Source organism: Mercenaria mercenaria, chromosome 3 (assembly GCF_021730395.1).
Source record: "Mercenaria mercenaria strain notata chromosome 3, MADL_Memer_1, whole genome shotgun sequence".
NCBI lineage: Eukaryota > Metazoa > Mollusca > Bivalvia > Venerida > Veneridae > Mercenaria > Mercenaria mercenaria.
The window spans coordinates 26507159-26579247 of record NC_069363.1 but is presented as its reverse complement, the minus strand read 5'-3'; the positions used below and the strand labels follow the sequence as shown (position 1 = coordinate 26579247).

General features: G+C 34.4%; 1 long non-coding RNA gene across 1 annotated transcript; it reads left to right on the top strand.

The window, feature by feature from the left end:
* Positions 1 to 13089: 13089 nt before the first annotated feature.
* Positions 13090 to 68301, top strand: LOC123523610 (uncharacterized). The gene is made up of 3 exons (XR_006681143.2): positions 13090 to 13173; positions 66218 to 66341; positions 67807 to 68301. It is a non-coding gene; the product is annotated as an uncharacterized LOC123523610 (long non-coding RNA).
* The last annotated feature ends 3788 nt before the right edge of the window (positions 68302 to 72089 follow it).

Here is a 72089-nt window from a genome sequence, read left to right as displayed (position 1 = left end):
ATTTATTATCTTTCCTGACTCGCTTTCTGTTTTACAGTCAATTCATAACCAAAATATGGAAAATCCATTCATTCAAAATATTCTTTTCAGGGTTCATGAACTATCTTTCAAAAAGTCTATCATATTTTGTTGGATTCCCAGTCATGTTGGTATTCATGGAAACGAGGATGCTGATATTGCAGCAAAGAAATCCCTTTCACTATCACAATCTTATTTGAAATTACCACATACCGATTTTAGGCCCAATGTAAACAAATACATTTTATCTAAATGGCAATCGTCATGGAACAATGCTTCATTCAATAAACTTCATGATATCAAAATCGCACCAAGGGAACAGATCTGTTCGAAGGGAGGAAGTTGTCCTTTCTCGCTGTCGAATAGGTCATACCAGTTTGACTCATTCTTATCTTTTGAATAAAGAAGATCAACCCGAATGTGTACCATGTCAAACACCGTTAACTATTAAACATATTTTAATCGACTGTGTGGACTGTGCTACACAACGCAGTACATATTATGACGTTCAATCTTTGAAAGAGTTATTTGAAAAAGTTTCAGTCGGAAATATATTATCGTTTTTAAAGCAGATAGGAATATATCAAAAAATCTGACATTTCATATTTTATTTACATCTTGAAATATTATTATGTTTGCAGCTGATATTTTAACACATACGTATATACATTTTTACATAACTGATTTTAGATATGCTTTACATTTTTACACGCCGGATGTTTTAAGATAGGTTTTACATTATTCATAGTGTTCTTTACATTTTTACATAGATGTTTTTAGGTATGCTTTACATTTTTACATCAATGTTTATGCTTTACAGATGGCGTTTGCAATATGACTTCTTCCCGGCGATATATGACCATTTTGTGTCGATTCGCCGTAAAACCCAACTCACTCACTTACTCACTCACTCGTCCTTGTATTCAGCTACAATGTCACGACACATTTCGGGAACCAGCACGGAGATGGTGTTGTAGGCCACTCTGAAGCTGAACGCCAAACTATGGTAGGAATCACCAGTGACAAGAAACCTCAGCGTGACAGCCAGCCTTAGCCAGGCAGGCAAGCCTGGACGGCAGTCTTGTTACTTAGGAATTCTGGGAGTTAGTCTTTTCTACCATCTCCCGAAACATGGGTGACTCGATTCTGAGGTAAACTTTGAAGTCCCCGTGCGATTCCCGCATCAATTCCTGCATCCGGGTGTCGTAGTGTCCTAGGGTGAGCCGTCTCAGCAGCCAGGGCTTCACCCACACCGTCCTCTCCCTGTGCCTCTGTTGGATCTGCTGCTCATTGCCTGCTCTCTTCTCCTGACCTGCCTCAACTGCAACCGCATTTATGCCGTTCTGAGTCTTAGTGGTACTATCATTTCTCTGAAGAGACGAATAATGAAAACATGCTGGAGATGGCCAATACATATAACAATCTGAAAAATGATTTGCCCACATCAAGGCCGGCGCAGGGCAGTGGTGCGGCCGCTGTAGGGTTTCCGCGCGATGCTCAATATCCGTGCGATTTCACGGGCACTATGTATAGTAAGGTATATGACGATTTCGAATAAAAGCTACATATTTACTTTTACTAAACAGTACGCATGTATGTCGAGTAATAACAGTATTATTATAATAAGAATTAGTCTAAGATTGGTTAACTTTTGAATATGCAACAGTTCCTGCATAAATTCTTTGCTTAATGCAAAATTAAGGTAAAATAGTTTTGTCATATCCTTGCATGTGTATTAAATCGTTTAACAAACATTTTTATACTTTACAAACAATTAAATGTTTACTGGGCATTATATGTAGACCCATAAAAAGATTACTAATCTCATATTTGGTTTTGGAAGAACGTAATTGTATTATTTGTTGTTATTTTAAAGTTATTCACTTACGTGTCTGCAATAAACAAATTTGTGGCATTTATGTCAACATTTTAGCAAACGACATTTGTACATCCGTGTAAGTACTCTCTGTAGTCTTAACTGTAACAGAAGTGTTTGGTTTGTTTGCCCAAGTGGCAATGAATTAAAACTATTCACCTCTCTTTACGATTCTTTTGTCATGTATGCCCTTTAGCTGTCCTGAGAGGAAAATCTTCATCGATTTTCTTGTCCATATCATTTTAGTGCTGTATCTTCAGCCACATGAGCCAATCTTCGGTGAGACATTATTACGCACATGAATTTTGTATAAGTTACTGATTAACTTACAGTTGCCCGGAGTAAAGAAATTGACAACTGGAAAGAGAAGCTGTTCTTTCAATATTTAATTGTACACAACTTCTGAGGCTGTGTTTGTGGTGCTCTGTGCTTCCGAGAAATCTACCCTTACCTATTATCTTTCGTTTACTATAACGAAGCCAAAAAATCGCGCTAGTGTTTAATGTATACCGTGTTACTTTGCAAAGGTTTTGAAGAAAACAATCAAGTTATTAATAATTATGTTAAATTTACAAGTGCTCAAAACATAAAAATGAACATAGATCATTATTTGGATCTTACAAAAACAACCATAAATATTCAGTAGGGAAAGTCACGTTCGAAGCAGGGAAAGCCGCCCTTAATCCACTGTCCCGTAATAAGGTTTCTGTTGATGTGTATATGAACACCTGGGACAAAGTGCACGATAAAAAAAGACAATGGGAATGGGACATCGCCTTTGAAGGATCAGTTACGATTAACTATGCACAAACCCTCAACAGTAGCGTATGTAAAAATAAGAGATACATTTTGCTTTTGGTCCATTTAAATGATGAAAAGATAACGTTTACACATCATTCTTTTAAGTAAACTTCAAATACATATTCCAGTTTCCCTTCTGTCCCATTGTCTGATGGGCAAAAGGTCAACAAGAAAATTCACTTTCAAAGAACACGGTTATTAAATTTAGTAAAGATATAAGTAGGAAAGAAATAGATTATTTATTAAACTTTGAATTCAAACCTAGTATGTTTTATGGTCTGCCTAAAATTCATAAAAGTAAGCTTTTAAAAGATAAGTGCATTGAACAAAACAATGACTATATAGAACTAGGAGACCCAGATGATCTCAAATTTAGACCGATAGTAGCAGGCCCAATTTGTGAAACACACAGACTTAGTAATCTTATAGATATTTTATTAAAACCCTTTGTCTGTCATGTTAAAAGTTACATTAGAGATGATATAGACTTTCTTTCCCACATTCCATCAATTACAACTGAAGATGCATTATTAGTTTCATTTGATGTTACAAACCTTTATACAAGTATTTCACACAACTTCGGACTAGAAGCAATTCAAAATTGGCTGGATAAACATCCTGATTGTATTCATAAAAGATTTACAAAAGAATTCATCTTAAAAGGCATCAAAACAATTTTGGAAAATAACAATTTTTCATTCAATGGAACATTTTACAATCAAATCAGGGGAACAGCTATGGGAACAAAATTTGCACCTACATATGCAAGATTAGTATTAGGTTACTTGGAAGAAAAGCTTTATACAATCTTGGAACATGCAACAGACACAACATTTGCTACATATATAAAAAAGAACTGGAAACGATTCCTAGATGACTGTTTTGTCATTTGGACAAAATCACAAAACCTACTTGAGCACTTCCACGTCCTGTTAAATAACTTGCACCCAGATATTAAATTCACAATAGAAATAGGGGAAACACAATTATCTTTTTTAGATATTTTAATTGAGAAAAATGGTTGCCATCTTTCAACAGATATTTTCTTTAAAACTACAGATACAAAACAATACCTTAATTTTAAATCATGCCATCCAAAACATACAAAATTAAGTATACCATATAATTTAGCAAGACGTATTTGCACAATTGTTTCAGATACTAACATTAGGAATATACGCTTAAGAAGTCGTCACTTCTTAACAGAAATTATCCTAAAACTATCATCCAAAATGGAATCAGCAAAGCACTAAAAATTCCAAGAGAGACACTACTTAAAACACAAATCAAACCACATAAAGACGCAATTCCTTACGTATCTACATTCAACCCTAAAAACCCTGAACTATATACAATTATCACAAATAATTTACCTATAATAATGTCAGACACTAAAATGAAAGAGGTACTCACAAATTCAAAATTTATCAAAAGCAAACGGCAACCACCAAACCTTAAAAAATTATTGACAAAAGCTAGATTCACAATAAAGTCTGGTAAAAACGGAAATTTCACCGTAACAAAATGCAAGAGACCCAACTGTAGTTTATGCAAACATATAAACGAAAGCAATTACTACAACTTTAACGGCAAAAGATTTTACGTAAATGAAAATATGTCCTGTGATGTAAAAAATGTACTGTATGTAATCACCTGCAACGGATGCGAAGAATATTATATTGGCCAAACTGGCGATAAATTAAGAACAAGAAGAACTATCCACGCACAACAAATACGAGACCCTTCAACTAGACAAATTCCACTAAGTAATCATATAGATATTTGCAGTAATAAAGATCCAAAGTTTCAAATGTTCTCATTTTTTAAAATGAAAGTAGATAGTACTTCAGATAGGTTAGCGAAAGAAAATTATTTTATAAAATGCTTTAAACCAAAACTTAACAGCCTACAGTAACAGTTATATTCTGAATAATTAAATAACAACGTTTATTACGCCCCTTTGAGAAAATAACGTCAGAATTACGTCCCTTTATATTGACGTCGCGTCATTACCATAGTAACGTCACGTTACATTGTATGTACACTGATGAGCCGATAGGCGAAACTAGTTTGTATTTTTATAATTAAATACAGTTGGAAAGGCATGTGAAGTCATTTTATTTATTTGATTTATATATATATATATATATATATAGTTGTTGCAAAACAACAAGCTCGAAGATAGCAAGACCTAATAGACTATATTTAAGTAAATCCCTTCAAACTGTTTACCATTTATCAGTCAAAGCTACTGGCTTATTTTCATTTTTGTAAATTGAAAGTTGTTGCCTCTTATGTTTGCAGCGCAATATCAAATTTTCTCGTTACTTTTAAAATGGCAATTGAATTACTGCTATCGGAAAATCGTTCAAGTGTTTGATGGATTGACAGAGTAATAATTCTGCGTCTGCTCGAAAATAAATCCTTAAAGCTTAATTTGCAAATACAAGTATTACAATCTTTCAGGTCGGGGATCTGTAGATGATCGATAAATTCGCTGAATTTTCTCTTAAAAACTGATTTAGGTGGTTTTCAATTATGAAAATTTAAATTGAATTCTTGTTCTTATGATCGATTATCCTTAAATTACAAATGTGATTGAACCAGAGAGCTGAAATGTGTGTCTCTTCTCTTGAATTTAAGAAAAAGTGTGCTTTACATATCACATTTATATTTATTCTTCATTACAAAAAAAAAAAAAAAATAAATAAAACAGATTTTTTATTTTAACTGTACATAGTGCAATTTTCATTCACCTTTCACACCTCTATTAATACAAAGGAAAGTGTAAATTCACTCCGCAGACAACGCCCAAGTTAAGGTAGTGGCGTGGCTATCAATCCCCATTCAATGTGAAAATCACTGAACAGTGTATGTCACAAGGACCGGATCAGGGGTTTATATCACATTAAGAGACACTCAAGATAGTGGCACAGTGGTAAGTCCGCCCTCTCAAAAAAGCTTGCCTCATCAGAAGTGGTAGCTCACCCCTCAGATGTGGTAATCCTACCAAAGTTGAAGCTCATGCCCCCAAAATCGGTAGCTCTCCCCATCAAAAATGATGATCCAACCTCTCAGCAATGGTAGAGTGGAAGTCCACACTTTTAATAGTGGTAGTTCGCCCTATCAGCAGTTGCAGCGTGCCCTCTCAGAAGTGGTATCTAGTCCTCTCTAGTGGTGATGTGTTCTACTCGTGACAGTAGTAGACAAAGAACGAACCACAAATAATGAAACATGTGCTTAGATTCGCATAGCTGCGAAGTGTGTGCAAGAATGCAAACTGCGCTGGCCAAAAGCAACAGAAACACAGGCTTAATTCAACAACACATATTCTGAAATTACAAACATCACACACAAATCATCCATTAAGACTGTTTCCTTGAGTAACTCAAATCAAGCATGTCCGAAATGTTGCAATATTGCTTTAAACTGCTCAATTTAGAGATTAATGGTTGCTACAACTGCCCACTTAAAAACGAACATGGCCGACAACTGCACTGGCTTAAGGAGGTAGGTTACCTTCATATTTGTATGTGCGCATGTCCAACCGGAAGCTAACGTGACGATTTACGACGACGTTTTACGACAAATTAAATGTGTTTGTATATTCATTCTCCTGAAAACAAATCATGAACCTGCCTCCGATCTGATACTTCATGGTTTAATAATGCAGAAATAATGAATCATTTGCCGCAGAAACGCTTCAAAACAATGTTGCCTTAAAATGACGTCATTGACGTCATGACGTTACGTGTCAGTTACCGCGCAAAATTAATAGCTTTTATCTTGAAAGTACGTAATTCTGTGCATTTTCTTTATTTTAACTATCTTCAAATAACAAATATTTGCTGAAATATTTGTTATGAATCTTTTGCTCTGAATAATCATCAATATTTTGCTTCTTTTATGTAGTTATATTGAAACGTTATGCGGATTGTAAGAAAACGGATGATGGTAACCAATGTTATTTGAAATATAGTTGGGCGAAAGGTTACTTGTAACGGCCATTTTCAAATAAAAAATCTAGCAGTTTGATTTGTAATATCTATTTTTCAGGTTCCGTTGATAAATTGTTACTTATATACTAAAACTAAGATCTAAAATTGTTCAAATTTCAGTAGAAAAATGTGGTTCCTTGTATTTAATTGATGTTACCATGGAAACGAAGCCCGTGACATATGTATCTAAATGTAAAATTCAAAAGCGTTGACACTGGTCTATTAAAGAAACACAGCTTCGGCTTTTTATTTTCATTTCAACAATATCCATGAGAATAATAGCAGCATGCTGAACGATTTTTCCATGAGAAATGCCAGACGAGGGGTACTGCCGTATGTATTCTAAGTTGTGAAATTTGTTTGAATCAATGCAAATAACAAGAAAATATAACTTACGTTAGAAATAATATGTTTTAAAGCTACATTAACTAGAAAGAATCTTATTCAATATTTTTTTATAAGAAATAACGACAAAAAGCAAGATATAAGCTATTTTAAACATCTCTGTTGCCATGGTTACTGTAAACTTTAAGAAAAATAGGGTACCATGTAAAGTGCTTGGTATTTTGCTTATAATATTTCCCAAATATTCCATGTTGATCATTACCAGAATGCCACTTAAGCCGTCGAAAACCCCTATTTTTATACATAGTTGTTTAAAAATGAGAGAAAATGCGTTACTATGGAAACATGAGCCCCGCGACATATACATTTAAAGCTTATATTAGAAAGCTAACGTGCATACTAGTAAAATTATCAATTATGCAGACTTCTACTGATATCAATGAAACTAAAATACACTGAAAAGTGTTAAATATCCATATTTTCCTTCTTCTTTCAATATGAAATACCTTTAGAGGGTCATGTTCTTCAAACCTGGATAAAAATTGAATTTGAATGGACAGAGACAAACGAAATTGAGATTGTAGCAGGTAAAACTTCATATTACACGAAATACAAACAAATGCTGCGGTTAAACTAACTTGAATTTACCCTTGTAACAAGGTAACCTACCTCCTTAAAGCAAGGTCAAGTACAACAAAAACATGCAGATTACACTAGTGTCTGGATAAATAAACGTCAACATGGATTAAATATCAGCCGGTAGGAAATATATATTTAGAAAGTATGAAGCAAAAATTATGATAAACAGTAACAAGTCGCGAACATTCTTGACACAACGAGAGCTCAGTCATATATTAGTATTATTATTATTATTATTATACCAGATTAATATAGCGCCCTTTTCATGATAAACACGTTCAAAGGTGAAATTCATCCTCTACTAGTACAGACATAGAGCGATCTGACCAGATCGCCAGAGTTCTCGCCAGCTTCAGCATAAAAGTAAACAAATAAGTGAAAAATATGATAAATGAATGAAAAAAGCAAGGTTAATCAATAATATATAAGTAACAAGAAATATCCTTAAAAATGATGGTCGGCGAATTGTAATAAGGAAAGAAGTGGTTTATGAATTGTTCCTTTAACATTCATATTTCATCTAACATTTTTCAGATTGTAAAACTGAACACCGCACTTTAACAATTTAAATGGTTCTCTCTTAATTTTTCGCAAAGGTTTCGTAGGGTTGCAATTTTGTTCCATTTATCCTTAGACGAATAATTACAGCAGCAGTTTGATGAAGATTCATGAAGCGGTTCATAAGAAGAGGTCATTAAACGTGTTTATATTTTTAGCTAAATTGGTCCCTATACCCATTTGTAACAAAATAGCAGGAGATCTTACGATATTGTTACTCATCGAGTTTGATAAAAATCCATTACATTTTAGTGGTTAATGCGAAGAAAGGCATATCTACTTTTAGCTATAGTGGTTCCTAATAGGGCCCAAGTTCCTATATAAATAAATTTGGAAGAGGACCTTATAATGATGCTCCAGACCAAGTATGTCAAAGATCCACCAAGCTGTTCATGAGACACTGTATAAAGGCATTTCTAGTTTTAGCTCTAGCAGCCCCTAAAAGGGGTTAAATGTCCCAGCTGAACAAAGTTGGCTGCGGGCCTAATAAAGATGCTACAAACCAAGTTTGATTAGAATACATGAGAAAAAATCAATTAAAGGATTTTTTTATTTATTATTTCTTTTTATTTCTAAAATAGGCCAACTGATCCCGCTTTAACAAATGCATATTCGCTATTCGTGAATCTTTGGACAATGACGTCACACCTATAAAAAAGTGAAGGTCAAGCAAAACATACAATTGTAGTTATTTCAATATTTCTGTTTCATAAGCAAAGTTTGACCGTAGTCACATCACATAGATAAACTGTATGCAGAGTACCTTCTTTTCAGTGTAATGAGATTCAGTCATTATATAGCATATATATATAAAAAAAACAGATTTCAACTGAGTTCAATATTTGCATACCATACTAAAGAAAAATATTCATATATAATAAATCAGTTAAACAATTTATAACAAATATATCAAAGCAAACAAGTACTCATTTTAATATGCAATCTGAATAAGTCACAAAAGCAAGAAACCTTTTCATATACTGACGACAATTGTAACAAGGAAAATCTTTTAAAAAGCACTTCTCTACATAAAAGACTCTTATCACACCCTTATTCATGTGATACGCAGACCATATTCAGCTCTTTCTTTAATTTGATATATGTTGGTATTTGAACAGGATTTTATCATATTTATTAAACTTACTTATCATTTTGAGATATATCAATATTCTTGCTAAATATACTGAGCCAAAGTTAGCTTTAAAATTATGAACAGCGTCGTTTAGGATAAACGCTTTGTCTACATTTCACTCAGCGTAGCACAATTAACAGAGTGAAAGAAATTGACACTCTCGTCCAATCAGGCAGCGTGTTGCATAAATCTTCCATTTTGATAAATTATCTATAATGCGTTATCAAGTAGTTTGATTTGCAAACTGAAGTCACGTGGCATAGGTAACGAAAACGAATTTAGACGGCGTCGCCGAAAAATGAACCAATTTATTTCAGTCTCGTCATCGTGAAAGTGATAAAAAAATACAGATGTAATAGATAGTACATAATATATTTGAACATATATTTTTCGGATATAATTTAAATGCATTGACATTATTTTACATTATCTAAAGATATTTTGGTACACCATTTGAATGCATTACAATTTATGTGCTGTATTTACGGTGGCACAGAGGTGTCATAGATGTTTTTTATTCTTGCACACCGGACTGGCGTTTCCGGTGATTTTACCAATGCCGGCAAAACAAATCTGGTACCCCCATGACAGATGACTCTCGTGCTGTTAATGACAACTAACAATTCATGCACTGATAATATATTGTAGAATACGAAAAAAAATCAGGTACCTTGATAGTTTCTCTCCGTTCCTTAGTATATTTCTCGATTTTACGGTAAGAACAACCTTACGCTACAAGGTCAGAGATCATCAATTCAAAAACGGGAATGAGGTAAGTGTATACCTTGAAATATGGTAACGTCTGTGCGTTCGGATTGGTCAGTCACATGTAAACAAATCTAAGAAGTGATTTTTTTTCGCAAAATTGAGTTTTTTTTACTGCATGCACAGTATTTTGTTATACATTTTGACAAAATTTGCTACATTTTATGTGTATTGGAAAAAGCTTTATCAAAGGAATTTCTCCCGCCATGCCAACGATGTAAACAGGGGATCATCTCATTCACACGAAAATTACTTAAATAAAGTATCACTATTCATATGTTTTTCGTCCGACATTTTGGTAGAACTAAGATAGTTCTTGAAAAACATGTAATTAGATATACATATTTCGATTTATGGAAAGCCGTACACGTCCTAATGTTATCGTGTAAGTCTATGAGAAAACAATTGGTGGTCTCTAACCTATATTAGAGCTTAGATATTACTTTCCTCGGAAGACATCAAAGGTAATGTTAATGTCACAAATATATTGTAAATGATGTAGAAAGACGTTTTCGTGCAAAAACAAGCGTGAAATTTGAATATTTTGGTCTCTATTTTTTTTTTTGGCAGGTGTGCCTATTTTTATATGAGCTTTTGGACAAAAAAGAATAACTTTTATCTATGTAATATCAGAGAATGATCAAAATTAATAGACGTTATTTCTATTTTTACGGACTGAATCTTATTTCAGTTTCCGAGCCAAATCAAATGCAGATAACTTAAACTTTCACGAAAAAATGCAATCAGATGGCGATAGGGACTGAATCTGGGCATATAAATCGAAGGGGGTGATCTCAGTAAACTGTCCATATCTTTCTTAAAACTGAACAATCCTTGATGAAACTTTGTAAAACATTTGGTATTGGATCATGTTTTGCAATAATACTGTAAAATTGGAAAATATGATTAGTATAAACATTCAATAACCTAACTGATATGTCTACAATATGATATCACCAAGACAACAAGATATTATTCATAATGTTCTGGTGCACATTTAAAGTTTTAACAACAAATTATATCTGGCTATGTATTACAGATAAACACTTGAAAGGCGAACTGCAGAAAAAGACTCGGATACAGTAATACTATTTCTTAAAATGCTTGTAAAGACTAAGACTACTAGAATTAGCAATTTCATTATTCCATTGCTGTACAAAAACATCCAAGACCCTTTGTTTAAATATCATAGGAAATTGTTTTGTCAAGTAATGAATTTACACTGTTAGCCCAGTATTTTGCGTTATCTAGTTGTGCTTGCACCACTTATACATTATATAATGTAGTTACAATAATATTTTCTGAGTTTACAACTTTACACCAGTATTTAATTATTCTTGCATATCTATTTACATATAAAGAAAATCTGGCAAGTTCACCATACACTCCCATGTTACTACTTGAGGATTTTACTCTTAATAGGCTTTTTTACAAAATTTTCTATTTCTTTTGACTTTTAGAAACCCCAGACATCGCTTGCATAACTAAGTATAGACCCTACAAATGCGTCCAACAACTGACATATGAGCCGTGCCATGGGAAAACCAACATAGTGGCTTTGTGACCAGCATGGATACAGACCTGCCTGCGCATCCGCGCAGTCTGGTCACGATCCATGCTGTTCACTTTCGTTGTCTACTGGAATTAGAGAAATCATTAGCGAACAGCATGGATCCTGACCAGACTGCGCGGATGCGCAAGCTGGTCTGGATCCATGCTGGTCGCAAAGCCACTATGTTGGTTTTCCCATGGCACGGCTCATATGATTTTGGGTGTTAGTTTATATTTCTTTACATGATTACGAAGTACATATAGGGCTTTCAGTCCCTTTCCAGCTAAATTTTCTTGGTTCAGTGCAAAGTTTAAAACATGAGATATACATGTATGTTATAACCTCATTTTATAAAACGTGTCATAATCATAACAAATGAAATAGGAATATTGCCGTGACCAACACGATCCGCGTACAGTGTCATAATTATAACAAATGAAATAGGAATATTGCCGTGACCAACACGATCCTCGTACAATTCTAAAAAAGGCCATGAGAATTGAAATATCCAATGAATTATCACACGGCATAAGTTAAATAAGCACAAAACGTGGCGTTTATAATTCAGATTAGTGCACTGAATTGAACTATTGCCTTCAATGTCGTAAAGGTACTAGTGTATTATAAAATACATTAGATAAACACAAATTATATGCCCTTTCAGACACTCTATATACATCAAATACGGCAGAAACCTTATCAAATATGACTTCTCCCAAATATATACTTTACCCAATATTTGTGCTTTAAAAGGAGAATTTATTGCATTTCTCTACCCAGTGCAAGCAGAAGATAAACTGTATTCTTCCAAATTGACAAATGTTTATTATGTTTAAAGGTAGAATATATTACAAAACGCGTAGGCGATGCTAGTTTGAAAGTAATACAAAATGGGATTACTTGACTCTTAGATTCTACGAGAGTTTCGATATGCTAAAGGTATTACAATGTCTCATAAATACTACAGAAATGCAGGAAAAAGAATTAATTACATTCTGCAGGAAGTCACGTTTGACATGAAACTATCTCAATCTCATAACAAAAATGATATTTTTTATCAATGTGTGACAGGCTTTCCCAGGGGACATGGATTTCGACGCATATTTATTCTCAAGTTATATTAAAGTTCAATCTATAGGAAAATTTCTGCAGAGAAGCAGAAAAATGCCATTGCAATCCATAAGTCAAAAGGGAGACACTTTTAATAGTAAATACTGCGAACATTTTCTGTTGTTAACGTTTAAGGAAGCTATGCAACCTTACACGGATTCTCCGTGCAACAACAGATTTCTCTATACTTAACAATTAACGCTAAAACGAAAAGTAAATGAATATTAATGACAAATAGATATGCTGTAATTTCTTGACAGGTTTTGTTAACCGTATGTTATCATTTTCTAATTTCAGTTTTCACATTAACTGACCCCGAAGTGGTCATGTTAACTTATATTCAAGTTTGACACAGAGGAAGTTCGTTTAAAGCCTACAGGTATGTAGCTCATTTAAGTATAATCGCAATCGATCTTTAACCCTAAATCCAGTAAGATCGATCACACAGTATCCAGTTGGGTAAGTAAGTAGCGACTAGTAAGGTACATCAATGAGAGTAACTAAAGATGTATACTCTGCAAACTACTTTGTTTCATCTAACCACAAAACACTGTCCACCAAATACACTGAAGTTTCTATGTCATACGTATTAAATACTTCATTTGATTTCATAAACATTAAACTGGATTACGTTCTATTTAAATAACAGAAAGAAAAGCAAGCATTAAATCAATCAAAGGAGAAGTGATATGTAATAATATATATAATTTAATAGGTTTACTATGCCCTCAATGCACCATAGACGTATGCCCGGGATCTGTTTTCACTATTTGCATTGTACGGTATGTTAATGGTTGTATTTATCAGCAATGAAGGTATTTAAATCAAGCTCTTCAGATGCAGGCCATATCCGAACACTGCCCAAGTGATAGCTTGAGATTTCAAAAGGTTTTATATACATATGTGTCATGATAAAAGTCTTTATTTTACGCAGCATGTAAACATGACATTGGAACTTGCGAAACAAGAAAATACGTATTTCTTAAAACGTTCGCACCTGACGCACTCAGAGTTGAGTATTAAAGTTGCCTTGTATTTACTAAGATACACTACTCGTATTCATAAAAATGTGAATGTCTTAAATGATCAAAACATTTTATTTTTAATTTTCAAATAAATATGGCATTTTTCGTCAAGAATCAGTAAATATTTACAATGTTAGTTATTTCCTTTAAGCTAACTACAATGATAACGTGTAAAATGATTTCCTTCATAGAGACATCGACATCTAATTGTATTATGAAATTCATCTTCTAAGGATTATATAAGAAGATACATGTAAACATTTTTGACGGATTTACGAAATGTTAGATCTATGATTTGTCTCACACATGCCGGTGATTTAAATAACCTTTCAATCGTTCAATGTAATTTCGATAATTACTTTAGGGAACAAATTAGGTATCATGGTAATCTGTCCTACTTTAAGATTTAAATTCAACAGAAAACGACAAAATAATTATATTTCCAACTACAAAATGGCATATAAAGTCACGTTAAGCCACATGTTAAATTTCATTAGCGTTTGCGAACAATGCATTCTTTATGCATCCATGCACGCTATGCACAGCTAGGGTAATTGCTTTATTCGATTTCGGTAATTTAATTTCTGTTTGACGACCTGGAAATTTTAGCATTGACGTCATTGATGAAACAAAATTGTCTGAAATTCAAAAATTATCATAGTGTCCCAAAATTACAGTATCACGTTGAAATCAAGGCAAAGGGGGATTTGGTTGCAATCGTTTTATTATGAAGTGCTCGAAACGTCCATAACATGACAAGCGTATCCACTTATCCGTACGTTATGGATCACTGTAATAATAACAATAATATTTATCACACCGAGTTACTGTCACCTAACGATATGTGATAAAACAAGCTCATTTGCCTGCACAGAAATAATAACCGACTAGGTTACACTGAGTCATTTCATGAGCCTTAATGGAACGTGTCATACCCCTCACGCCTCTAGAACCAGATTAGGCGGAACCTGGAATGGACCAAATGGTCTATGAGGACCAGAAAATGTAATAACTCTAAGTCCAAGTACAAGGAGACATTTTATGGCTATCAGTTGGCTCTTACACAGACTGCTGTTGTAAAGGTAAGAAAAATTTAGAATATAAAGATCCTTTGGAAATAAAAATCGCAACCAAGCAAACAAGTTTACCTGCGGTTAGTCTGTTCATGACATAAATGGAAAGTGCAAGGTCACTAGCATAAGATTAAGCGTTTTCTACAAAACCAGAGGCCCATAGTGGCCATAAACTGCTCACCTGACCATAGCAATTTGACCTTGAATATATGTATGGTTACAACTGTGTTTTGTATATATATATATATATATATATATATATATATATATATATATATATATATATATATATATATATAAAACAAGAGGGCCACGATGGCCCTAGGTCGCTCACCTGAGAAACACACCATAACAGTGTAAACATGTTTGACATAGTGATTTCATGGAAACAAATATTCTGACCAGTTTTCATTGAAATTGGATCAAAAATGTGGTCTCTTAAAGGTAAACAAGCATTTTCTTCAATTTGACGTTGTGACCTAGTTTTTGAGCTAAGATGACCTGCATTCGAATTTGATCTAGATTTGATCAAGGCAATCATTCTGACTAAATTTCATCAACCTCGATTGAAAAATACGGCCTCTATCGCATACAAAATGTTTTTCTTTGATAAATCCTAACGACCTAATTTTTGACCACAGATGACCCATATTCAAACTTGACCTTAATTTCATCAAGGCTAGCATTCTGACTAAATTTCATGAAGATCAATTGAAAAATACAGTCTCTACTGCATACACAAGGTTTTTCTTTGATTTGATTTAGTGACCTAGTTTTTGACCAACGATGACCCATATTCTAACTTGACCTAGATTTCGTCAAGGCAATCATTCTGACTAAATTTTATGAATTTCCAGTGTAAAATGTAGCCCCTATTGCGTACACAAGGTTTTTCTTTAATTTAACCGGGTGACCTAGTTTTTGACCCTAAATGATCCATATTCGAACTCCACCTAGATTTCATACAGACAAACATTCTGATAAAATTTCATGATGATCCGGTGTAAAATGCAGCTCCTATTGCTTACATAATGTTTTTATTTTGCTGACATAGTGACCTAGTTTTTGATCCCGGATGACCCATATTCAAACTTGACCTAGATTTTATCAAGGCATTTATATTGACCAAAATTCATGAAGATCAATTGAAAAATACAGCCTCTATCGCATGTACAAGGTTTTTCTTTGATTTCACCTAGTGACCTAGTTTTTGACCCCAGATGACCCATTTTCGAACTCGGCCTAGATTTCATCAAGATAATCATTCTGACTAAATTTCTTAAAGATCAGTTGAAAAATACAGCCTCTATCGCATACACAAGGTTTTTATTTGATTTGACCTAGTGACCTATTTTTTAACCCCAGATAACCCATTTTCAAATTCGGCCTAGACTTCATCAAGGTAATCATTCTAACCAAAATTCATGAAGATAAAATGAAAAATACCGCCTCTATCGCATACACAAGGTTTTTCCTTGATTTGACCTAGTGACCTAGTTTTTTGACCCCGAATGTCTGATATTCGAGCTTGACCTAGATTTCATCAAGGTATCATTCTGACAAAATTTCTTGAAGATCACTGAAAAATACGGCCTCTGTCGCATACACAAGGTTTTTCTTAGATTTGACCTAGTGACCTAGTTTTTGACCCCAGCCTCTATCCCATACACAAGCTAAATGTTGACGGACGACAGACGACGGACGCCGGACATTGAGCGATCAGAAAAACTCACCTGAGCATTGCTCAGGTGAGCTAAAAACAAGTTCCCCCAATTTAACCAGTTGGAGACAGGACCTTACAAGGTTGCCTTCAGTCTAATTCAATGAAGATCCGCCAAGCCGTTCAAGGGGAAAACGTAATGAAAGTTATATCTATATTTAGCCCAATTGTTCTCTCAAAGCCCCCAATAGAAGAAATTTAAAAGTGTATCTTAAAAGAATGCTACAAACTAAGTTTGGTGAAATAGAAAAAGTTGAAACTCCACAGGTCGTTCAACACGACAAAAAACGAAAATGTTACAGGCTCGGCTTGATTGAGCCTGTTCATGGACAGGAGTGGAAATGCATGCTACCGTCCACGCCCTCTAGCCCCGGGTTGAGCATAACTCAACATTTACACATGCTAAAAGTACAAAAAGCAGTTTAGAGACAAATTCCATGAAAAGCGGCGTATGGTCCCCAAATAAAATAATGGGGAGTGATTACACAATACCCAAGGCTATGAAAGCGGGAGCACTGGAACCACCCAGACCGAAACGATCATGCTGAGAAACTAAACAGTACCAATAACACGACATAAAAGTAGCCTCTAAAAAGTGCTAAGTTCCAGCATTTAAACAAAAAGAAGAGGGTACCTTATAATGATGCTACAGACCAAGTGTCATGAAAATCTTATGAGCAATTCATGAGAAGTTGTTTAAATGTATTTATTTTTTAGTGCTAGTGGCTTTCGGGAATCAAGTACTCCTATTTGAACATAATAGGGAGATGACCTTATAATGATACTATAGATTAAGTCTGATGAAGCTTTTTATCAAGCGGTTCATGAGGTATTTCTACTTTCAGTTCTAGCGGACCCTATACGGGGCGAAGTGCCTCTAATTGAACGAATTGGGGACAGAACCTTGATACTATGGATCATGTTTGATGAATATTCACAAACAGAAGTATTCTAAAGGATTTTTGAATATTTAGCCGTCGCGGCCCTTTCTAGGGACCGTGTGTCCAGTTTGAAATTGGGAGAGGTCCTTACAATGGTGCTTAAGACTAAGTTTCATGACGATAAATCACGCCAATCAAGAGAAGACGGTTTATAAATTGTATTCTCTTTCTAAGTCTAAAAAGGGCCAAGCACCCAACTGAACAATTTTGGGAGGGGACCTAATAATGATGCTACAGATCAAGTTTGACGAAGGTCCATCAAATAGTTCCTGTGAATAAGTTGTTGAAATATATTTTTATTTTTTAGCTCTAACGAACAGTTCTAAGAAGATGTAAATTAATTAAATGTATTTGTATTTAAAGCGGTAGCACCCACTAAAAATGACCGAGTGATTCATTTAAACTGGGAGTGGACATTCTAATAATGTAATAGTACAAATGTGATCAGTCAGGCAGTACATGAGAAGGCGGCGTTCGAGGGTTTTCTGTTAAGCTCTGGCGGCCCCTAAAGTGGGTCAAGTGCCCTCGTTAAAAAAGAGTGTGGGGACCTTACAATGATGTTACCAAGTTTTGGTTCATGAGAAGTAATTTTAAGGTATTTATAGCTCTGGTGACCCCTTAAACGGACCAAGTGCTCAAATTGAACAGTATTTTTATTTTCAATTGCCCATAAAACGCCGATTGTTCCCATTTGAAAAGAAATAGGGATATTTACCTCCGGCAGTCCCAAAAAGAGGACAAGTGCCCCTGTGTACAAGAAAAATGGGATAGGACATTCAAGATGCTACAGGCCAAGTTTGATAAAGGTCCATCAAGCTGTTCAAGAGAATAAATCGTTTAAATGTAATTTTGTTTTTATCTTTATCGGCCCTTAAAATGGACCAATCTGACTTGTTGGTGTGGCCGGTTCGAATGGTTTTCAAGCATAAACTGCTTTCTAGGTGACTGATTTTATTCTGCCTTCATAATCCTATTCAATTACACAAGAGGAACAACAACCAATTTTAACTGCTTTTTAATACAAGTTGGTTTAAAAAATGACAAAATCATAAATTAATTTCCACAAAATGACAGTACATTGTACATAATCATGAAATGTCCAAAATATTTGTTTTCTAACTTTTCATCCGATTTAAATAGTATATAGCTGAAACACAATTTATACACTGCAATATGCACATGTATATGTACTTGTAAATACTGAATTACATTTCTCGCTGAGATAAATATCAAAATTTCTTATACTTTAATAATTACAAGGTGTCTTCAGTGTTGGTGCGCCGTAAAACCCAAATAAATAAATAAGTCTTCAGTCAGTACATACGATTTTTCTACTTTGTATACCACTTTACCATAACTTAATAAATGAAAAACTAACTGCCCTAATTCAAAAGACTTTTGCCAGGGAAAATGCTACTTTCTCGCTTGTAATTTTGATAAAGCATTTTTTACTAGTTGCATTGTAAAGAATTATACTATGTGGACCTGTGACGAAGTTTGTCAAGCCCTTTCCTTTTTATTGAAGAATATTTAAGTCAAGGTTTGGGAATGCAGTTTTCAGACAAGTAATTGTATTCCCATGGGAACAAATTGTGCACCCTTGTCGCAGATTTGTTTTAATATTGTTATGAAAGAGATTTTATGTATGGCCTTTCTCCAGATACACAGGCAGACATTATTACCGCATTTAATAGTACATCACGCTATCTAGATGATATACTTAATATGGATAATCCGTTTTTGCTCAGTTGGTAGATACTATTTATCCCCGGGAGCTGAAGTTAAATAAAACTAACAACTCGGACACTACTGCTTCATTTCTAGATTTACAGATCTCTACTGACGACTGTTTTCTACATACCAAAATTTATGACAAGAGGGATGATTTTAATTTTAGTATTGTAAATTTCCCCCATTTGAATGTACCGCAGGCTACATCTTATGGGATATATATTTCTCAGCTAATTCGGTTTGCAAGAGCGTGTAGTCATGTTGAGGAACCAATATATTACAAATAAGCTTCTTCAACAGGGCTACCATTATTATAAATTATGTAAATACTTTGCTAAATTTTACTATCGTAATTCAGATTTGGTTTTAAAATACAAAAGCAATCTAACGACACTTCTGCGAGAAGGTATTTTTAAACCCGTTTTTTATGGAGATATAGTTTACAAACTTCGTAAGATTTTGGGTCATGGCAATTTTCCAATTGTTTTTAGTAAAGTCATTTAACGTTTTATTAAAAGAGGTTATGACTCAACTATTTTGAGACACACCGCATGTCTGGTGTTCAGCCCTTTTACAGTTGGACGCTACGCTTTCCTCTTCGATTGTGTCTGACGGAACAGGTGGAGGACTCTATGATAAGTAGTTCTTAAATACCACCAGAACTTCCGTCTTCTGGCCTGTTTCGTCGGGCCCTTAAGGGTGTTTCCCTTGTTGCTCTGTCTTCTGCAAAGGCATTGAGCACATGCGTTTTAGGTTCTTAAGGATGGCATTACGTCACGTTACATTTGTATGTACACTGATGAGCCGATAGGCGAAACTGGTTTGTATTTTTGTAATTAAATACTGTTGGAAAGGCATGTAAAAAAAACAGGGAATGCCACGTACCAAAATCGCAGCCTCCCCAAAATGAAACCTACAGCACGCAGACGTGCACACCACAAACACACACACATACACGTGCACACACACAAAGTCAACACACGAGGACAAAACGAACAAACAAAGGAACACACACACATACACGCGAACACACACAAAGCCTACACAAGAGGACAATACGAACAAACAAAGGAACAAAGTGAGGCAACGCCTTGGAACGGTCAGTGGCAAAAACACCACTGGGGAGCTTAAACCGGTTTATGGTGCGCACCCAACCTCACTATTACCCCCACCATGTTCCAAAGACACGGGACAGTGTAAATAAAAGTAATCCCCTCCAGGTGAAGCTCTAACATACGTAATGGAAACAAAAAGGCGTGGCAAGTAAAACACAAAAATGCTCGTGTAAAAAAATATAAAAAGCAAACCTTTAGAACCAAAAACGCATGTACTCAATGCCTTTTCAGAAGACAGAGCAACAAGAGAAACACCCTTAAGGGCCCGACGAAACAGGCCAGAAGACAGATATCAAAACAGTTCAGTCCTGGTAGGATTTAAAAACTGCTTATCATAGAGTCCTCCCCGTCTTCCGTCAGACACAATCAAAGAGGGAAGCGTAGTGTCCAACTGTAAACGGGTTGAACACTAAACATGCGGTATGTCTCAAAACAGTTGGGTCGTAACCTCTTTTAATAAAACGTTTTATAATTTTACCAAATACATTTGGAAAATTACCATGACCCAAGATCTTACGAAGTTTGTAAACCACATCCCCATAAAAAACTGGTTTAGAAATACCTTCTCGCAGAAGTGTCTTTAAATTATTATTGAATTTTAAAACTAAATCTAGAATTACGATCGTAAAATTTAGCAAAATATTTACGCAATTTGTAATAACGGTAGCCTTGCTGAAGAAGTTTACTTGTAATATATAGATTACGTTCATTGAAATGCTTGACATGACTACACGCTTTGGCAAACCGAATTAATTGAGAAATATATACCCCATAAGATGTAGCCTGAGGTACATCCCCATCCAAATGGGGAAAATTTACAATACTAAAGTTAAAATCATCCCTCTTGTCATAAATTTTGGTATGTATAATATTGTCATAAATAGAGAGATGTAAATCTAAAAACGAAGCATCAGTATCCGAATTGTTAGTTTTAATTAACTGAAGCTCCCTAGGATAAATAGTACCCACCAATTGACCAAAAAACGGATTATCCATATTAAGAATATCATCCAGATAGCGTGATGTATTATCAAATGCAGTTATAATATCTGCCTGCGTATCTGGAGAAAGGCTCAACATAAAGTCTCTTTCATAACAATATAAAAACAAATCTGCGACAAGGGGTGCACAATTTGTTCCCATGGGAATACAAACTACTTGTCTAAAAACTGCATTCCCAAACCTGATGTAAATGTTGTTCAATAAAAAGGAAAGGGCTTTACAAACTTCGTCATAGGTCCACATTGTATAATGTTTAATAATATTGCTAGTTAAAAAAGCTTTATCAAAACTGCAAGCGAGAAATGTAGCATTCTCTCTGAAGTCATTTTATTTATTTAATTTATAGACTTCCATCCTGTGCCGAGTCTTTTCATTGTCAACGGGGTAACTTTTATGTACACTATCTTGTGAATTTTTAGTTTAACTACCTGACAGAATAATATATTTCATTTTATGTGACTGTCCTTTGACACAGAGAAAATTCGTTGTTTAAAGATAAGAATAAATGCCTTTGGCTTTGATTCAAATCGTTTCTAGATCCTTTAGCCAATAACGAAGAGATTGTTTTAATCAATCTGACTGTTCCCAATTTCGATACGAGAAAATTGGCAGTTTCTTTTGTAAATTGGCAGTTTCTTTTGTAAACTGACAGTTTCTTTTGTGTCCGTTGTGTTCGTAAATTGAAAAGACTGATTCTGATTACTTCAACATATTATCTTACAGTACATCCATGCCAGGAAATGAATTGGAGTTTCTTATGTATATCATTTTAACAGAGTTTGTAGTGTTGTAGTCTATATATGCATTTATAAGTAAATTCTGTTTAGCAAAACTAACAATCTTACCGTTTTCCAGGTTTATTTATGAGTTAGGTTCACCGTTTATATATTTCTTTGAAGTAAAAGGCAAAACTATATATCTTTGAACAGACCGCTCTTTTATGAAAGAGCTATACATTTGTTATAGGAAATAGAAATAATAAAATTGTAACTTCTTTTTATGTTAAATTGTACAGTATGTATAGTTATTTTACAAACAGCTTTATTTGTATTTGTTATAGGAAATACAACAAAAACAATTCCGTTTATGCCTTTATTGTAATTTTTTAAAAATTTCAACGTGTTCCTTTTTGCAATACTATGATAGTGTTGCATTTGTTTGTGTTAATGTTTACATGTGATCAGCTGCTGTGAATGTATGAATGTATATACATACATTCACACAAAAAGCCCTGTATGGGCAGTTTTTTTTATTGTTTTGTATAATGCATACGGTATATAGTCGTTCGCAATTTGAAACAAACAGAAAACACAACATTTATTTATTACGTACTAAGTCCATCATCGAGAAAAAAGTTTGCTCTGATTCCCAAACAGTCTGGCGTGTTTGAAATATCGGGATGTATCAACTGTTTTCAACCAGCGGTATGCACATATTCAAAATGACAGACGTCTTATGTTCAACGTTGAGATGTGTCCAGAATATCACATCAACGGCTTATGTTTGTTTGCTTTTGGTTTAACCCCGTCTTACAACAGTATTTCATTTATGAAATGGTTAGCAGTTAACCTATTAACACGTTCTTCTGGATTCCGTACTAGTACTTACCTGTTCTCCGCAAGAAACTGCCAAAATTACCCACAAAAATCATAGGTGGGCGACGAGTGATTTCAGACACAATGTCCTTTATCAATCGACATGGAGAACAAACGTCTCACCCGGAGGTTGAACTCACGACCTTGCGATTTGTAGATCTGCGCTTTCCCAATTGAGCTAAGCGGGTAGGTCGTAATAAAACACAATAAGTGACTGAATTCGTGATATGTACCATTATAAATGTTACTTGATATATTTTTGTTTGTTTTAAATTAGCGGGAAAATTGAATAAATGTATGTATTGTACTTGATCAAAGGAAATCAATAACGAGTACCAACTAAAAGGTAAAGTTGACCTTGACCTTTGACCATAGGATCTGCATCTTGCACCTGTCACATCGTATATTTTTGCTGAATGTTTTTTCTACATCTTTTGAATATCCATCAATGAATAAAACAGTTACAAGTGACATTGACATTTAAGCTAGGAGTCTAGGTATTACATGCGACACTTCATTTTGTTATGATAACTGTTTGCGTTAGTATTTAAAATAGCTAAGCTTTTGACCGGACAAGAAAAGGACCTAAATATTTTACCAATAAGTGAGACGGTGACTTTCAAAATAGTGGCCTGGATTTTGTGCGCGATACACCGTCTTGTTGCGAAAGATGTCCGCCAAGTACTTTTGAAATCCCTAGATGAATGGCAGTTATTGACCTAACACTAAACAGACCCTTTTAGCATTTAATATCCGTGTAACACCTCGATCTTTGGGCTAGGGGCGCAACACATCTTTCTATTATGGGAAATATTTTTCACAATTAATTACAATATCTCTTGGTGGATAACAGTTATTAACCGGATACAATGTGTGACGGACGGATAGATGGACAGATAGACGCACGCAACAAATTGTATTGTCCGTCAGTTCTTTTACAATAAGACGGGGAACAAAAATAGTTCCTCATAACAACTTATGTAACAAGAAATTGTAACAGACTTACCCGTGTCCCTTGCCTAGGGACATTTTTGCAAACATATTGCCAGCCAATACATCTTTGTCCAAGAAGGGGGTAGGGTAACATGCTAAAACCGTCTATAAATCAAATCTATGTACCATATAATTTAGGAAGACGAATGTGGTTTAAAATGTTTTGAGACCTATAATTGGTGAATGCAGTTTTAATGCGATTTTATTTTTATTTTTATTGGCAAGAAAAGATAATAAAATGTAATGAAACATTTGATAATATTAAAGGGAATTAATTAACAAACAAATGAAATGAAGGCTTTATTAAGCAACATTTGTATTGTATTACTGAAACTTGATTTTAAAAAAACACACGGGAGAAAGTTAATGCCAGTGTTGGACAATGCAGAGCTGCACTGCACAACAGCCTCAATATTGCAGTCATATTAATGCTGTATTTACCTGAATAAACAATAAATTACAATATGTGCCTGGAGTTACAATCTGGAAATATACAGTTGCTAAAAACGTTTATATCAATAAATACCACTTTTCCTACCTTAAACAATTTCGTTTTTGAATTTGTGGGAAAAGTTTAAAATAACACAAGTACAGTACTTTTATCACATAAAAGAAAGAGATTACATGTACCAACTGAAAAAAGCTAACCTGGGTGTCTGTGACCTTGACCTTTGACAGAGGGGTCTATGTTTTGCACGTGATACATTGTCTTGTAATGGTGAAAATTTATGCCAAGGTACTGAATATGCATCCATGCAGACCAGACAAAAACGAAACTATTAGTATTATGTTTTATCTCGAAGTGTGACCTTGACCTTGAGCTAGACAACTGGGTCTTACACGCGTCATTATGATGACTGTATGTGTCAAGTTTCTTGAATACCAATCCATGCAAAGTAGTTACTGAGCAGGTGAAAATGACATATTTCCTTTGACCTCTTAAGTGTGATCTTGGCGTTTGAGACCGGGGCCTTAGTCTTGCTCGCGACATTTTGTGTCATTATAGGGAACATTTTTGCCAAATGATTTTGAATTCCACCGAGGTGGGCCTGTGGTCTTGCGGTAATACGCTTGACTGTCAATCCAGAGGTTTTGGTCTTGTTTTAGACAAGTCGTCTCGTTATGGGAAGCATTTGTGCCAAGTAATTTCAAAATCTCTTGATGAATTGCACAAAACAGACCCTGTTTACTTTTGACCTCCAGTTATGACCTTGACCTTGGAGCTACAGATCTGTGACTAATGCGCGATACGTCGTCTCATGATAGTGAGCAACTTTTAAAATTTCTTCATAGTTAGAGTTATGTACCAGAAACGAAGTGTGACAGACGGACAGAAGGGAAGACGGACGGACACAGCCCATTATCATTTCTGTTGTCAAGTGGTCTAGTGGTAACACGCTTGACTATCAATCCGGAGGTCCGGGGTTCGAATCCCGGTCCAGGCACTGGAAATTTCTGAGATGCTCTTGAGTGTCTCCCACCTAACTAGAGGCCAGTACTGGTTCTTCCCAAGAATGACGGCTTCGCGTGCATCGGTGCTATACACCAGACTGTCTATTCGAAAAGTGCTAGGCTAAGTTAGCCGGACACGTCTGTATCTGAAATATTGTCTCTGTCTGTTCTGGGGGCTTTATCCCACTCTGTCCCTCTGGTCAGATCGCTCTGGGTCTATACTAGTAGAGGATGATTTCGCGCCCTGTGTGGCTGCAGTTGCTGTAAAGCGCCTTTGAACGTGTTTATCATGAAAAGGGCGCTATATAAATCTGGTATAATAATAATTCTCCTTTTTTTCTTTAAATAAGAGGGTTCTGAAGACCCTGTATCCCCAACCTGACCAAGTTCTTTCCAAAGATAACCTAGTATCTTATTTGGCTTAGATTTCATAGTCAAAATTTTGATCATGTTTTACGTAAATCAGGTAGATCATCCACCAAGTTGTTCTATGATTTGACGCAATAAGTTAACAAAAAATATTAGGTTTTAAACAGACAAACATTCCGACCAGACCTCATGAAGATGTCTTGACCTAGCGACCTAGACTTTTATCTAGATTATCCAGTTTAAAGCTTGACCTAGATTTCAAACACAAAAATTCTGACAAACCTTTATCAAGATCATTTAGAAAATTTTGCCTCTAGAGTGTTAACAAGGTTTCCTGTGCTTTGACCTAGTGGCTTAAATTTTGACCATGTATACCAATGTTGAACATGACCTAGATTTCATACAGACAAACATTCTGACAATTAATGATGATCAAGTAGAAATGTAGGTATGTAGTGTTAACAAGTTTTTTCTATGATTTGATTTAGTGACCTAGTTTACTTTTGCCTCGTTGAAATGATATATATTTCAAATCATAATATTAAATTAAATAATGACCAAACTTAAGTTTTAAAGAAAACTCATTTTTAGTAAACATCTCGAGGTAATTGCCTTTAATTATGTTGAATTTTATCAATTGATTGCCCCTAATAAGTTTATATTTACACGTTTATAAAAACAAACATGGTCAAATAATTCAAATAATCTTACATATGCGGATATTATATATACATTTGCATTATTTAACGCAATTCTTCTTTTTTTCCCCGAGAGAACTTACTTCTATAGCTATCTATAGCACAGAAACTGTACTTCTTGAAATGTTCACACTTACACGAAGAAACTAGACGTAACGCGTACGTGATGCTTTGTTCGACAGTTACATCAAATAAAGTAACTGAACTCTTCTAAGAGTAGATTGAAGTGTTTAAGCTAACGCAAGATCTTATTTACGAACGCGGTACACTTGAAAATAATTTAATAAAAACCTCAGAGATTCGAGCTTGACATAGAACTATCTCAATTTTAGAAGTCAACTGATACTTTGACGATCGATGTGTGACAAGTATTCCCAGAGGACACAGATTTTGACGCAAAATGTTTATTTCGTCACGTCAGACTACAGCTAATTTTCAAGAAGAATATCGGAGTACAGTTATTGCAATTTATTAGTCAAAATTGTGACAGCACAAAACATATTGTTGAAAACAATACGAACTTATGTCACACAGCAAGAAAAACATATTTCGATGTTGAGACAGCAGAAACCTGAAATTGTTCAAAAAGGAAAAGTTTATTTTAATGAATGCGACAGTACAAACTTCCTTTAAATTATCATTAACAATTATAAGAACGAACGTGCAGTCTACACTGTGAATAATTGTAAAAATGTCATTCGTCATATATGGCAGTAGATTTGTGTCTATGTTCGATTTTTATTTTATGTTCAATAATCGGACACGTATGCGTTTAGTTGTTTATATTTCTGTTCGATTATCGTATATAAATAATTATTTAATTATCTCATTTCTAATAAAAAGTAATTTTATACGTGCAAATTCGCTAAACAACTATTCGCGGACGACATTATTTAAAAGGTGATTGACTGAACATAACATACAAATTAATTACTGAGTCAATAGCTTACATTCGTTTCTGGTAATCTGGTAATCTGGTTGGCAAAACCACTCTTTGAAATTAGTTTTGATCACTCCAGTCACTAAAATGATTTTTACTGCTATGTTGTTACCTACTTCAAAAAAGGGAAAATTTTAAATTTGTTCAATATCAATATACCTTAGTAGTGTTAAATTCATTTTAAGCTTCCAAGGCTGTGTTGCATACGACCAATGTATTGGGTGTTAAATGCATGTTCGACAATTTTCTTGAAAATCATTTATGAGACATTACCATACGAAAAAGTGTCTAAAAAATAAATAATAAAATAATCTTAAAATACCTCTCATGCATTTTATAGATAAAAGTATTGTATCCTTTTAAAGGCTGTCCTAATTACTGTTCAGACTTAATAAACAGACCAAAAGTGTAATATGCGTAATGATATATCTCTTTGATAAGGTATCTAGCTTTTTATTTGTGTCTTGAAGTATCACTTATTGATAAAGTTTTATATAATTAAACCTAAATTTATTGAACGGAACACACTTTGACATCTTTTATGTGTAGAACCTTTGACAAAACTAGTAAGCAGTGCTATTTCGGTACTAATAGTTACTAACTAGAATTTGGTCTCGTGTAACACTGTGATATCCAATAAACTCCACGAGGAGTAAGGCTTGACATGGAAAATATCCGATTTTAGAATAACGTGTGACAAATATCCCTAGACGAAACCTCAAAAATCGTATTTTCTCTGATTATTTCCTCACGTTATTCTAAATCAAAGGAGAATTTCTGCAGAATAGCGGTGTGTGGAGTTTGAAATCCATCAGTAAAAAATCGTAGGCTCCTACGGAAAATATTTGGGAAACTTTATTGTTGACATAGGCGGCTAATGTTCTTTTCATCTTCCGTGGAAAGAAAAAGCATGCATAATTACTGCTGATTGATTTCAGCAAAACCTTCATTAGTCAGTGATCAGTGATTTGAAAAGAAAACTAAACATGAAATTAAGAAATGCCTTTGGGGAAAATGCGGTTTTTTCTGTAATAAAATTTTATCAATAAACAGACGATTTTTTTTAAGTCACAACCTACAGAATTTCACAAGAGCTACTACTGGTGGGGAAAGTCTCTGCTGCCTATATACAGGTCCGTCTCAAACTTTAACTGCGTAGCGATTTGTCTCATAACTTTTCGCATACCCCTATATCGGTTAGATTAAGATAATAGTAAATGAAATATGTTATCTTTGCATAAAAACATATTTTTGTTCTGTGAATTCCTTAAGATAAATTCATATATCTATCTATATATATATAAATATCCTAAATTCTAAGCGAGAAACATAAAAACATTAAACAGCAGGAAACGTAATATATAACCCGTTTCTGCTTGCGACTGGTGCAGTCCTTATAATAACCGAGTGCATTGATCAATGGATAATATCATATTTAGTAGGTGAAACTTGTTATGATCACCAAGAAAAAAAATCAGGGTTTTCCGTAAAATTTAATATCTATTAAATATTTATTAGAAAATTGAAATTCTGCAATAAACGGAAAACCAGGTTTTTGACTTTTTGATCAAACTGAATTGTTTTTACTTTTGATTTAGTTTTTAGTATATTTTATCATTCAAAATTTGGATTTAAACTATTTCGGGGTTTATTTCATGTGAAAGGGTTTTATTTGCTGACGCGGATCGTTTACTTTCATGACAGGTAAATTTTGAGGTAACACAAAAAAATTGTTTTATTTTAGATATTTTCACGACAATAAAGCATGTTCAGTTTACTAAATAGAATGTATTTCTCATATCAATGGGCTTAGCTTGGATCAGGTCTACGTCATCAGTCACATGCAGTGCTTCCTGCTATTTTTTTTTTTTTGATGTTTCTGATATAGAATTAAGAACTGATCAACCATGTAAAATAGTCACCATTTAAATATGATGTACCACTTAAACTCATTTAATACAATCACTAAAGCAAAGTTATGTTTCTTTTGCAAAAACAATTATAACATAACCACTGGACATTACTGCTCTATCAAACGTGCAAGTGCTTCAACGATAGATCTAGACATGTTACATTTATTATGTTTCTTTCATTATGGTGTGGGCATTTCCAACATTGTTTGGATTGATGGTTTATATCCTTTTACATTGCTGACTTTATATTCTTTGATCACTGTTTAGTGATTGAATAGTCCGCATCCAGAGTGGTTATATCTCCGGCTTTCAGGTTTCTGTTCTGTATGGTTGAATCTTGCTCTGATTTAGAATAATATTCTGGTAGGACTTTGACATGCTATGGTATTCCTTATAAGACAAAATCTCGACCCATCATTTTAACTGGGGACCATACGCCGCTTTTCATGGAATTACACAAAAGTGTATTATTAAAGGTTTCATGTGCACCGCTGTGTGAACACGTCTGCGGATGTCTCTAAATTGTTTTTGTATTTGTAGCATGTATAATTGTGAGTTCTGCTCAACCCGGGGCTAGAGGTCGTGGACGGTAGCATGCATTTCCACTACCGTCCATGAACAGGCTCAATCAAACCGAGCCTGCAACAGTTTCATTTTTGTCGTGTTGAGCGACCTGGAGTTTCCACTTTTTCTATTTCATCCAGTTCTTTTAATACTCTGTTTTTAGAAGACGATAAAACTATTCAATTTCTGCTGATAAATTTATAGCATATAAAGTAACGTCCGTTAATTCATTTGTTTTATTCCACTTTGGGGAAACTTTAGCAAAAGTTCCAAGAAGGTTGTTAATGTATTACTGCACGCTACACGCTACTGACTAATTGCTTATTTAGGTTTCAGAAATTTAATTTCTCTTTGAAGCCCTGAAAATGTGTTGACGTCATTTGTATTGAATAACGGCAAAACATGTAATGCTAGGCACTAGGAATTGCCGCAATACATTTGTACTTTACTTTTTGCTGTATCTAAACTTTCAGAATAAGACATTAAAACATAAGAGCAAAATTAGGCAACATGAAGTTTGGACAATTGTAAGAATACCAGTTTATCCCACAGACTGAATAAAACACATTAGTATACACGTGCTTTTTCTTAATCTAACTACGTATATCTAATAAAATGTAGTTCTTTTATACGTTCGTCCCCCTTCCGCCATTTCACGGAGTAATCCGTCTGTTTAATGAAGCTAGTCATGATGTATGCAAGTAAATACCCTAACTAGCAGGTAATCAAACATATTGATGTGTTTGTTTAGACGTGGTAAATAGAGTGATTGAGAATTTACTGGAAGTAAAGTTGAGACTTTTACCATGGCTTCAGGAACACAGAGTGATACCGCAAGTGTATTTGCCCAGTATACGGGTAAATATACCCTTTTGTCAGGGTGTTATAGGCCTGTCAAACCTTATAAAATGCAAGCTTTCAAATTGTTTAGATTTAAAGACGATGTCGTTGACCAGAGACCCAAGTTGATCGAATATAAAAAGATTAATATTGAGGCCAGGCATAACGAAGTAAATTTATTATTCTCTAGATGCCCAGAAGTAGAGGGTGAAAATACTGTCGATATTGTCGATATTTTGATCGGCGATATATGGCCAGTTTGTGTCGATTCGCCGTAAAACCCAACTCACTCACTCGATATTTTGAGTAACATTTTTTTTTAAAACGTTAAGAATCCTTGCATCTTCGTTCCAGGTCACTAGGGCTTATAAATCGGGTGTGTGTGTGTGTGTGTGTGTGTGTGTGCGTTCGGGTTCAACGTCTTTTTCAACATTTTTTCCGTCATATAATCGACGGTGTCTACTTGTAGCAGTGAGCACAAGGCCAACTTGATAGTACTGTCTCACGCAATATCAAAATATCACGCCTTAGACACGTGACAAGATACCCCACTCAGTAACATTATACTGACACTGGGCTGACCAGTCCTAGTATTATCCTCTTAATGCTGAGCGCCAAGCGAGGAAGCTACTAGTACCATTTTTTACGTCTTTGGTATGACGCGGCCAGGGATCGAACCCACGACCTCCCACACTAGAAGCGGCTACCGAGGCGGTTTATGGACTCGGGGAATTGATAAACCAGATAAAAGTGCATCATTTTTACAAAGCTACTATTTTAAGAGGTCAGTATACCATCTCAAAAACAGTTTTGAAGCTCGCAAGTCCCTATGGGCTGAATTTAAGGAGCTTTGGGAGCAAGCAGCATAATGCACTGAATGTACACATGACATATCCTGCTACAGTTCTTGTAAAGGGCCGCATGCACAAATGTATGTTCCGGACTGGCATTCTGTACTTTCCCAATCCAGACAGCACGTCAGTAATGTCCTATTGGTCGTAGTCATCAAACAACCACAGGGAAAGACCAGGGCCAAGACTATGTGACAAGTAAGTCACACAACCCTGACAGCAACTCCGGTTCGGAATCGGGTATGGGTAATGACAGCAAAATATTTTCTACGGACCAACTTTTCAAACCGGGCGGAAAACGTCAAGGTCAAAACAATATCTAGGACAGATAGGGGTCAGTGAACAATGTAAATTCTCCTGTTTTCAAAAATAATAGCTTGCAAATTGGCACTCTTAAAATGTGTGGAATAAAAGGCACACTTAATTATCCAGAATGTGCTGGTCTATGTGATTTTGTAAAATTTATATAATCAAGTAGAAATTATAAATAAAATCTGGAAAACCATGCAAACAGTGAAAATTGCAGACTCGGTTTGACTGAGTCTGTTCATGAGCAGTAATGGAAAATGCAACACTGCCCACGTCCCCTAGCACCGGCATAAACAGTATTCAATCTTCAAATCTATATGAGTTGAAATCAATGATCCCGAAGGACTAGAAAATATAATACTGACTCTGACTATGTTATTTAACAAATAATCAAGGCCTTCGAGTTGTTTATCGTCTAATTTACCACGGTTCAGAGTTTAGATGCGTAGGGATTGAACCACGAGGGCATTAGCCCGAGTGGTTAAATACTGAAGCATCTGAACGATGAACCGTGGTAAATTAGACGATAAATAACAAGAAGGCCTTGATTGTTTTCATTCTGACATGCTCATTGATATGTTTTAATAGATATTATACTGGACTTCATTTACGCGAGGAGTAATGTATCGGACGTCATGCGGCAATTTGACGTCATAATTGACGTCATAATGCTCTCTTACCGGTCCGCGTGTCAACCGGTGTTTATCGCAGAATATACAGAGCTTGATTTCCTTCTTTGTTTAACTGGAAATCAAACCGAGTCATGTTAGAATTATGGTTAGAAATCAAGAATTGTACTTTTACTCCTCGGAATTATTTTTACTATTGGTGTTATGTAAATCTGCCGGAATCTTGAACGTTTTTCAAACAAGATCAACTGTTGACATTTGAAAATGAGATAAATGATATGTGTAATTTAAGTAAAACTTTTTTGTTGACTGGTGATGCCAATTCCAAAATCGCAAATTTAGATTTCCACGGAACCAGACGAATTATTTACGATAATTTTCGTCTTTGATAAGGACATTAAAATCTTTTCTAATCAAATTAAATCAAAATTTAGATATTAGTTAGATATCTGCATCTAACAGGCGTCCCGAGATAATAATGTCAATAATATTGATAGAAAGTTAATTGAAATTTGTAAAAATAAAAGTAATCTTTACATTCGGTCAAGATAAAGACATAGGCCATTTGACATTTAAAAACATTTCTATACGAGTCTACAAGTAGTAGACTAGCGTAAACGAAGTAGATTGTTTTTTCTCAGCTGTGCTTGTTGTACTTACAATATGTATTTGTTATAACAAATATTATTGATACCAATGTACAGAGTAAGGCCCATAAATGGCAACCTAGTAAGAAACGGGACTTTGTTTACAATAGTTATATAGATAAGGTCGCGACCGTCGAATTCTTATCAAATTATTTTGCTTTCAAAACAGTAGCAGTGAATCCTGTTGTTGATGGCATTGTTTATATTTTTGATGAGGCAGCCAAGTCTGTATTTGCAGCACACACATTGCCAGATTCGGGTGTAAATATTAAGACATTTCTAGAGTCTTTATACAGGTAAATAATAATAAACCTTGGTGCAAGCAATATTATATATAATCGTCCGCGAAGGAATTTCAACATAAATAAAAACGAACATAATATATGCTTACGCAACCGAAAGGAATATAAATGTACGATGAAACAAACGATGAAACAAACAAACATAATTTTACTAATGAGACCAAACTTCGGCATCTGCAGATCTTGTAAGAAATCATATTGGAATTATTTAATAGACTAGCAGGTAATCAAACATATTGATGTGTTTGTTTAGACGTGGTAAATAGAGTGATTGAGAATGATCCCGAAGGACTAGAAAATATAATACTGACTCTGACTATGTTATTTAACAAATAATCAAGGCCTTCGAGTTGTTTATCGTCTAATTTACCACGGTTCAGAGTTCAGATGCGTAGGGATTGAACCACGAGGGCATTAGCCCGTGTGGTTAAATACTGAAGCATCTGAACGATGAACCGTGGTAAATTAGACGATAAATAACAAGAAGGCCTTGATTGTTTTCATTCTGACATGCTCATTGATATGTTTTAATAGATTTTATACTGGACTTCATTTACGCGAGGAGTAATGTATCGGACGTCATGCGGCAATTTGACGTCATAATTGACGTCATAATGCTCTCTTACCGGTCCGCGTGTCAACCGGTGTTTATCGCAGAATATACAGAGCTTGATTTCCTTCTTTGTTTAACTGGAAATCAAACCGAGTCATGTTAGAATTATGGTTAGAAATCAAGAATTGTACTTTTACTCCTCGGAATTATTTTTACTATTGGTGTTATGTAAATCTGGCGGAATCTTGAACGTTTTTCAAACAAGATCAACTGTTGACATTTGAAAATGAGATAAATGATATGTGTAATTTAAGTAAAACTTTTTTGTTGACTGGTGATGCCAATTCCAAAATCGCAAATTTAGATTTCCACGGAACCAGACGAATTATTTACGATAATTTTCGTCTTTGATAAGGACATTAAAATCTTTTCTAATCAAATTAAATCAAAATTTAGATATTAGTTAGATATCTGCATCTAACAGGCGTCCCGAGATAATAATGTCAATAATATTGATAGAAAGTTAATTGAAATTTGTAAAAATAAAAGTAATCTTTACATTCGGTCAAGATAAAGACATAGGCCATTTGACATTTAAAAACATTTCTATACGAGTCTACAAGTAGTAGACTAGCGTAAACGAAGTAGATTGTTTTTTCTCAGCTGTGCTTGTTGTACTTACAATATGTATTTGTTATAACAAATATTATTGATACCAATGTACAGAGTAAGGCCCATAAATGGCAACCTAGTAAGAAACGGGACTTTGTTTACAATAGTTATATAGATAAGGTCGCGACCGTCGAATTCTTATCAAATTATTTTGCTTTCAAAACAGTAGCAGTGAATCCTGTTGTTGATGGCATTGTTTATATTTTTGATGAGGCAGCCAAGTCTGTATTTGCAGCACACACATTGCCAGATTCGGGTGTAAATATTAAGACATTTCTAGAGTCTTTATACAGGTAAATAATAATAAACCTTGGTGCAAGCAATATTATATATAATCGTCCGCGAAGGAATTTCAACATAAATAAAAACGAACATAATATATGCTTACGCAACCGAAAGGAATATAAATGTACGATGAAACAAACGATGAAACAAACAAACATAATTTTACCAATGAGACCAAACTTCGGCATCTGCAGATCTTGTAAGAAATCATATTGGAATTATTTAATAGACTCCATTCCTATAACCAGTCAAAAATGCAATGGATGATTTGTATGACAATTTTTCATTCATATAAGATGTAAAATTTGTACTGAAATTTGTAACATGATATTTATAAAGTACTTTGTTTCAAAAACTTATGTCAAACATTTCGTTATTATGGAACGCCATTACTGCATTGTATTGTTATGTATAAATCTATATGGCAAGTCTAGTGCCATGTTTGTAATATATTATTGTAATTTGTAATTGTGTGCCAGTCTATAGCACATCTAATTAATGTCCGTTGTAGTGTATAGCATTAGACATTATATGGATGCCAACTCTCATATAACGTTTGATTTACATTGAATTTTGTTAATTTGTAGTTGTAAATAATGGCTGCAGTTTATCATTTCCATTACTATAATGTTTCATCATATACTTTTCATATCTTTTTCATACTTTAACTTTAGTCTTTTAAGTAAGTAATTTTTGTAATAATGGAAGTAATTAGTGACGTATTTTTATCATGTGACGTTTGAACTTAGTAGCACATATGTTTTGTATAAGTAGCACGTATTATTTATGGGAGCCTACGGAGGTATGGTGTACCCAAAGGAGCAGTTTTATGCCCTGACTTATTTGTTTTGCTATGGTGCTTACCATATGTTATATATTTTAGCTTCTTCCGCCAGACGATTTTTCCTGGTGATGTCATAACCCGGAAGTACAATGCCCGAGGTTCACTTGTCTTCACTCGCCTGGATGTGATATTCCCAGCGCAGAGCTTACGTCCCATGGTTGTGCCGTAAACCGCAAAGACGATGATTTTTGTTATCCTCTGAAGTCAGCTCAGGGATGCAATCACCTACCACCATAGGGAGCCAACACGGAATCAACGTATTCACGGTTTAAAGGGACTGTATTTTGAATTTAGAAGCTATGTTTTGTTTGTGCTACTTAAAGTTCACAATTACATTAAAGACCTGTGTCACTTCAGATTAGAATGGACTATAAGAACTTTTGTATCTAGAGATACTGAACTTTTTTTTTTCTTTCTTATCATCAGTTTTTTTTTCTTTTCATATCTATTCATTGTTAATAATCATCTTATGTAAATAAATTTGTAAATATTGTAAAGGGTGTTGATTTGTTCTGATGGTTACTGTCGCCGGTACGGCCTTTCCTGTCACAACTGCTAAACATTATTGCTAAAACATTGCACTACATACCCCTAAGTTTAGGATGCTAAACAATAAATTCTCAGTTGAAACTGTCATCCCTTTGTTTACAAAAGTTTCCCTTGTGCCTATCTCCTAGTTTGTAAACATTTTGACGCTAAAGGAAGGCGATTAATCACCAGCCAGATTTCCATATATATCAATCTATTTATATTATTTAATCTATTATGCAAATGTTATTAAATATAAAGAAACGTATTATTAGAACTAATTAAATACGTTAAATGTTGATAGCTTAAAAGCGAGTCTTTGAGTGTCTCACAAAATAAAGGTACATTTTTGCGTGATTAGTTGCTGTTAAATCAGGGAAGCATAATTGTGAAGGTGTCGGTCGCACAACCTGTAGGTCGTGGGTTCGAGCCCCCACAAGAGCCATAACCATATCTTCTCATATGAACTGAGTATTGCTTTTTCCAGAAAAACTGACTCGAGAGTGATACGGGATCCGATTGTATTGTAGCTGCATCAGAAACTTTTACTGCTGATAACACATACAATATGCTTAAATAACACACATAATAGGTCTAAATTTAAGCTTATATAGATGAAACAAAGAAAACTCATTCAGTTATCGTTTAAAATTATCTTCAGGGTTAATACAACTCCATAGTATAAGAAAATGAATAGATACATGTTCAGTCCGGAATCGAATTATGTAGAAGCATTTATTAAAAGAAGTATAAGATAAACGCAATTGACCTAGGAACTCCTTCTAGAGTAAAAACCGATATTACAGTTAGAATTGGCGTCACGTGTCATACAGTGGTATATCGCGTGTTAAATTACATTACCAAATATAATCATTTGTTCCGCGACAAGACTTATGGAACCTCAAGGATGATATCAACAACAGTTCATGTTTATTGTATTGTTTTATTAAGGAGACGAGGATTTCATTACAAAGAAAAGCTACCGAATGAATACTAAGGAGTACATCTCTTTTATAACTGGTCTTTCTAAGCTGATTTTCACTGTAAGTAAACACACACATTGAATATCAATCTTACTAATCATTAATAAGATATGGCTGCGGAAGCTCATAGCGAAAACAAATATATCTCGCTGCTTTTCAGTACTCAATGCACAAAATTTAATCTATATGAAGTTATGACCTCTGTATGTTACGTTGACCTTTACGTTTGGCGGTCTGAGTTTTGCAAATGACTGGTCATCTTCTTATGTAAACATACTTGGAGTGTTCTTAAAGTTATGATACTTGTCTCTTTTTACTGATCTGAATCATATTCAAGTGATCAACAGGTATGTTTAAACTTTACATAGATATCAAATGCAGATATCTATTTAATGGGCACAAGCGTGCTATAGTCGAATGGTCAGGTCTTTTTCCATCTGTACAGCTATGACTATCACATATTCATGCATACTTAAATTTTTATTAATGAATCTTTTCTCAACCTTGAATTGTATTAAATGTTTTTAAGTATCAATTTGAAATCGTCTTTTCCCCACATAGGAGACCATAAAAGACAATACATGTAGTCAGTTATCAAAATGTTGTAATGTAATTTTAGCAAACGATGGCAATATGTCATTTTAGAGGTTTTATTGAAAACAAGATGGCGTCAATACTCCAGTTTTCACAACTTCAAAATGAAATGAAATAACCAAATATCAAGAGGAATGCCTATGGTTTCTCAGTAGCATACAACGCGCATGGACATATTAATAACTCCCTCTGGCTGATTACGTTAATTTCCCTCACCTGTGTAAAAAAGATGTGTTACCCAGCGTGACAGACTCAGTTAAATCGAGTTTGCTGTTATTTTGTTTGGTTGTATTCCATACAGACCCAAATTAAAATTTTTAAACAATTTAGTATGCTATAGCTTGACTCGGTTGCGTTTTGTTTCAAAAAGATTCTTATAGATTTGTTCGTCTATATAATTTGTCAAAGGATCGAAAAACCCATTTCGTTGCCTAATCAACAGTACAAATGCCTGCAAACCGGGGTTATACAATCCATTTTCTCTTGATTGAAATTTTCAAAACTCCGAAAAACAGGCATTGCATCTAACCCCCTAGGTTATATAGTAATCATCAATTGTTTCTTGCCCACTTTTGTAAATAAATGTTCCAGAAACTTTGTTACTTATTTGCAATAGTAATTTGTGTCTAAATCATACATATTACCAGTACATCGAAAGCAATATATGAAAAAGTAAGTGATGATCATATCTAGTATAGTTTTTCATACATTAAAAACTCTTTACTGTCCTTGAATATCGGTCCAGAGGCCTTAATCACTAATGAAAGATGTGTCAAACAATTTTCAAACAATTTGTACCGTTGTGTTGTTACCATAGCTATTACAAAGGTGATACGTGGACGAAAGAAGTTTGGCGTTTTATGTATAACTGTATAGTGGTTTTCTATTTTCATTGTCATCTTGACAATACCAAAACGGTATGGATTTGTACATATTCAATGTACATTTTTTTGTTTTTAATTTATTAAACGGTCAGGGAAATGTAGCTGTTCCATATACCCACGTTTACATTTCACATTTACCATATGTGCCAAGTGAAGTCTGTCTAACAATATCTGATATACGCTACTGAGAAACTATGGTAATTGCTCAATGTATGCGTCTGAAAATACATCAAAAGCAGTGAAAGTATTTCTAACATAACCCTTTAACATTTTAAAAAGATGTTCAGTTTTTAGAAAGATCGGGCATGCTGCATGTAATATTAATCGTCAAATGGATTAAACGAGACCCAATGATGTGGATTAAACGTTCACATTCTTTATATATCTAAAAAGTTACGGGATTTAATATGATACCACTAAATAATTGAGTAACGGTTTTATATTCATGTCCTTTAGACTTAGTTTATGGTAGGTCTGAAAAAATACTAGGTCGTTTTGCAATGTGTAACAGTTCGATTTTGAATTAAAAAAGTAAATCAATTTGAAATTTATGTTTTATTTACTAGTAAATGTTCGTGTATACTTCTTTCCTATGTTTGTCTCCCTTCCGCCATTAACATTGTTCATAGATGATGTCTGTCTGTATAGTCTATAAGTAACATTTGAATTGAAAGCTTAGATGTGTTCAAGTGTGAAAAATGGAAAGGGACTCTTACTTTTCAAAACACGTTTTCAGTTTTGTGAGTAAAGGTAAAACCTGAGGCAGTATTACAGCAGAACAAAAAAGATGTTCTGTTACAAATTGCAATTGTATGTAGCAAAGTCGTCTTATACATTGGCATTTTGATGTTTTACAATCAGTTCATACCAGTTTAGTTCAGAAATATGAACAAATGGCCTATTTCAGTAAAATGAACGTAATTAACTTTCCGCAGTTTACTAGTATTGAGTTCGAGTATGAAAATGTATTGAGAAAATATATTTACCATATAAAAAGGGAAATATCTGAAAGGAAAAGCCATTTTCCAAGAACGCAGCCTGCCAAAAGAGAACCCCTACTACAGTGTACAATGTATGGATGTGTAAAATACAGGGGCAAAATTTATAAAAGAGAATAGACAAAAGGGACAAAAGAAACAAATAAAGAAACACAGTGCGACACCGCCTCGGAAAAGCCAGTGACAAAAACACTACTGTGGAGATGAAACTGGTTAATGGTGTGCACCAAACCTAAAGCTAAAGCTCAATTTTGTTCAAATGTGACAGAACCATGTAAATAAAAAAGTTATATCTGTATGCCAGGTAAATCCTTTATACACGTTATGGTAACAAGTAAATTAACATCATGAACATTTTGTGGCAATTTGGACGACAAAGATGATCAACTGATCTTCTTTGTGTTGTTTAGGAAGATGACTTGAATATTTTAAAGGTAATTTCAAGTACTGATTGGGGAGCCGATCGCAAGGTTTTCTTAAGACTTTATAGAACTTTAATTAGATCTAAGCTAGATTACGGTTGTGTTGTTTATAGTTCAGCAAGAAAATCTTATTTACAAATGTTATATACCATCCATAATCAAGGTCTTCGTATTGCTCTCGGTGCATTCCGAACATCGCCAGTTGAAAGCTTATATGCTGAAGCAAACGAACCCTCTCTTTACACCCGCCGAGAAAAACTTTCATTGCAATATGCTTTGAGAGTGGCTGCAAACAAATCTAATCCTGCTCATAAAATCATTTTTAAACCCAAGTACTTCGATTCATATGAGAAAAAAGCCAAAACAAACCAAACCGTTTGGATTTCGCATAAAATCTTCAACGAATGAAACTGACTTTGAATTCGATGGTGTTAAAGAAACTTCAATTCCAGATATACCATTATGGATCCTTAATTCCCCTACAGTTCTTTTTGATATGAAAACTGCCTTTAGAAAGTCTGAAACAAACCCTAAATATTCAAGTCGAAATATAAATATAAAGAAATCAAGTCAACTTACAAGGACTATTTTGCAATTTACACAGACGGTTCAAAAGATTAATCAAAGGTTGGGTGTGCTGCTGTCAGCCACCTCCATCAATCAAAATTACGTTTGCCAATAATGCAACAATGTTTTCAGCCGAGGCAAAAGCTATTGATTTAGCCCTAAATCTTATATCAAATTATAGTGAAGAAAAATTTATTATCTTTTCTGACTCGCTTTCTGTTTTACAGTCAATTCATCTCCGAAATATGGAAAATCCTTTCATTCAAATGTTTTTCTCAGGGTTCTTGAACTATCTTTAAAAAAGTCTATCATATTTTGTTGGATCCCCAGACATGTTGGTATTCATGGAAACGAGGATGCTGAAACTGCAGCAAAGAAATCCCTTTCATTATCACAACCTAATTTGAAATTACCACATACCGATTTTAGGCCAAATATAAATAAATACATTTTATCTAAATGCCAGTCGTCATGGAACAATGCTTCATTCAATAAACTTCATGATATTAAACCTACTCTGGGGGAATGGCACCAAGGGAACAGATCTGTTCGCAGGGAGGAAGTTGTTCTTTCTCGTTGTCGCATAGGTCATACCCGTTCGACTCATTCTTATCTTTTGAATAAAGAAGATCAACCCGAATGTGTACCATGTCAAACACCGCTAACTATTAAACATGTTTAAATCGACTGTGTGGACTTTGCTCCACAACGCAGTACATACTATGACGTTCAATCTTTGAAAGAGTTATTTGAAAAAGTTTCAGTCGGAAATATTTTATCGTTTTTAAAGCAGATAGGAATTTATCAAAACGTCTGACATTTCATATTTTTATTCACATCTTATTATGTTTGCAGCTGATAATTTAACACATACGTATATACAATTTTACATAAATAATTTTAGATACGCTTTACATTTTTACATAAATGATTTTAGATATGCTTTACATTTTTACATAAATGATTTTAGGTATGCTTTACAATTGGCATTTTCAAGATAACTTTTTCTCGGCGATATATGACCATTTTGTGTCGATTCGCCGTAAAACCCAACTCACTCACTTGTTCACATGACTTAATCGTCGGTGGATCGAGGTTGCTACAGATAATCAGTAATTAAACCAAAGAGCTGAAAGCACAGAAAGGTTGAAAACCGCATTTGATATGCAATAAACCACTCCGCTGTAACAGTTCAAGTTACTTCCATGAAACAGTACATTCAAACCATTTGCATCGATGTTACATTATATACTAGAAATTCTGCTCTGCCTAAACCCATCAAGTGTCTTGAAACACACTGACGGGCTGGGCAAGGAAACCCTTCATCGGCTTAATTAAAATTTACAATAATGATACCAATGAGAAATACAGTGTCTGTTTCATTAAAAACACAAATATTCACAAAGAGGATATAGATAATAGAAATATTAGATCCATGTATTTTTAATTCAAATTAGAACCTTTTAAGGCATACCCTACATCTAGCAGATTAAAATTTTGCAACCGTATCTTATGGGCTAGACATACGTAAAAGAAGAACTTATTACATAAGGCGCAGCCCTCGTGATATAATAATACGCATCTGAACGACAAACAATGATTTATTCAAGAGCAAATCACTAAATGAGATATATTATTTCGATTCTAACACGTTACCAAGGACTTTTAAGTACATCCTTGACGCTATTCATTAAATATTTGCCCGTTTTCAATCGGTTTCTTTTCCAGCGCGCCGCTATGCCGTTTGACGCCATGACGTAATAATTGTGACGTCAGAACAGTGATTTGTTGTATAATAATTCTCTGTTTTCTGCCTCCTTTGTTTAATAGGAAAATGAATCGGATCGTGTTAGAATAGATATTCTACTTGTCAGACAGCTTACCAGATATCTAGTTTGTCAGAGAGCTTAATAGACAAAATGTTTGTCATACAGCATATTAGATATTTGTCAGACAGCTTACTAGACAAAATGTTTGTCAGACAACTTACTAGACATAGAATTTGTCAGTCTGGCAATTCAGCAAGTATTTCGCGTAGCCGAGTAGATAAGCGTTACTAGACTGTTCAATTCGGTCAGTATTTAGGTCAAGCCGTCAGTTAAATCAATGACTTTAATTGTCCTTTATTCAGTTTGCCACATACTATACTCGGCGTAGACTTTTAAGTTGTGCATAACCTTGTAATTTTGTACGCTGAAACATCTTATTGATAAAACAGTCATTCGTTCAAGCCTTCAGGACAACGCTTCCTGGAAAAACCCTATCAATGGTCAAAAAAATAAGTTATAAGTTAAAATAGAATATTTTAGTGTCAAACTGATCAGAAAAAATTTTGTTTCCAGTAAGATGCCATGACATGTTTATCAGCTGAAGTATGTATACCGAAAACAAATTAATTTTCTCTTCAGCATGTACGTGTACCTGTACCGCTTAACCGTTCTTGTACTTGCATGCAACAGCCACTTCTAAGCTGATACATCATTTTCATAAAGACGGCCATGATTCGTACACATGTTGATAAATACAGCTTTGATTGTTTTCTACGCATAGAAATCTATGACGAACACGTAATCGATGCTATTTTGATAGCTACACAAAATTGAAATACTTGACTTGTCTAAGAGTTGATTATAAAGTGCTTAAGCTACCGCATTGACTTACATACCGTCGCGGTGAATTGGGCAAGAATTTAACTAAATCTTCAGGGAATCAAGCTTGTAATGGAGCTATCTCACATTTAAAGAAATGTGATATTTTTCGATCGATACGTGCAGGGCATCCCCCAAGGACATAAATTGTGATGAAACAATCGTATTATTTACTCTGAAAATGTCCTCACGTCATGCTAAATAAAATTAATAAGGAGTAGTAAAGTCTGCATTTTTCTGTCTATAACAGAATTTGCTGTATAATCATTCCTAAATATTTTGTGTCATGGAAAAATTCTAATAGTTCTTTGTAAATACTCTCAATCTTGTAGACAAAATATAATATATTTACTCCAGTGTGTTCATGAACACAATCAATTAAACCGAACCCGCTTTATCTTCACTTAGTGGCGTTCTATGTTTCCAAAGACTAAGTCCTTACACTGTACTTTAAATCCGTGTTGATTTTTGCTTTTTGACCTTTTGGATTATGTTATCCGCTTACAGCTTAAGACGTGGGGGATCTCTTTTCATTAGCATTTCTGGATTATCTTATGTTCATATACTGTAGTTGAATTATTAATAGTTTAAAAAAAATACGAAATGTTGTATCAAATATTATATTAAAGATGTAATTCAAAATTGTGTATGAGCATCTTACTGTTTTGGAACAAATATATTTGTTGGTGAAATGCTTTTTCAAAAGTAGTATAGACCCTATCAGTCTTAAAAACTGTCGAAAGTTAATGCCTTACGGGTTGTAGTCTACAAAACCTGTAGGTCGTTGTCGTAGTTTATTTCAAATGTTTCAAACTTGCATATGCGTAATTTTTAAGAGATATATCAGGAAAATGCAACAAAATGAAATAATTTAGCTGATGACTCAGACGGAGACTTTAAGCAGGACACACAAAGTATCCATTTTGTCTATTATTTCCATTCCAGTTTGGTATAAGGGTAAGAAAGGTCGTAACAAAGCAAAATGATAGTAGCTTGAATTAAACTGTACTATGTTTGTAATATTAGGTTTCTCCGCGACAGAGGAAACAATAACATAGATTGAGCCTTTCATGTTTTTTTTTCAGGTCAGTTTATGTGGATTTCGGAATCAGTTGAGGACTGTGACAGAGTTAAATCGAAGATCAACAAAGCCAGAAGCTAACCTCATGTTCAGATAGGAATACTGAAGTTGAAAACTGGTTGCCTCGAATTTTCCTTATGTTTTATTTAAAGTACACTAATTGTACTATTTACATGTACTTACCATCGAACATTACCATTTAACATTTAACAAAAAATGAATGAATTAAATGCTCAAAACATGTCGACTTTAATGTCAAAAAATATTCAGCAATAGTTTAAGGCCATTTCAAAAAGTGTAAAATATTGATAATATTGATTCCATTTACAAATGAGTCATTGTATTATGTCATGAAAGCCAAATTGTATAGAGTATCAGTAGATACCCACACACGCATGCACGCACGCACACAAGCACGCAACACACACACACACACACACACACACACACACACACACACACAATGGTCTCGTTGAGGGCAAACCCATTATTTTAACTAGCGACCATAAGCCCCTTCGCACGGAATTGAAAATTGTGTATCATTGAAGGTTCCGTCAATATCGTCGTATGAGGACATCTGTGGGTGTCTCTGAATTGCATCATGTATAAATGTTGCGTTCTGTTCAACCCGGGGCTAGAGGGCGTGGACGGTAGCATGCATTTCCACTACCGTCCATGAACAGGCTCAATCAAATCGAGCCTGCAACATGTTGATTTATGTCGTGTTGGGCACCTTTGGTTTTCCACTTTCTATTTAACACACTTGACTAGCGTTTCATACATCATGCATTATCTCAATTCAAATGTATTCAAACAATTTCGAGCATTTCTCGGGAATACTTTTACACTTGTTCCTCATTCGAAGCTGTCTGAAAATTTACAAAATTTAATTTGATAAATGGAAATTTAAATTTCAATCCGTTAATATATTCCCTTTGGGATAAAAATTATACTTCAAAGAAATCTGTTCAAGCTGACTATTTTTAATCAAGAGAAAACGACAAAACTTTTAAACTTCCAGTGATAAAATTGCGCAGTAAATCACGTTAAGCCACACGAGAGAGAACAGAAGGCAAGGCGCAGCCAGAGGTTTATGTATCCTGGCACACTAAAAGCTATTGTGAAACCATGGTGATCGCTGAATTAGATCTCGGTATGAAAACGTGCAAATGTGAACATTGACGTCATTTATGAAATAAATTTGTCTGAATTATCGCAAAATTACATCACAATGAAAATTTCAAAGCAGAATGGTATTTTATGTTGCAATGTTATAATTTAACACTTTATTCATACGTTCATAAAAAGACAAACATATTCAATTAATAGAACTGACATACTGCATTGTGGATAATTTGAGACCGTTATCTGACAGATTGATTAAATGTAACAAAATTGTGGGAATAAAAAGACGCACGATTGCTTTCATTTTCATTATCTAAGTAAATAATAGTTCTTCCTAATGAAACTAACATATAACCACGAAAATATAAGAAAACTATGCACGTTTATAGTCGAAATAGATTTTTTCGTTTAACTTAGGTTATGATCAGTTCGAGAAATGCTTGATCGTATTGATTTAACATAACTTATGCGAGAATTGACTTAAGATAACAAGAATTTATCAAGTTATATTTTTAAACGGAAGTTTTCACGTTTTGTTGTTTGGTCGTTGGCAAGTAAGGCGTATCATGCACCCTTGACAATTTGTAATACGTACCAAATTGTGTGGCAGGAAAAACACTGTTCTCATGACAAAACTTTGGAATTATTTGATTTCACTGTTTCCACGACACCTTTTATTTTTTTTCATTTATTTATTTATTTTGGTTTTAACGTCGCACCGGCACAATCATAGGTTAAATGGCGACTTTCCAGCTTTGATTGTGAAGGAAGACTCAAGGTGCCCCTCCGTGCATTATTTCATCACGAGCGGGCACCTGGGTAGAACCACCGACCTTCCGTAAGCCAACTTGATGGCTTCCTCATATGAAGAATTCAACGCCCTGAGTGAGGCTCGAACCCACATCGATGAAGGGCAAGTGATTTGAAGTCAGCGACCTTAACCACTCGGACACGGAGGCCCCGTGATTTTGGAAATGATAACAATATAGATAATAATTCATAATGTTGTGGTTGGCTTTGGTGATAAAATAATACAAATTGTACAAAGATACAGCTGACACACTTTTATTTTGATAATTTAAATTAGTGTATTTCATACAAAAAAACTTCTAATAAAAGGCCAGTGTCTAAGCTCCATTTTGGTACTATTTTCATTGTTTTGTCTCCAAAAGCTTCTAAACTAAAATATGACATGGCCCATATGGTTGCCATTTGCAAAAATTAACGTTTGCCATGGAAATAGTAAAATTATATAGAGTTAAACAAAATTTTATTCTATGAACATATCTTATTTTCACACAGTTTGTCCTGCCAAACGATATGAAATGTCTAGAGAATGTTGATGCACGGTGGGCCTTACTGGTCCCCGACCTATAACATCTAGTGCTATTTTCTTTTTCGGCGACGCCGTCTAAATTCGTTTTCGTTACCTATGCCACGTGACTTCAGTTTGCAAATCAAACTACTTGATAACGCATTATAGATAATTTATCAAAATGGAAGATTTATGCAACACTCTGCCTGATTGGACGAGAGTGTCAATTTCTTTCACTCTGTTGATTGTGCTACTCTGAGTGAAATGTAGAAAAAGCGTTTATCCTAAATGACGCTGTTCACAGTATTAAAGCTAACTTTGGCTCAGTATATTTAGCAAGAATATTGATATATCTCAAAATGTTAAGTAAGTTTATTAAATATGATAAAAACCTGTTCAAATATCAACATATATCAGATTAAAGAAAGAGCTGAATATGGTCTGCGTATCACATGAATAAGGGTGTGATAAGTCTTTTATGTAGAGAAGTGCTTTTTAAAAGATTTTCCTTGTTACAATTCATGAATTGTCGTCTGTATATGAAAAGGTTTCTTGCTTTTGTGACTTATTCAGATTGCATATTAAAATGAGTACTTGTTTGCTTTGATATATTTATTATAAATTATTTAACTGATTTATTATATATGAATATTTTTCTTTAGTATGGTATGCAAATATTGAGGTCAGTTGAAATCTGTTTCATTATATATATATGCTATATAATGATTGAATCTCATTACACTGAAATGAAGGTACGCTGCATACAGTTTATCTATGTGATATGACTATGGTCAAACTTTGCTTATGAAACAGAAATATCGAAATAATTACAATTGTATGTTTTGCTTGACCTTCACTTTTTATAGGTGTGACGTCATTGTCCAAAGATTCACGAATAGCGAATATGCATTTGTTAAAGCGGGATCAGTTGGCCTATTTTAGAAATAAATAAAAATAATAAATAAAAATAATCCTTTGATTTTTTCTCATGTATTCTAATCAAACTTGATTTGTAGCATCTTTATTAGGCCCGCAGCCAACTTTGTTCAGCTGGGACATTTGACCCCTTTTAGGGGCTGCTATAGCTAAAACTAGAAATGCCTTTATACAGCGTCTCATGAACAGGTTGGTGGATCTTTGTCATACTTGGTCTGGAGCATCATTATAAGGTCCTCTTCCAAATTTATTCATATAGGAACTTGGGCCCTATTAGGGACCACTACAGCTAAAAGTAGATTTGCCTTTCTTCGCATTAACCACTAAAATGTAAGGGATTTTTATCAAACTCGATGTGTAACAATATCGTAAAGTCTCATGCTGTTTTGTTACAAATGGGGATAGGGACCAATTAGCTAAAAATATAAACACGTTTAATGACCTCTTCTCATGAACCGCTTCATGAATCTTCACCAAACTACTGCTGTAATTATTCGTCTAAGGATAAACGAAACAAAATTGCAACCCTACGAAACCTTTGCGAAAAATTAAAAGAGAACCATTTAAATTGTTAAAGTGCGGTGTTTAGTTTTGCAATTTGAAAAATGTTAGATGAAAGATGAATGTTAGATGAAAAATTCATAAACTTCTTTCCTTATTACAATTCGCCGACCATCATTTTTAAAGATATTTCTTGTTTTCTCCTTTCGCCATTACCGTTTCATAATAAAATCGGCCTTTTTTATCTACAAGTAGAGTCTGATGTTTGCAAGTCGACAAAAGAGTTATCGGAAATTTTTCAAAGGTACTTGTTGTACATCTAACTTTATCCACATGCATGTGAAACTATATTTGACAATATTACAGAATAAAATGTTCTTGAACGTGTCAGTAGGTCTGTAAAAAATGTCAGAAATGTATGTGTGGTACGGTGTTTTTTTTATAAAATTCTCTCATTTATCATGATGTTTGTAAAATTAACAAACTATTATAAATATGTTGAAACTCAATGCTGAAAAACAGAATTAATCATATTTTCATCTGAACACAAAGACACAAAGCACAATCTGTTTCAAATATATCTGTGACAGTGGACGGCTCTGAAATCAACTATAAGGCAGCGTCAGGAACCTCGGTGCTTTCCTGGACTCAAACATGAGGATGGAGCGACATGTGAATAGTGTGTGTAGGAATTCCTATGCACAGTTGCGGCAAATTAGTCACATCCGACAATGTATAACCACAAACGCAACCAAATCTCTAATTAACTTTCTTGTTACATAGCATTTGGGTTATTGTACCTCTCTTCTATCTGGTATTCCAAAACAGTCAATGAACAAACTACAATATGTCCAAAAGACGGCAGCTAGAATCGTAACCAGAACATCCAGATACGACCGTATAACACTTGTGCTGCAGGAACTCCATCGGTTTTAAGTGCAGTGCAGGGTAGAATACAAAATTCTAACACATACATATATTACGGCACTGGATGATCAATCACCAGTTTATGCAGTGAACATGTTAGATATATATACGCCATCGAGAAATCTGAGATCCCAAAGTAATGCATTAAAACTACTTGTGCCCAAATGTCGGACAGTTCGATTTGGTGACAGGAGCTTTCAGACAGCAGCTTCGAGGTTATGGAATGCCCTCCCATCTTGCATAAGAGCCTGCAAGACCTTGCAAAGTTTCAAAAAAGCGCTAGATAAGCATTATTTCATACAGTTCTTTAGAAAGTATTCTCGCTAATTACGTAGTAGAATAATGTAGGTACTTGGCCGGCCAATCACGAACTCTAATGTGACAGAATAATATAAGCAGCGTTTTTTCTGTGGGAGGTATCATAAATGTTCTCCGGACCGTTTTGATGGGGATTGACCCAATCATCCGGGACGGTTTGCATTCTGTGATGCATTTCTCAGGCATTATACTGATTAATCTTGTCTGTTCAAAATGTAGGATATCTTCTGTTCTATTCTTTTCTAACCTGTAACTTTGATAGATAAGTTAATTTTTTACGCTATTGTATTTTGTTTCATGTTTTGATCTGCTTACCTTTAATTCAAAACGCTATGTATCTTATTACCGTAATGTAATTTTGAATTCATTCTATAATAGTTCAGTTACCATATTTTTATTGAACATTATATAGATGTTTTTATGTAAAGCACTATAGAACGTATTCTTATATGAAAAGAGTGCTATATAAATGCGGTATGTAATATTAATAATAATAATGTTTCTTGCCATTGGGACGACAAAATTCTGACTACGGTTTATTTTGCTTAACTTATGAGAAATCAAACAGTCAGTCCTAATTGGTTAAATTGTTAATATCACCATTGCATGCTTATATTAGTTTCTGGGCATGAGAATCAATCAGCCACGAAAAAAAACAATATGCAAACGCCTTATATTACACAGCTATTTTGAATAGGTTATAGACTATCCGATAATTCCCTTATTACATTCTTTTAATGGAACAAATATAGTCTATTTTGAAAACAGTCTATATTAGAAATATAATTCTGTCAAGTTATAATGAGGGTCAAAGTATATAACTGGATAGGATATTCTAACAACATTTTTCCCTCCCCATCGCAGTTCTTATTAAATAGTTTCCTTCTGTAAGCATACTTTTTCTTATACATATTTCAACTCGATTACTTTAATTAATTATCAAATATGTATAAAGTTTTTCATGTACTCACTAAAATCACCAAGTCAAGGGAATTTGTATTACATCTATTGCATTGTATATACGTATAACTGTAATAAGTTTTGAGTTGATAAAGATATGTTCTGTTCTGTTCTATTACACAGATCGAATATTCAGTATGAAATTGTTGTTAGAATATGATTCAAAATCATTGTTTCTATCAAAGAAGTATAAAATACACAGAATGGCAACTGGCTGTAATCTCGCGTGAGCTCGTGTCAGAGCGTGATTCGGCGTTATCTTACTAAAAACAAACATCGGCGAGCATGGAGTTACAATTTGTACCTTTAAAACTACATTTAAAATACATGTTAGCTTCTAAAACAAAATTAGTTTAATTTGAAATGGTCTTAAGTCACGAAGTACGCGGGGTTTTTTTGCCATTGAAAGAAGCGTGGTCATACGGTGGTAATTATTTTTACCGATGAATAATTGCTTTCGCATACAAAATGGCGCGTGGAGAAAGCGCCACTTCCGGTAAACGAAATCGTCTTGTAGTCTAATCTTCATGTCAGAAACTACTCTCCAAATTTCAAAATAAATTTACACATATAATCGTTCGGTGATCCTCTACCATGAATGTTCAAATTATATCTGATTACTGAAAAAACATTGGCTCAAAAGGGCGTAGTCACTTTTCCCTGTATGTGTATATACCAAAATTTATGTGAGTATTCTCGTCAGAAAATGTAAGCCTGATTTTGCAATGATTTCATACAGATGATCAGATGCCCCTCTACCTTTCCTATTTGTATAAGCAGATGACCATTAGAGGACGTGATCACTTTTCTATAAATGTACTAAATCAAAATTTAATCAGAAACTGCTTGCCTGATTTTAAAATAAGTTCACATGATTGTCATTAGTGTACTCCTATCAGGATTCTTCAGATTTTACCGATTCTTTAGGAAAACAAATGTTACAAATGTTTCGTGGGTGTCTATGGAATGATATTTAGGTAAATATTACACAATGCCTGCTGACTGTTACAATTTACTCACTGACACTCCCATTGTGCTTACTGGTACAGTAATCATGCATGCTGGCACCTTTAACACGCTTGTTGACAATGATACCACGCTTGTTGACAATGATACCATGCTTGCTGACAATGATACCATGCGTGCTGGAAGTTACAACTTCTTTGCTGCTTAGACCCTGATGTCTATATCATAATTTCATTTGGCAAAATGACAGTGCCGTGTACCGTATTGGAATATTTCAACATGCTATGGTTCTACTGGTTAATCTGGTGCATCCAAGAACAAAATTCACGAAGTGATCAACCAGTAAGGAAAATGTAATCAGGCACTAGGCAAAATAGGAGTAAGCATAATGTCATTTCAAAAGTATATGTCACATTTTGATAACAGGGGGCGCTATGTTCAAGTGGTCGTGTTTTTTAATCCCCCGCCACAAGTGGTTGGGGGTTATAGGAATGGTCTCCGTCCGTCCGTCCTTCCGTCCTTCAGTCAGTCCTTCTGTCCGTCTGTCCGTAACACTTTCGTGTCCGCTCCATATCTCCTAATCCCCTTGAAGGATTTTCATGAAACTTGGGTCAAATAATCATCTCATCAAGACGATGTGAAGTACCCATGAGTAAGCCTTGTCCGCCCAAGGGCAAGGTCACAACTCAAGGTCAAAGGTTTGAGCCTTCCATTTTGTGTCCGCTCTATATCTCCTAAACCCCTTGAAGGAATTTTATAAAACTTGGGTCAAATGATCACCTCATCAAGATGATGTGCAGAACTCATAAGTCAGCCATGCCGGCTCAAGGTCAAGGTCACAACTTAGGGTCAAAGGTAAGAGCCTTCCATTTTGTGTCCGCTCTATATCTCCTAAACCCCTTGAAGGATTTTCATCAACTTGGGTCAAATTATGACCTTATCAAGGCAATGTGCAGAACTCATGAGTCAGCCATGCCGACTCAAGGTCAAGGTCACAACTGAAGGTCAAAGGTTTGAGCCTTCCATTTTGTTTCTGCTCTGTATCTCCTAATTCCCTTGAAGGATTCATTTTAAACTTTGGTCAAATGATCACCTCATCAAGGCGATGTGCAGAACTCATGAGTCAGCCATGCTGGCTCAAGGTCAAGGTCATAACTCAAAGTCAAAGGTTTGAGCCTTCCATTTTGTGTCCCCTCTATATCTCTTAAACCTCTTGAAGGAATTTTATAAAACTTGGGTCAAATGATAACCTCACCAAAACGATGTGCAGAACTTATGAGTCAGCCATGACGGCTGAAGGTCATACCTTAGGGTCAAAGGTTTGAGCCTTCCATTTTGTGTCCACTCTGTATCTCCTAAACCCCTTGAAGGATCATCATCAAACTTGGGTCAAATGATCACCTCATCAAGAACTCAATAGTCAGCCATGTCAACTCAAGGTCAAGGTCACAACTCAAGGTCAAAGGTTTGAGCTCTGTATCTCCTAACCCCTTGGAGGATTTTTATGAAACTTGGGTCAGATAATCACCTCATCAAGACGTTGTGCAGAATTCATGAGTCAGCCATGTTAGTTCAAGGTCAAAGTCACAGCTAAAGGTCAAAGGTTTACCCTTTCACTATCCATAGCAGTGGTGGGGGATTTAGCTGTCTTTCAGACTGCCTTGTCCGTACTTTGAATAATTATTTGCCGGAAAGATTATCGAGGATATCCGAATATCTATATAGAGATCTAACAATAGTTACTTCCTCTTTTTGCAAATCGCCATTTGTCTTAACTTTATTTATTTTTAATGTTGCGTTAATTTACAAGTGACGTGTTATATAAATGGAAGACTTACAGTTTGAAATTCCTGAGATTTCACAAATTAAAGTGGCTGTTAAGGACAAAATTTTGCAGATTGCTAATAATGTGTCAAACTGTCATTTTGAACATGTAGAATATGAACTTGAGTCAGTGATGATTGTTTTGACACTTAGCCAAGAGCTAATTAAAATCCGTTATAGGCCGGATATTCCCGTTACCTTTCGTGAAAACCACGAACTTGCGCCCCCTGGTATCAAAATGTGACGTGCAATGTTGCACTTTGCATTATGCTTACTTTCAACTTGCTTAGTGGCTGATTGCATCTTTCATATTGTGTGGTCACATCGTGTATTTTCTTCTGTGAGCATTGTAACTGTGCAACGTTGCTTATATACAGTCCCGGCATGTTGAAATATTCCAATACGGTACACGGCACTGTCATTTTGCCAAATGAAATTATGATATAGACATCAGGGTCTAAGCAGCAAAGAAGTTGTAACTTCCAGCACGCATGGTATCATTGTCAGCAAGCATGGTATCATTGTCAACAAGCGTGGTATCATTGTCAACAAGCGTGTTAAAGGTGCCAGCATGCATGATTACTATACCAGTAAGCACAATGGGAGTGTCAGTGAGTAAATTGTAACAGTCAGCAGGCATTGTGTAATATTTACCTAAATATCATTCCATAGGTGTCCTTCTACCAGAATCGTATCTGTCTGAGTTTTGAAACAGTGAATAGTGGACGTATTAAGTTTGCATGAATATGAAACCAGAAATGAAGATAACCAAATGTTTTTGTATGATTTTATTTAAAGTGAAATAAACAGACACATTGACAAAAACAGGAAACATGTTTCGTTGTTATAGTTGCTGGTACTATTTATTCAATCAATTTTATCAATAATCAATATTTTCCAATTGTCTGATAAACAAATTCCAATCGTTGTCAATGTCTTGACATTGCAAAATAGCGCTTACCTTTCGTGCCAGGAATAATGCTTTAAAGTAAATTAATATTCTTCTATAAACAATAACGCAGAAGGGCTAGGAATAAAATCTCAATTAATTTTTAAATTTTGTGCAAATAATGACCGAATACATTAACCAGATTGGAGTAAAAGTGACCGTGCATTAATATTGGATCAAATAAATTCATACAACCAGCTGACATGATTGTAAATGCACTGATGAATTTCGATTAGCATATACATTGATTTTTTTGTCAAGCCTAGCACTCTATGGTTTAAAACTCAATAGGATTCGAACATAGTCGTATGTAGAACAAATCAATGACATCATGACAGATTTTTTAAAACAACTTATACTATTGAAATTATCATACTATTTTTTGGAAAAAAATGATATTAATTTTGATACCTTTGAGATTTTGAGACACAAAGCACAGTATGTCTTTAGTATCGCAAACAAAATACATTTTCTACCGAAGGCCTCCGTTGCCGACTGATTAAGGTCGCTGACTTGAAATCACTTGCCCCTCACCGCTGTGGGTTCGAGCCTCAATCGGGATTTGAATTCTTCATGTGAGGAAGCTGGCTTACGAAAGTAGGTGGTTCTACCCAGGTGCACGCTCGTGATGAAATAATGCACGGAGGGGCACCAGGGATCTTCCTCTACCATCAAAGCTGGAAAGTCGCCATATGACCTTTAATTGTGTAGGTGCAACGTTAAATCAAAGAATAATAATAATAACATATATCTAAATGGTTAGCAAATCTATTAAAGATTTGGAATTACCATGTTGAGAAAGGTCACTATCTATATTTACAAGAATACTAATGCTTAAAATGTAATAGTTGTTATTATTCAGTGGCCTTTTAACTTGCCTGCTAATATAACACAATTAGATTAAACATGTTGTATTTATTAGCTATTTATCATGTATCCGTTACAAAAATAAATGAATAAATAAATAACTAAATAAATGAATGAATGAATAAATAAATAAATAAATGTTATATGAATATGCAGTTAGATTAACCAAAAAGTAAACTTTAGCACAATCAGATATTTATTTCTATAAAAATGATAAATCTCTGTGACATGAAATCTTTATTTCCATTGACCTTTTTCTTAAGTTATGCACATTTTAACATTTACGTTACATGTATGCAGCATTTATTTCTTAAAATGTATCTGAAACCAAGAGAAAGCAATTATATCCACTATGAAACATAATTTCTGAGAAATGGATGATGCTAGGATCTATTTCTCTCAAACATTACACGCATCTAAATTCTGAAAGCCGACTGATTACCCGCTTGCATCTAGGTTACACTCAGCTATTTAAAGGAAATTTTAATAGTCTACTAAATGTGTTTTAATCCCTCAGGTTATTCATATGCGACAAAACAAAGAACTAGTTGACAACATTTTGCAATAAATCAGGGATGCAGAGAGTGGAATACAATTGATACTGTTTTTTTACATATTAACACAATACGTTTTAATCTTTTTGTTTTGATTTGAATGAGAGCTGTTACATCAAAGATGTCTATGTACTAATTTATACTTCTCACATATATTTTCTTGAGTGTTTATACCGAAGCAAATCTAATATTAACATTTGGTCCCTAAGGAAATGGCAAATTAAATGCTGAAATTATTGCAATAGTGGACAACGAAACATAATAAATGGAATACTACAGATGTAGAATGTCCCATCAGTATTCATGAGATAGCTTTCGTTTTAAACAAATTATTGTTTTCTTAATACACATTAATACCATAATATGAAAAACCATTAATAGTCTTCATAAACCATGTCACGGTTTCAATGAATATTACTGGTAAAATGATTTAACACGCAATATGCTCAAATTATACAATGTAGTGCCGACTGCATCTGGAATTCTTGAGCAAATATTACTCATTCTGTTCAAGAATTTTTGATATTCAGGACTCATGTATACAGACTTCGATAAATACTCGAGATTAATACAGTTTCATATTAAACATGTTTTATTCATCTTTCTTAGCGGTGTCTTTAGTTAAACCTTGAACACGGTTTGCTTTATAAAGCTTGAAGTCTCGTTTCCAGCAGGAAACATAAGTGACGTTTGCAATAATTCACTCATAACTGGATATACTACTGCAGAAAATACCGATTATTGTTAAAAGTGATATCTAGAGAATGACTATATGGACATAACTTAAGGTACTGATTGACTCTTAGCTTAATACTTATTACATGCAGTTATATCTATAGTACGCAAGTTATATTAAAATTCTCAAACTATCAGTCAAAGGCGGACACGACAATTTTACTTTGTAACACGATTCAGGCATAACTCCGAAGCTACGGTTATTTAGATTCAGCATGTTGTCTGAAACAATGGAAATTGTGTTTTTTTTTTTTTTTTGTTTTGTTTTTTTCGAAAGATAAGCATACAGAATTCGAATGTTTTCATGATCCGCTTAACTAAAACTTGTTATTGTATCAAATAAATCGTTTAAGTTGCCAACACATAGTTTTCGTTTTGCAATTCAAATGTCATATCCTCAGGATTGTAGTATTAGTATAAGTCCCAAAGTAAAAGAAAGTCGTTTTCATCATCCATCTAATGAGATATTTTAGATTTAACGGATTCAGTTTGCGAGTTATCGGAGTACTGATGCTGTTGGTTCGAAAATACCCAATTATTTTCAACTGAAGTCTCAAGTGAAAATGTAACTGGTATTATTTGTAATTGAATGAGTTTCCCATGTACTATTTTATACGACGAAAATTTTAACTGTAAGCGTTAAGTCGCCTGTCTCACTACAATGTTTTATACTGAAGCTAAGACAGTAAGAAAAAATAAATATAAAACAATTACATTTGGTATTTCGTTATCGTGTCTTTAGTATTCAGTTGTGTTAATGTGTTAGTTTCTGTTATACTATTTTAATTTGTTCCGTAATGAACGACTGGTGTCAAATACACCGTCTATAATAAAGATTTGTCTTACATCGCACAGGATTTGTATGTGATCTTTTCTTTCATCTTTGTTAAAAATTTTCTCGCAGTAGCTTAGCTGACATCTGCGTCTTTTCCAATGCCAAAATGTTTACCAAGGAAATATGACGAAACCCAGTTCGTGTAAGTCAAGATTAATGAAACAATAGTTTCCAAAGGAGCTTGTTTTAATCAATCGGACAGTGTCCAATTTTGTTAGAAGCAAGTTGACACTTACGTTTTATGTTTTTGTCTGAGAAAATTGGAAATTCTCGTTCTGCTTATTTCAACATTTCATTTAATCCAATATTCTTGTACAACATATGAGCCGTGCCATGGGAAAACCAACATAGTGGCTTTGCGACCAGCATGGATCCAGACCAGCCTGCGCATCCGCGCAGTCTGGTCAGGATCCATGCTGTTCGCTAACAGTTTCTCCAATTCCAATAGGCTTTAAAAGCGAACAGCATGGAGCCTGACCAGACTGCGCGGATGCGCAGGCTGGTCTGGATCCATGCTGGTCGCAAACCCACTATGTTGGTTTTCTCATGGCACGGCTAATATGAAGTTTGGGTTATGCATTGTGATTGTGTTTAAAGATAATGGAAAGTCTGATTGCACACTCAGTACCCTGTGAGGAAACGTATGTTCAAGAGCCAAGCACTTAACAAAATCCTGCGAAAGTTTCTTTTAAGGACTTTATTTGGTTTTTACAATTTAGAGTTTTTACCTAGTATCCAAATTAACCTATTATATATCTAATAAACTTAGAAGAAATATAGAATTAAATCATATTTTTGCTTCGAAGAACAATATCTATACATGTATAAACTTATGTCAGAAATGACAAATAAAGACTACAACTTTTTGTATGTACAACAGTGAACCATGTCGGAAGTGCGTTTCCTTGAAAACATCTGACAGAAACAGCGGGTCTGAACAATGAACTCATGCCCCTAAACTTTTTGCAAGCAGCCTCAGTTAAACCATTCTTCTTTCATCTTTCCATCCTAAAATATCGTCTGCGTCGACTGTATCTGTTTTATATTATTTTCTGAATGTTTTGAAGCGAAATGAGTTAGAGTTTTTTTTTGTTATGTCGTTTCGAAGCAGGTTTTCCCTCAATAAGGTTTGCATTGTGCATGCACGTTGACGTTATAAATTTAATGCACTAAGCGGCACCAAAATGAGCTTTATTCAAGCAGACTGAAGTACATTTTTACCGTAAGAGGCATTATCTTATCTAGTCATCATCTGCTTAAGATTCAATATAGAACATATTTAATAAATAAAACACATTGATTTTATTTATTGAAAATATTTAAAATAGGTTTAAAAAGCAATAAATATAATACACAATTAGAATATAATGAAAATCAAAATCTATAAATAAAGTTATATATCATAACAAAAAAGAAACATGATGTTTATTACAGAAAAACAGCGATTTCCCTTGAAAAGTACATGTGCCGCCAGGTGGTGCTCTTCAAAGGAAATATGGACTCGGAATGATTTTCTTTTTTCTCCAAATGAAAGACAGGAGATGTTAGTACATACAGACTTAATATCAGTCTTATATCCCATACTTCGAAAATTTCGTAGGAAACCCACGAACCACCTTAACTGCATATAAACGATTTAAATTTGACCAAACTTTTAAACGATTTAAATTTGACCAAACTCAAAAGCTAATAAACCATTCTCAGCAGGACATTTTGAAATAAGCTGATATTTTCACACAGCCAGAGTAGACTTCGTTATTTATATTCAGGTAGAAAACTCATTTGTGAACATCTAATCCGATTGTCTTAATTGACTAAAAAGCATACTTCTCGCAGATGATCACGTCAGGAACATGGTAAAAGTGTTTCCCTAAATGGCAAAACTTCGTATGTTTTTATATTAAAAAGATGAAGAAATTCTTTCCGTCAAATATGGGTATACCAACAGCGATCTTTAAGTAATGAATGAGGTACTTTGACCTTTTTGTAATACTTCCGTTATTTTTCATCATGGTGTCCATTCAGTTGTGTTTATAATAGAATTCCGGTTAAGTCGCTGCTAGAGGGCGAAAAGGATATAGCATATTTCATTACCTCTTCTCAACAGACTAGATTAAACCGTCTTTGCATCCTATGGTTCTTCTTAGATTGTATTCAGTTTCGTGTGGTTTGTGAAAACATAGTGGATATTCATTGAGACGATAGGAAGATCTAACTGTTATTAAATTGAGGGGTATTTGATATAGTTTTTCTGGTGATTTAAGTAGGGAAATAAACAATTTTTATACCTGTACATTGAATTAGTGTACCTAAAGGAGACATATTGTTCTGTCAAAATTTGAGACATTTTTGTTTGTTACTTGAAATTATTATATATTACCAAATTAAAATAAAGTCAAAACAGAGAGAACAGATTTCACTCTCAGTATTCAAAAAAATCAAAATGTATGTTTCATCTGCATTACCACCGAGGTACGTTATTGATACTTGATCATTACGTGCCTCTCAGTATTCATAGAAATAATATGACTAAACTATTAATATAATATAGCATATTTTCTTTTGCTATGTCTGGAAGTTTAAATATTTCGTTATGACTGTTTATATTTTATGTATTATACTTAATTAGATTTAGGATATGAACCTTTCAAGTTACATTTTATCACATGTGCATCAAATGTAGATTGTTCTTATTTCACTGTAACAGTGTTATTTGTATTAAAATGAAAATAATCATGGCTAACGCGAAAAATTGCCATCATCAGTGGTAAAAGAATGATGATTTTAATATATCTTTACAACTCAAAGACATACTCTGCACTGCGACCAAAATTGTTGAGGTGTTGTGCCACCTTGATAATGACATGGCTAAAGTAAAAAGATCGTTTAAATACCAGGTACAAATAATTTAGTTATAGCCATGGTAGATTTTAAACTATATATATCAGGTAATGTAAGAATGCCTATTCGTCGCCTTTCTTGCTTCTGAGATATAAAACATTCAATTCCCTGTCATTATCTGGAATAAAAAGTTTTTTGTAAAGCTTCAGTACACAGATTGTCAATATGAGTTTATTCTCAATGAAAACACTTCCAGTCTTCCCATCTGGTAACTTCTTACAATTTGTTTTAAACCGTCTAAACCATTGCGAGAATGGTCATTTTCAAATACTGGATACAAGATCCTCTGCTTTTCTTTAATTTGATAAAAAATATTCACTTAAGTAACTCATATCTGACACATTACACTTACTTGTTAATTACGTATAAAATATTTGTTGATGACGTCATCAATACACTTTGTAGCACGAATAGCTGTTAACATGAAAGTGGATGTGTGAATGGCAGCTCCCGAATACGACTTTAAATTTAGCAAACCGACCAATACATTTTTTCTGTTCATGTCACAGCAGTAAAGAGTATTTCATGTTAGGGTCGCTTAATTTCTTTTAAATATCTTAATTCCGGATACCGGACGACTTCTGCAAAACAATGCTATAAATCTATACTAAAAAACCCCACCAAACTGTTCATGATAGTTTCGATGCTTGAAAAACGGATGCGAAAATCTTGCTAGACTGCATGTCGCCGACGGTAAGTGAGTGATTGTCACACTTAGCTGCTTTACACGGCGCCGCTCTGAATGACCTTCACATTGAAAAAGGGTTAAATGGCTGGTTAGACATATTGAAAACAAAAATCTCTGTGAAGTGTTTCAAAGTGTGTGGAAAAAGCGCAAGTGTTGATCTTGAAATTGTGGAGAGTTATAAATCGCGTCTTCCGGAACTAGTTAGCGGCTACGAACGCACAGAAATTTATAATTGTGATGAAACTGGATTGTACTTTCGCGCGTTGCCAGACAGAACATTGGACGTTTCTGGTAGTCAACAAATGGAACCAAGCACTCCACTCGACAGAGTTACCGTTATGTTCGCTTGTAATGCCAATGGAGATAAACTGAATTAGTAATTGGCAAATTTCAAAACCCCAGGTGTATGAAAAATGTAAAGCGCGTGATAGGTCAGTGTCCTATTCATGGAGTAAGAAAGCCTGGATGCTATTTTCGTTAGACGGATAATTGATATTAACCGTGGTATGAGACGTCAAGGCAGACACATCCTTATGTTTCTAGACAATGCCTCTTCTTATGAAAGTGAACTCGGACTTCCAATGTTACTCTAAAGTTCCTACCGGCGAACACTACATCACACCTTCAACATCTGTATCAGAGCATCATTAGGAACTTCAAGAGCCTATACCGGAAACATCTTCTACGATCACTCCTTAGCAAGATAGATTATGCAGACACGGTTACGAAACTGTGTAAGAACATCAGCCTGCTAGACTGCATTCATTGGGTCGGCAAAGCTTGGGGTGAAGTGAAGTCTACATCATTGTGAAGTGGATTTTTAGTGGAAAGGCCTAATGATGATGAAGAATTTTATGATGATGATATACCCCTTGCTGAGCTGGTTCGTCAGTGACTGGAGACTGGGAGAAAGATCTGGTTGCAAATGTCGTGAATGGCCACGTAAGTGTTGAAACTTATAGTGACAATGATGATTATGATGATGACTTTCAGATTGCAACATCTGGAAGTAATATGTATCTAAATGATGAAATGGATCTTGTGCATAAACTGAAAAACTTTACTATAGCTAAGGATCGTTCGTACTTGAACATAGTGCAAGAACTAGAAAAGTATGACTCAGAAGAAAGTTGTGAAGTCAAAGTGCAATCAGAAGCAGATGACAATCCGTTCATTTTACAAGAAAACTGTTGAACATTAATCTGAGTCGACATAAATAAATACCATTGTTTTTTTGTTTTTTTTTTTTTTTTTTTTCATTTTATGAAGTAAAAATGCATGCAGAAGCTGATGACAATTAATTCATTTTTTTTTAAAACGTTGAACATTTTTCCTAGTCGGCTTTAAATAAATGTCATTGTTTTTTATTTTCATATTCGTTTAACTGATACTCCTAGTCTCAAATGTTCTCTATGGGTCATGTCAACCAAGGACATTAGATGCTTTCATTGTCCTTTTGTGATTGTCCATAAAGTCTGTAAAAGCAAATGCAACAATTTTAGAATAATACACTGTAGTTTATAAATTTTGTTTTTCACAAATGCATTTAGTTTGAAATAAAGTGATGAAAAGTACCCTAAGGAAAATTTACAATGAAATATAACAATTTATAGTCTCAATAAAATAGTTGCACTTTTGACCAAATGCTAAACCCCTCTAAACCGGATACCCCTGTAAACTGGACAAAAGCTCAGTCCCAAGACCGTCCGGTTTAGAGGGGTTCTACTGTACTACATGTTAATTGATTGTTTTCTGTAAAAATGAAATATTTGTAAAGTTCCTAAGAGGAAGTATAGAAAGCACGCAAGTAATATATAGATCTAAGCAGATTCAGTTTCATAAGTCTGGGTCCGTTTCACAAAAGTTTGTAAGTTTCATGCTAAGGTCTCTCCAAAGCATGGACTTATAACACACATTTATTTAAAAGGATATAACATGTATGGTTTTAAAAATGTGTCGTTAATTCACTTTTAGAACAGATCTATCTGTTTTTGTTTGGCTTAGATTCTAAGAATAGCCGAATAGTTAAAACAAATCTACATAAAATGTTGTTGATGAAACAACTCCTAGGTTTTAACTTTATCCTACGTAGATGTCGTGAAACGGGCCCCTAATCATATGATGTGATGAAAACTGCAACAACTCTCACGCCCTTTAGCTACCGGCTCAAGCAGACTTCTTTTATAGTAAAATAATCCCAAAGGACCAGAAATTATAACAATACAGTCCAAATATGGTGGAACTAACAGTCACTACATATGATTGTCTGTTATATCTGATGTTTTGGTTTCTTATATCTTAATTTCTGAATGGACGTGTGGCAGTATGAACCTCAAATAGCTCGAACGAATGTTATTAATCAAATACTAAACCAATTCAAGTCGATATTTGAATATCAGCCTGGGCTCTTCCATTACAACCAGATAGTGAATAAAGACATTTCAAACGTTGCTAAGTTATACATGTATATCTGCTATAGTATTCATTTTTGTTTTCTCGTCCTGTAAATGATCGTTTTAGTGCACACATAGAGTAACTATGACAAACCCTGATGTAGCAAAGCATATTTTCGTTAGAAATAGTGGTTACGCCTGGATTCAACATCAACAATGACTCGTTCTCCGCAAGTAACTGACAATTTCTCGGCATGAGAGGAATGACTAGATGCTTTGTCTTCTGATAAGTTGAAAATGTGCTTTGAACAGTATCAGGAATTAACATGAACATCGTAATTATATTTTGTTTATTAAACTATAGTAGCAACATTACATTTGGTTACTCTTTGTTTTTATTATTTTGCATATTATAAAATAGTATCTATTTAAAACTAACTGTCGTCTGTTAGAATTTACAACTGTACCTCTCGTTTGACACGTTAACTTGAGGGTTTACACAGCATAATTAATAAATGTATGATTTCCGGATTAATTAAACAATCCGTTTAGTTTGAGAAAACTAGAGGCAGTTTTAATCGATACGGCAATATCCAATATTGTTAGCAGCAAGTTGACAGCGACTTTGCTGTGTTTCGTATTTGAGACAATTGGAAATTCTCATTCTGATTATTTCTATATTTCATCTAATCCCACATTCCTGTCCAGGAAATGAACTTTTGGTGCTGTATTGTGCTTCCGGAATATCTTATGAGATTCTAGTAGTAGAAAATCTGATTACACACCAAGTACATTTTGAGGAAATGATAAAATAGGCTGAAGATTTCAAGATTACCATAATCATCCCAAAGTATAGCTCCATATTTACTTAATATTCATTAATGTTTGTGTCTTTATTAGAACTATTTATTGTTCATCAAACACCGAGTCTTGTTATCAAACGTATTGTCAGCCTACAGGAATTCCGTAGTTTGAGACTTAAGTTCTATAAGCTTTTTAATTCTATCTTAAAATCAGTTAAAACAGCTGTGTATTTAGATGATCTGCAATATTACATGGTTAGAAAACACTACTTTTATTATTGTACATGAATGTATACAGTTACAGTCATAAAAAGAGGTAATTATGAACAATAGATTCAATAGTATTTTCTACTATGTTCATTAATATTCAAATCCTTCGCAAACGTATATAAAACCAGTTACCGGAAAAAGGATTTAACAAGAAGTGGACATGCGTTATGTTCATAACAAAAATATGACAGCTACATTGTAAAGAAAGGCATTATGAGTCTTAAAGTGGTGATAGATGTTTACTCTGATCGCAAAATACACAGAATAATCAATCGACATAAACAATTCATCCAAGAATGAATGTATTTTGCAACTGGATCTATATCGCATTTTGTGTAATTACAGTAAATTTTCGGGGTAAAATGTTAACCCAACAACTTCAATATACAGCATAATAACATACCTACATACTCCTGAAAGTCAAGAACCATCAGAACAACTAAACTGATATTGGCAACGTCAAATTCAGATTTAAGTTAAATTATTTTCATTTAACCTTGAACTTCTACTATAAAAATCCCTTTATTTCCTGGGATGTCAAGCAATTTTAAATAATTTCAAGTTATTTTCAAAATATGTATTTCATTTATATTATAAAGTTCAGGTCAATTTGGTAATTTGAAATTACATATGACTTGGCTTAAGGACGATCCGATCAGAAAAATATACAAATTCAACACAGCATAACGTTTAATTTCATACCCTTCAAGAGAGAGAACAACTCAATCTGTGGAATAAAATCATTTATTTATTTATTTATTTATTTCTATGTAGTATTTGTTGGCAAACTGAAATAATAAATCATGATGGTGGGGGGACTTATTTTCGTGGTTGAAGTAATCAATAAACATTATTAATATAAACAGTTGTTTCTGTTGGATCTTGTCCTTTTTGTCAGGTGTTTAATAATAAGCTAACACATGTAGCATCTATATTCTAATAAAATAAAATGAGCCGTGCCATGAGAAAACCAACATAGTGGGTTTGCGACCAGCATGGATCCAGACCAGCCTGCGCATCCGCGCAGTCTGGTCAGGCTCCATGCTGTTCGCTTTTAAAGCCTATTGGAATTGGATAAACTGTTAGCGTTCAGCATGGATCCTGACCAGACTGCGCGGATGCGCAGGCTGGTCTGGATCCATGCTGGTCGCAAACCCACTATGTCGGTTTTCTCATGGCACGGCTCAAATAAAGATATAAAAGTCCCATATGTTATACCTTCAAAATTGAAATCCACGAATTTGTATCCCCGCAGTAAGGATTTTTGGCCCTAAATCAATTTCCATGCCCCTGCAATTTAATGAGTTAAATGATTTAACAGACTATTATATTTTATGATAACTTTTAATCCACGCATTTCTTCTTAAGCTTCAAGAAAATTAATTCCTCCTTCTATTCATTCATGATACATTTCTAACTTTTAAAAAGTTACCACTTTTATATTCTTGACACTTATTTGCTTCTATGTATCTTTTAATAAAACACTGAAAAACAATCACAATTTTTGTTATCCTTAAGTTATACTTTTCTCCTCAAATGTGGTGGTGACCTTTATTTATGAGTGTATAAACACATAAACTTGTACATTTTGAAAGGGATTCCAAATTACACATGTATACATGTAGTTAAACTTAGTCAAATTATATTTGCCTTTACTGCTATAACATCAACAGGCAGTTTTTTTGCATTTTAGTATAGACGTATTTCTTTCTGACGACAATGTCTTTCCTCATTATTTGGAATATATTGACAATGAGATTTTCTCCGCTAATTATTTTCACTTTTAAGGACAGAATTCACAGGCATCACGGAAACAAATTAGATTTGGCAATTCCTCGAGGGGAGTTTTCAACAAGTTAAATGGAAATGCGGACGATGACCGATCAACATTTCTGTTCTGCAAAGAGCATTGGTTTGTATTGGAACTACTTTTGCAAATTTCTGTTTTTTAGACAGGCATGCAAGGAAAGTAAAAATTATGTCTATAATTACGCAGAATGAATTGTACTTGTAAAGCACTCTATTGGATGCTAATACATTTAGGTATTCTAGTTAGTATCAAATAATTACGTATTCCAATGGGGAACATCAGTCAGTTACTTCCCCTGATAATGTCCAAGAAGTAGATTGGTCCTTCCTCTGTTTTTATCGTTGACTTCTTTGTAATTTTCAAAAGCTATATCTATACTAAATTTCATTGGATTGGAAAATAATCAAGGACAGGTTTTCTTTTAGTGGCCCTCTGCTAAATTTAGGTTTGATTAATCATTTTTATTTAGAAACCTACACATAAAAAGCATATTTATTTTGACCAACCACAACATCTTGGATAAAGGTTATAACGAAAAAGTCAGAGGAATCCAACTGACAGGGACCAATGTAATATTTGGTTATCCTTGTGCTTTACCATAAAACTTTTCAAGGGAAGTAACAAGCTAATGTTCCTCATTAGTGTGTACAAAATTTATGTTAACTTTGTAAACAAGTTTATCTGGCCGTTGTGGGTCATTTATCATGAGGACACTTCTCACTTTAAGTGGCAGATCTTCTCGGCCATATATGTCAAATAAATTACCATCAATTTGTTTACGTCATACTTTGTAGCATTCGATTTGATATTGTTTCTTTTACAATTTATGACTTAATAAAGCCTAGTTATCGATCTAGTAATGTGTGTGTACTAACTGGTGGTTGTCGTGTTTGAGATAAACCTATTTTATGCCCCATAATTTTTCATGTTCAAGACCACCCAAGGGCCTAGAGCACTAATATAGGTCCTCATATTGTGTCTCTCTGCCGATAGATAATTTATGCATACTTAATTAGGCTACGTCAGTAACAGCCAGTCACTTTTCAGAAAAGAAAACTAAACTTAAACATGTTTTTTCCCATCCACCCACTACCTTTTAGGACAGAGTGAGGCTGTAAGCTTATGTTCATTGAATACGTCATGACTTTTGACGATTTACTTTCACTGTGCTTAGTTTTATTGTTTACAACGGTGTATATATTACAACTTTCACCGATTTTTAGTTATAACATTTTCTTACTATGTACTTAGTTCTACTGTTTTATGTATTCTCTTAATTCGTTAACTTATGTCTCGTCAAAATGAATTAGCCGGTGGATTTACCCGGCCAGATATGTCAAAAAAGTTCAATTTGTTTACGTAACATTTTCCACATATTCATTAATCTTTGTCGACTTACAGTGTCATAATATCCAGGTATCAATCTAGTAACGTCTAAAGTTGATTTTTTCTATACATTATGTTTAGATTTGATAGTTGTCGCAGTTACCAGGAATAAGCCTAATACGCCAATTACGTTCCTCAAAAATAAAATATTCAACTATGATATTGTCACTTTATTTTGCAGACTCAAGAGCACAGTATGTATCATTCTATAGATCTATACAGAAAATGCATACTTTACTGCATTGAACACAACTTTATATATCTGTTGCAGTTATCTGTATATAACATTTCCTCTCTATGTTCAGTTATATGTCGATATTTTTTAACAAGATGAATCGCAAATATGCTGAGAGCAATGGCTGCGTTTTAGCCTGTTAAAGTAGGTTTTCAAATATCACTTATGACCACTTCTTTGTTTAAAAGCGACATTATCTGAGAAGTGATGACCTTTTGTCCAGCGAAATCGTGAAAATTTTTGCAAGCCTACATTAGTGAATATGCCGGGGAAACGTGTATTCAAGTAATTGCAAAGACAACAAATATGATTTTTGCGGCATAGAATTATTGCGCGGTACCAAAACATGTGAAAAAGTCTGGATTCTGGTGGAATGTATGAGTATACATATAAATTTAACTTAAACATAAAATATTATTGAAAAAATGGTATTATATCCTATTTTGTATTAATAAAAAATCAAGCAAACTGACTGGTCTTTCTTTTCTATCTTATAAAAGTGTCTATCAAGATGACGTGTCGCATATATACCTAGCCTTAAAGGCCAATGTCTCATTTAAAAGACAAAAATATTTTTCGTGTTCGATCCATCATTTTTGTATGAATATTAAAGTAGCTAGGCACAAACACTCAACATGATTAGACAATTTGTTGTATGCAGGACCTACCTGTGAACCATCAAGGCCGTTCCTTTTAAGTCAAATAGTTTAAGTCCATAACGTTTGTATTAATACATAAATATTCATATTTGGCACAAACATTAACCATTTCTAGATGATATGTTGAGTGTAAGAACTAGTCCCTTAGCTCAAAGGTTAAGGTCACACTCACAGGTAAAATAAATTACTTAATTTTTCTTGTTCGGTCTTTTACATTTATGTTAATCTACACATAGACTGATAATCAAATAATCTATAAACTTCCACAATAACAAGATGATAAAATATTTGATAATTAAAAGGTTACTATATAATTAAAATACCCTAACCAGTCCTAATGAAAAGCAAGCAAACTAATTGCTCTGTGTACTGTTTTATAATTGTATCTTTCACAGCTTACAGATATAAAATAGCCGAAAATAAGAAATAGTACAGTCTTTGTGCATTGATTTTGTTTGATGTTCAGCACTATATATAGTTCGTCTATATAAATCGTTTGTCAAGTTTGTTTATAGGTTATCTTAGATCTGAATTTAGGTCACTAGGATATATCTACAAAAATCCTTGTTACACCGACAGGTCATATCCTACGTAATCGAAATGAAACCCGGCCAAAGATATTGTTTCACTGAAATATAGTTCAATTATGAACCAGGATAATTGTTTTGGTCAAAACTCGTTTAAACGCTAAAGAATCATTTTAACATTATTTTCTTCTTGATATTCATGGTCGTGTTTACCACGTTTCTTTTTATAAAATATAGTGCAAGTAGAGGGTCAATTGTTATGGTCTAAGCCTAGGTCACGCCAGACATCATATGTTCATTCTTCTCACTCATGAGTTCTAAGACATTGTAAGTTTCACGAAAAGTCATTCTTATATACATTTATAAAAAAATATATTCATTATTCTCTACACATCTTTTGATTTTGTTCTTTTACTTAGTGGCATTGCTTTCGTTTTTATTCTCTTACTATCTAATTAGTTATGTATAATTCATATGACAATTGTCACAATATTTTTTTCTTTCTGATTTGTTTTCCTTTTTTTCTTATTTATTTTTTTTCTCCCTTTATGTCTTATCAAAAAATGTAATAGCCTTGCAATGTTCACATTTTTATATTTCGTGTTATTATTTTTTCTTTAGGTTATTTCTGTTATTACATATGTGACATAATAACAATAGTATTTCTTTAAATGTAAAACAACGCTTTCCCGTACTTTTCTCACACAAGAGTTGTTATGGTTTTGTTGCGCGGATTACAAATAACATTTATTCTTTCACCACTTGTACATACGAGGGGTGTTCCAAAAGTGATGTCACTTGCATCGGTTCTCCTATACTGCAAATGTTCTGATCATTTTAACTTGCTCTGCCCTTCAAAATACTCTCCGTCAGCCTGAATACACCTTTTGAGCCGGTGTAATGAAGTATTTCGACCCCCATAGAATAACGACCCCCGGTCATTATTCTATAGAAAATGTGACTCCTTTCCTGTAAAATATTGACTCCCCTTATAAAAAAACTGACTCCCTTTGAAAACTCTATAGAATAACGACCCCCGGTCATTATTCTATAGAAAAAACTGACCCCCCCCCCCCCAAGTAAAATACTGACTCCCTAAAGATGACTTCCTTCGAATCTCATAGAATAACGACCCTGGTTATTATTCTATAGAAAAAGTGACTCCTTCCATGTAAAATACTCACTGCCGAAATTACTACATTCGAACTCTCATACAATATCGATTCCCGGACATTATTCTATTTAAAAAAGTTACTCTTTCCGTGTAAAACACCGGCTCCTAAAAAGACTTTCGACGATAATATCTATTAAAAAGTGATCCCCACCAACTCTAATACCCTCCATTGCCAATAGTTAACATTTTGATTGTACTACTACTACTGGTGCCGCTACTTCTATTGCTATTACTACATGTACTTCTTCTTCTTCTTCTACTACTACTACTACTTCTACTACTACTACTACAACAACTGCTACTACTGATACTACTATACCTGCTTCCACTTATACGTCTTGTACATCTACATCTTCTTCTCCTGCTGCTGTTGTTGCTGTCACTTATTCCTCTGCTGCTGCTGCTGCTGCTGCTGCTGCTGCTACTGCCACTGCCACTACCACTGCCACCACTACTACTACTACTACTACTACTACTACTACTACTACTTTCTATTGTTGCCGCTACCGTACTTTACTGCCACCGCTAAGTATTGCAACTTCTATTAATACAAAGTCCTATGCTAGCAGTTTCTTGTGCAGTTTTCTTCTGAAGAATTACTTCATACCGAAGTTTGCAGGGATTATTGACACTGGTGTGTTTTGTGAACGCATTGTGAATTGTTATTTTCCTGAAAAAATGTATACACCAAGATACAGCGTCTAGAAATAGAATCCCTTTTCCCGTTGCGGAATGCTCTGATTTCTGTGTCAAGTGATGGTATCTGGGGCTAATGGTCAAACGGAAGGACGGACGGACGGACGGACAAGGGCAAATCTATATGCCCCCCTCCCCCGTGTGGGGGCATAAAATGCAGCAATTAGGCCTTAGATACATGAGTTATCACTAAATTTGACCAAACGACAGGGGGTCGTTTTTTTATGGGAGTCAATATTCTTCGTGAGGTTCAGTTTACTTCACGTGGGGGAGTCATAGTACTATGATCTGGAGGTCATAATACTATGACCGGGGGGTCACTTTTTCTATAGAATAATGACCGGGGGGGGGGTCATTATTCTATGGGGGTCGAAATACTTCATTACACCGGTGTAATGAAGTAGTTCGACCCCCATAGAATAACGACCCCCCGGTCATTATTTTATAGAAAATGTGACTCCTTTCCTGTAAAATATTGACTCCCCTTATAAAAAACTGACTCCCTTTGAAAACTCTATAGAATAACGACCCCACGGTCATTATTCTATAGAAAAACTGACCCCTCCACGTAAAATACTGACTCCCTAAAGATGACTCCCTTCAAATCTCATAGAATAACGACCTCGGTTATTATTGTATAGAAAAAGTGACTCCTTCCATGTAAAATACTCACTGCCGAAATTATTACATTCGAACTCTCATACAATATCGATTCATTCCCGGACATTATTTCATTTAAAAAAGTTACTCTTTCCGTGTAAAACACCGGCTCCTAAAAAGACTCGACGATAATATCTATTAAAAAGTGATCCCGACCAAACCTAACGGACAATTTTACTAGACCTACAACTCTAATACCCTCCATTGCCAATAGTTAACATTTTGATTGTACTACTACTACTGGTGCCGCTACTTCTATTGCTATTACTACATGTACTTCTTCTACTACTACTACTACTACTACTACTACTACTACTTCTACTAATACTACTACTACAACTGCTACTACTGATACTACTATACCTGCTTCCACTAATACGTCTTGTACATCTACCTCTTCTTCTGCTGCTGCTGTTGCTGCTGTTGCTGCTGTGACTTATTCCTCTGCTGCTGCTGCTGCTGCTGCTGCTGCTGCTGCTACTGCAACTGCCACTACCACTGCCACTACTACTA